Raw genomic sequence first — 72,089 nt, 5'->3', positions numbered from 1 at the left:
CTATCACGGTGACCTGAGCTCTAGGATCAAGCATCAACTGGCTGGCGGATTGATGGCTCGCATCTGCTGTAATCGTGTCTCTCAGTGCAGTGGGGGGTGTCCCCTTGGGCTCACTCTGCTGGAGAAACACAGATTTACAGTTGTTGAGCCTGCAGTGTCCCTCAAACGTTGATATATCAATAAGCCCTGCTTTGTGGCACACTGTGTACACATCAGTCAGCCAATGACAATAAAGGTGTAATATGTAGATGTATGGTAAGCTGACTGTCAGCTGTCTGCAACGCTGTAGTTAGCTGTAGTGGGCAACAGAAAATATGCACATTGATGTCTTAGAGACACAGCTCCACAATGGTCTAGTCACTCGAGAAAGATGTGCAAAAGATGAGAAACAGATTCCTGAGAAAACAATGCACTGAGGATATGAGCTGATTAAAAAAGAGAAAAGCAAGACATATAGTATAATAAACAGGAAGGCATCATACTGAACATCTGAGCTGGTGCCCTTTCAAATGGGTCCATGGCATATAGGTACAAATATAACAGATGTCAATGACCCTTGTGACATTAGAAGCAAGCTCGCGCAGAATCACTTTTTCTGTCACTTTTAATATCAGTCACTTCTGTCATCACCTTGCTTAGTACTGAAGTCATTTCCTGAGAGCATTGCATGCTTCTTTAAAATTAACAAAATCCTGCCGCAAACTGTCATGCACAAACATGGAGAGGACACAAACTTGAGATGACAAGATGACAGTGTTTACCCACTTATTTGTGATGAAGCGTCCATGACGAATGCAACAGATGAGTACGGACGAGTAACCTTGGGCCAGGCACCTTTACACTGCATCAGAGCAGTTTGGCCTCATAATTGAGACGGCTAGAAACAAAGTCCATTCTGATGAAGTGTCTTAACAGGATGGCTGCAGTATACATCTACAGTGGACATATAGTCCCATCTACTGTAGTCATAATCAATTTATTGGATGCTTGTGAACTTTCTTAACAGAAAAATAGTGTTCCTTTTCTTTCTTTTTTTCTTGCATTTTTTGGGCATAAGTCATAGCAGCAATTGTATAATAAGCATCGCTCTGAGGCCAGCTCTCTGCGTATCTGTCGTACAGCTTCAGTGCGGTTTCCTTTAAGATCATGGTTTGAGAAGGAGCATACAGCTGGCAGTGTGACTGGCAGTGTGACTGCAAACGCCACAGGTGTCACTACAAACTCAACAAAACCAAACAGCAGTTGGTCACCCACTGGCACAGGTGGAAACATGCCAACACCAGAACGGGCTGGTAAGGTCCAAGCCACAGCTATGACCTCTGAGTGACCCAATCAGCACCCGATTGATATACCATATATGAAGAAAGGCCAGACGGAAGAACCCGGCAGGAGCAATTTAAGAGCTAGGCTGGACATTCCTCTTCACTGCCCAGTTTGTCCCGCCTGCTGCTAATGAAGGGAAGGAAATGGTGCTTTACAACGGACATAGGTTTCAGGCATCCAACAGTCAGCATGCTTCAGGTTTCACAAAACTCACTCAAACCTTTGTTCCTTCTCTCTATCTGGTACAGTAATGACTAATAAATGAGGGGTTAAATAATGGTGCCTGGCCCCAACTTCACCTTACTTTATTAAGTTCAGGCTTATCGCTCTCTAACTGGGTATGGGACCAACCAGCTAATCAGCACCATAGTCTCATCAGGAGGAAACCACTCCTCCCACTGCCTCAATCCATCTCTTTTAATAATTAGAAGAAAAAAACATTGTAAATACACATGTATGTGAGGACAGTGACACGACTGACATTTACATACTGCATAAGTGGCTCTTTACAGATGTCACCCAAAGCCTGAACACTTCAAATGCTTGAAACTGCTCAGCATTAGATTGTCAAGAACGCTACTGCTCTCCATATGCTGTAGCTGTGGGTAGTATAGTTGCTCTTGGGTGCTCCTTGTTGGTGCCCCCCACCCAATCCCAATCCTCCCCCACCTTTTTTATGCAGCCCTTGCCACTTAATCTACTAAACCCCTCTTCTACTGCACTTTTTACCCCCCCCCCCCCATTAATGCACAAATAGGCTGACACCAGACATAATTTCACTGCATTTCTTACTTCCAGTAACTATATGCATGTGACAATAAACTTCCTTGTATCCTTGTATCCTTGTATCCTTGTATAGCCATTAATGTCAGAGATGGTAACAATCTTAAGTAACATCTACTGATACACTACGCCAGGGGGCAATAAACATTTCAATCAATCACATTTAAGAAAGCACACACAAAGCAGTATTTCTCACATTTTTCTTGTTTTTACAGTATTTAGTGATCCATTCCCATAGTGACAGACTTGCCCTTTTACATCTTCAAAAAGCACCATTATTATTGTTGAAAAAGGCAAAAATACGCCAGCACCCCGCAGCTGTCTGAGGGTCACCTCCAGGCCTCACAAGAATTTGGCAAAGCCTCGTCAGTCCAAGGCACTATGAACTGTAATGGCTGCCCAAGACACGTTTTCTTTCTTTTGTTGAAGGTGATGATTTGTACTTGTTATGTACATTTCAGTTTTTTTTTTGTATTATTTCATGTGGGAAATGTAAGAAATATGTCCCAGAATCAAGACAGTGAATTGCTCACGATTGGGCACTGAGGTTACAGTCCAAGACATACAACCACAGGAGGCAAGGAGAGAGGCACCAATGCTATAGTCACATAGGCATCTTGTGGGGAGGGGGGGGGGGGGGGGGGGGGGGTCCCGATTTATGCGTTATGAGTAGAACATGTGGACCAAATCTTCTGATTCAACAGGGAACTGTGAGCATCAATACAATACATGATTTGATAACAAAACTGATACTGGTTAAGAAAATTAATTTTCCACCCATCTAGGCACACAACACCTAAAGTAACTCTTAAGACCTACAATATATTTTTGATACAGGCCTCCTGGGGAAATATCCAATAGAGACATTTCAGATATGTGCATATCACACAGATAGAACAACATAGGGTGAGCCCTTTGGAAGAAAAATACTGACACTTAAAATTTGACCTGTAGAATGAGCATACATGAACACAGCATACTGGCATATTTGTATAAGTGTAAGGATACCAGTACCAGAACTGGTCAAAAACATGGAATACAAAATGTAAGGAACTATCCTGTCAACAAGGTTTCTTCTCCATACATTATGTGCACTGCCGAGGAAGTCATAACAAGGGCATTTTGAACAAAGGCAGTCAAATAAGTGCACACCTCTTCAGAAAGCACACAATACATTTGATAGGGTCACTTACTGTATGTTTGATAGGGCACAAATTGTAGTGTACACCCCAATATGAATACACTACCCCTGGGGTAGAAATGAGTTGTATATATACTGGACGTAGTGGTTGATTTGAGTCATAAAGCTTAACGTCTTAACCGACACCTATGACCTACTGACACCTGTATATATCATTTAAGTCTTGACTTCCCGCCATAACAGTCCTAAAAGGCACACGTGATATAACAGACTGGATGTGGTCAAGAAGCCAACAGTTTGTGTTTCACAAATCAATCGTTTGTCTGCCCAAGGATCTGCAGCAACTGTTAAAGCTTTCATGTGTCGAGACTTCATGTTTTCAAACACACAGGACAGGAACCACGGGCCCTCACATCCTTAATGCAGGTTAAGAACATCCCGGTTTCAATCAAAACCAGTGAAAAAACATTTACACACTGTAAAAATAAATGTTTTGAAAAAAAAAAAAAAAAAAAAGATCTGACAAAAAGGCCAAGGGGACTGGGCAGTCTCACCTAGACAAATGAAGGCAGCTGAAACCAATGTTCCATTCTACTATGAAGCCTTCTGAGGTCAAGGTCCCGACAGATCTTATAAAATGCAAAAATAAAAAAAATTGGTAACAAAGTATTACTACTGGTTATAAAAAACAAAGGATGGATGAACATGTACCTTAGCTAAAGCTTATAAAATATATAATATCAATAAAAATAACAACAATAATAACAATAGTATTGCTTGGTCCATAAAAATCTGTTTCTCAATAACAGTTCTCAGGGCACCTCTTGCATCACCATTTTCAGGTCTCCGACTAGAAACACAGTCTGTTTAGCGCTCTCAGCATCAAGTAGGTATGTCTTAAGGCCTTATGTGATGAAACCGTTTGAGGTGGAGGCTGAAAGCTTTCAGTTTTTTTCAGTTTTGCCTCTCCCACTAGCACGCACACACGTTTACACACACACACACACACACACACACACACACCTCTCCTGCGCAAGCGTTAGGACACAGACATAGCGGAGGAGGACGAGGAGACACTGCCCGTGCTGAAGCCTGCCTGGCTGTCTGTACTGGAGGGCAGCATAAGGCCTGCTGTGGATGAGGAAGATGATGAAGAGGAAGAGGAGGGTGAGGAAGACGAGGTCCTCAGGATGGCCCCGGCGGCGCCGCAGTGGGGCCGGGGGCCCGGCTCAGGCGTGTAGGTGAAGGTCAGAGCCGTGGAATAGATGATGCCGTCGTTGCGGACCAGCGTCACAGGCACCTGCACCGGCTGCCGCACCCACCGCCAGCCCTCACGGAAAGCAGAGATGTCAGGCACTACGCAAAGGACACTCTCACCACACCTGGGAAGACAGTGAGAACAAAATCACTTATCAGGCAACTTAAAGAGTAAATATGTGCCTATCAGACTATTGGTAGAATATAAAACTGCAAGATGGAGGATTTTGTTGTGTTTGTGAGTCATGACATTGTGCACTAAGAGCAGATTGAGCCATGGTGGTGTGGATGTTGTGCAGGTTGCTTTGGAACCGCAGAAAGCATGGTCCCCACTCTTAAGTGAAATGTAAAATTCCACTACTTTTCCCTGACAAAAAATTACTATATAATGAAGGGTACAATATACCGACCACAGATTTCAGAACAGACGCGTATCTTTTACTTTTTTAGAGGGGGAGTTGAATAAGATTAATTGGGCATTGAATAAACAACGTTGGACTAATCACAACTACTCAAGCAAGCAGTAAAGCTAATAACCAAATATATACCAATTCTAAGTGGAATTACATTTGACATTGGAAATGAATGTGTATGTACAACAAAATTCCCTGTATTCCATGACTTTGCCCCTAAAATTATCAAATTCCCTAACTTTTTATGTCTGGAATAGACTTTCCAAAATTCCATGATATTCCAGAAATTCCATGACCCAGTGGGAACCCGGAGTAAGACTCTCCAGCTCAATGAGTTGCACACAGCTCATAGCACACAGGTGAGCACACGACTCACCTGTACATGGTGTCAGCCTCAACGTCCCCAAACCACACACGTAGGTGTGGGGTAAAGTTCTGACCAGTCAGCTCTAGCATGGCAACATCTCCGCCACCATTCAGCTGCAAAAGATTTATATGACATTACCAGACCTGCCAACCTTGAGGAAATGTTTTGAGTAGCACCTCGAGCAGAGACAAAAAGAATGCTTACGTTGGCCTTCATGCATGCCAGGGTTGTGCACAATTCGAATTGCAATTCTGCTTCTTGTTTGCTACCTCAATTGAAATGCAAGTGAAATTCAAGAATTTAATTGGAATTTAAGAGCCAGTTTCAATTCAATTCTGGAATTTTGCACAAGCCTGATGCATGCAGCCAAAAACAGACATAGCCATACACGCAAGATACATTTTGGATAGCGACCCATCTTCAATGACGGATATCGATCTAAATTTGATCCAATGTGTTCCTGAAAGCTCTATAATGTCTATAATGACGATCTGTTTTAGAGCCTAATAATCCTGACCTATAAAAAACACTTGTGTTGATAGGGTCTGATGTGGATATGTTGTCTCTACTCAATCATGTTTGGTCCATTATTACCTCTTTTCAATCCATTATTATTATTATTATTATTAAATATTTATTTTGTAAAGAAATACATGTATCCCTCATGTTATGCCAACATATTTATTTTACCTGAATATAGGCTAGAGTAGATAGAGGCTTATGGATATCTGCCGTCATCAGTGTGCAGGATATCCCTTAACTATCCTTTTTTTTTATACATTCAATGTTTAAATATTCCCTGCTGACTAATGCAAATTACTGATTGCTTTTAAAGACTCTTCACTTGCACATGCACTCAGTTTCTTTCAGATGGCGGTGTCTTTCTGCCATCTGTGAGGCTGCAATGAGAGCAGCCGTGGCCTACTGGTTAGCGCTTCGGACTTGTAACCGAAGGGGTTGCTGGTTCGAACCCCGACCAGTAGGCACGGCTGAAGTGCCCTTGAGCAAGGCACCTAACCCCTCACTGCTCCCCGAGCGCCGCTGTTGTTGCAGGCAGCTAACTGCGCCGGGATTAGTGTGTGCTTCACCTCACTGTGTGTTCACTGTGTTTCACTAATTCACAGATTGGGATAAATGCAGAGACCAAATTTCCCTCACAGGATCAAAAGAGTATATGTACTTATACTTATGATAACATTATCCCAACTAAAGCGATAGGTGCACAAGTTCCATCTGAAGGCCTATTATTTGTTCTCGCGCTAATAATCAAGAAGAATGATATGCTCCAAAGAAAAAACAAATTGAACACTCATCACTAAGCAGCTCAAAATATTTAGTCTAGGCCCACTTTCAGACTCGTTGTAAATGGCTACATTTGGCCTTGGAAATGTCTGTGCTCCCTGAGAGCATTTCAGTTATGCAAACTTTAACCATCAGTTTAATTTTTGCTAAGCAAAATAAATGGTGAACAAGTAATAACTTTCCAGGACGACATCAAACCATTAGGCCTAATCCCACTCAGTGGAGATTTTTTAGTTTTGTATAACCGCCGTTGGGGGAACGCAAATTTTCGAGTGAGCGCAAGCTCACCTCATCAAGTCTTTCATTTAACCCACCGTTGGCAGAAGACAAAAATAGCAGAGAAGCCAAAGAAAGGCCAATCACTATGCTCTGTCTGTCATTGTCACTTGTCACTTTCTCTCACCCTTGTATGAAAAAGATCTGCGGAGATTCTAATTCACACGCTCTAGGGAGCTTTCCGGAGAAGTTGGGTGTTTGCTTGTTTTTGCGTAGTTTTAAGTAAAAATAAAACGTATCAGAGTACTTTGATGTGAAAAAGCATGCTACGCAAAATGCGTACAGGTTGGCAGGTCTGCATTACCATTAGTAACTGACACACACAAACACACACAAAATACTACTGCACTATTATTAGATTCTAAATAATGTTAAACAAACATTAGATTCTAAATAAACATTGGATTCTAAATAATGTTAAGCAAACATTAGAATAAACAATGTTAAAACAAACACTAGACTCTGAATAATGTTACACAAACATTAGATTGTAATACTCTATTATAACCGTACACCAAAAAAGCCTATGAGCAGAGGCACCTACCTGTAGGCTTTCCACCACAGGCACCGGGGTTACTGATGTGGGCACGGGACCCATGCCTTCATAGAAGGTGTACTCTGCTTTGTCTGTGCTGATGATTGTCCATGATGCTCCATCGTTGATCATTTCTTTGTTTGTCTCTTTGGGGCAAGGGGTTGCCTGGAAAAAGGCAGAGAGCTTTAGGAAGATGCCACTGGTCATAGCTTAAAGTGGACCAATGACCACACACCAGTGCAATGTGCTCTACTAATATAACAAATCAATCACAAAGAGAGAATAGTTTTTCACTCAATCATTGCGTCAAGTCTGGTTTATTATGCACCAATCTGGACAGTTTAAAAGTGGTTTGAGAAGCCTGAATTAGTCACATAGAATACGATCAATGCAATATTGCATTCTGGACACAGCAGTTTCTGGCCACAAGGGTTGCTTAGTTAGCAACTATGGTTTTGAGAAACGCTCCCCTGAATAGTGGCTTTTTTGTAGCTAGTGCAATGTTACCGGTACTCCCTTCCACAGGCCGAGCTGTACAAAAAATAGGTAATTGTTCTAAAGTCCTCAGAAACATTTGTGGTTGAAAGGTTGCAAGGTAGCTAGGATGGAGTGCGGACCTGGAACTGAATGATGCGCTCCTGGGAAAGACACAGGTACATCCTCTCGGTATCTTTCAGGTAGAAAGCACACTTATGCAGCTGCGACACTGGGTCATCTGCGTCCATCAGGGCCGTCTGTTTGTCCACTTTACGGATAACCTGAGGACACATCCACACCCTGAGGTTAGACACAGGACTACTCTTTAATAGGTCAGCGGTAACAGTGAGGCTATGCAGTTAATAAAATATTTTTATTTCAATTACAATTTGGGCTTTCAACGATTCTTAAAACATTTTGTTTTGCATTTTGAAAATACACTTAAAAATAAAATTATCTTAAATAAATGCAGGATTTTCATTTTTATACAATCTTTAGCCATTTTTATTACTTTTGATGATTAAGGACATTTGTAAAAATTGAGCAAGCAAGAAAGAATTGTGATGATTGGAATTGGTACCACTTGGACCCACATGTGGTACGGGCGTTGTAGCCAGTTGCACTACAGTGCCCCCCGCCAAACAAACTATGCTTATATTCAAACATGATGTTTGCAGCTCCAACTAGCATTTCGGAGGGAATGTGAGACGCACAACTGAAAAAGGTTCACAATGGCATGGAGGCAACGGCGCAGCCACGGTGTGGAGTTGATGTAGAACCATAAATCAGCCTAAGGAGTAAGTATTGGTATGTTAGAGCAGAGAGACCCACCAGTCGCGGTAAAGCCATGCCAGTGACTGAGCACACAAGCTTCACTGTCTGACCATAGTGGATGTAACCATCCCTCACGGTGAACTCCTCCCCCTCGGATTCTTCATCATCCACTACACAGAAGACACAGAAGATGAAGGACGTTAGGAGAGTTAGGACAGGAAAACACTGATGTTCATTACTGACCTTAATCAGGGGAGGAAAACATAGAAAATGGGGACTATATGGGTCTGTGGAGGAACAAAATGTCTATTCAAAGACGTTTGTGAGGTGTGAGATTAGACATTCACTCACAGAGGTGGATGTAGAAGGCTCCCCACTGCTGTGAGCTGGCATGGAAGTTGCCTCCCTCCACATGCAGGTAGCGCGTGCTGACTGTTTGAGAGCGAAGGCGGTTGAACAGCGCCACTTTGGTCCCAGACGCAATGCACACTGGGAGGGGGACAGAGGTTGAAGAGGTGAGACAGTACAACTGCTTGTGCACTTAGGGGAAAACCACAGTAGAAAACCAAATCTCCCCTGAACCCACTCTGTGGTGAGAACAAAGGACTGGGAGGTTTTAGCATGTTAAGTTGTCTAAACAATCTAAATCAGGCTCATTTGAGTAATATTTTTAGCTTGAATGTTCAGAAACAGAATCAGACAACTTTACTGTCTGTCTTGACAAAATCATCAATCACAACAACCCAGACAACTGCCATAAAAGGATGCATTCTTAAAACATAATGAAGGTAGCTAGAATAATATGCTGATATTAATAACACTATTTGTGGGCAGACTGCCCTTGCACATATATAGTGGTAGTGGTACTAGAGGGGTGGCAGGGGGGACTTCATAGTGATGACCATGACTATAATAACTGGAAAGATTTGTAGGTAGAATCTGCTATGATGTGGTTAGCCTTCCTTCCTTAATGATACGGGAAAGCTTTGATCTGTTCCCATCCGAGATAAATTAAACTAAGATGAGATTATGACAGTAAGTACTGATTCAATAGGTGATTTGTGGACAGCTGATAAAAAAGTCCTTCCTGACATTGAAGCCTCTGAGTTTCCTGAGCAGGAAACAGTGTTGCTGTGGCTTCTTGTACACCGAGCTCCAAGAAGCTATCCCTATCCATGACATCAGAGTGTCTACTTGCTTGTTGTATGTAGTTAACGAGTTTTCATCCCTGATGTGGGCAACCAGGGCCATTTCGTCTGCATACTTCATTATTATTGTAGGTTATTTTGTTTGTTTAGATTGAGAATAAAATAGGGGGTAAAACGCAATCCTTTTTGGACTTAAAGCCATTGACCACAACATACTAAGGTCGGTTCTGCAGGAAGTCTTTTATCTATAGGATCCAAGTTGGGTTGATCTGTAATCCTAGGAGGAGGTTTTGCAGAGGGTGTGTCAATCAACTGTATTAAAAGCAGTGTGTATGGTGGGGAGACCGGGAGCCTGCTTACAGTGTCTAAGAGGGTCAGACAGGCACCGTATGGTGGGGAGACCGGGAGCCTGCTTACAGTGTCTAAGAGGGTCAGACAGGCACCCTCCACCATAGCTTGCTTTATAGGCAATCTGGAGTGGGGTTTGCCTGGCTGTCACCATAACAGCCTCTTCATACATCAATCAGATTGGACATGAGTGCCACTGGTCTAAAGTCTTTCATCGTCTTGGCATTGGACTTTTTCCAGTACAGATATGATGGTAGACTATTTCTATACTTGTGTGACACCGCTGGAGTCTAGAAGCATCTGAAATAACTGAATGATGGCATTGCCCAGCTGTGCAAAGCATTCCCTCAGCACCCGTACTCAGTACTTGTACTATTTTAATTTGATCATTCATTTTAGAATTACAGAGTAAGGGTAGTTCCATCCTCTTCCATTTAAGTAACCACAGCTAGAGATAACAAGGAAGACTGAGTAGAAATAGCAAACACACACACACATACACACACACACACCATCAACAATCAACTGAGATTTCACTGAGTTAACCCAACAAGTTACTGTCTACCATCTACATTTACTGACCGAACTGTCATCACACCCTGAAACACATACAATGAATTCAAACATCAGCTTTTCTAATACCCATGACTGATTATAAGCATGAAGTATATTAACAACATGAATAAACCCACATTATACAAAACACATTTTAACCAATGGACTGCTCTTTACTCAAAAGGTACAGTACAAAATAGAAAAAAACAATGATGCCAGTCAGATGCAAGGTACACATGTGACACAAATCACTGTAGAGACCAAGACGTTATCCTACTCACAGTCTGCGTTCTTCAGGGACTGCTTCTTTTTTGAGGGTTTGGAGATGACCTTGATTCTCTTGCTGAGGAAGACCCCGATATCCGCGCTGTTCCCATAGAACATTTTCACCGAAAGCATAAAGTGTTTCCTCTTATCAGAATCCGATATATACAGAGTCTTTGCAGTACAAAAGTTCTGTTGGAAAGTTGGAGACACACATTTTCAGTATACAATACACAATAGCCATATTTTATGTTACTTCTTCTATAAGAAAGACTTTATTTGCTTTACCTTCCCCTCTAAGTTGAGTTGCTGCATCTCCTGCTCACTGTTGCCGATGCCAATAAAGGCACAAGGCTGGGACTCCTGCTCTGAGCAGCCCTCTCTCTCCATCAGCTCCTTCTTCTTCTTCCAGCCACAACCCATCAAGTACACACATGGAGGCGGGCAGAAGAACCTGGACAAAAAAGTGCGATTACATACTCAAACAAAACCATGGATGTGCACATCAACCACACAGTTGCTAGCACATATGCAATTATTGCATGTGCACGCTTACATTGCTGTTTTAACGACAAAAAGATAATTCACAAAACGCACCTTTTTTCGTTTCCATATGATTTCTGTGCAACTTTAGCATGCAATATGAGCACCGTCTGATCCCCCCGCTCCTTCAAATAATTGCGCATTGCTTCCCTGTTAAGAAAGGTAACAGAGCTGTGTTATCTATATTTTATTAAATTAACAGAAAAATTGACCAAACAGCAGCAAGGTGGTCCAAAAAGGCTGGAAACTGCTCTTACCTCGTAAGACGTTTTGGCTGAGGTAACTCCCCAAATTTCCTGTAAATTGACACTTAGCGTTAAGAAGTTGTGTAACACCACATGATGAAGTCATTTCAACTATTACTGACATATATTTGTATCTAATCGTGATGAAGTCAAATAAGCAAATAGTCTATTTATTTTAGAAAACATCTTACTACTACAAGTAATTGCTCAACCTCTGGTGTTTATGATGAACACGTGAAGTAGCAGCTAACGTAAACACAGACGCAGAAAAGGTAACAGGAATAACGCTACTCAAAGATCACTTCACCAGACGAAAAATGCAAAACAGCAACTATTTTTGCGTCACTTATTATAGTTACATTGTTATGTTTCCAGCTGACCAAGGCATCCAACTCGATAGGAAGCTAACTAGGTGCCAGCTAACGTTAGCGTGCAGGGGAAGATAACCTTAACTTTAACTGTTATACGTTTTCTTAGCTGTCTTGTTGCCAGCTAAGGGTAATGTTACTTAATCTACCTTATACACCGATATTTAACTTGCTCTATTATCTTAGTAATCTATCTAGTCAACACTTTAATTCGAGTGTTAATAAAACTGACATTATCTGGCACTTAGCCCAATGCTATCAACCAAAACTGGAAAAACTCATATGTTAAAGTATATGCAATCATAGCAAATTTCTGACAATTGATTTTATGTGACGCTATCAGAGGTGGATTCCTTGTAATTAGAAAAGGGTTAACATTAACGTTAGTTGAGAACACCAGCAAACTGATACTAAGTATGAGCAAACTCGTGAAAAAAGCTCGAAGAAATCGTAGTAACAGTTAGCCAGGCCAGCTAACTTGCTGAGAAAACTGGAAAGCTAACTATTTAGCAGGCTAACTTGCACGAATTTATTCATGGAGTAGGCTGTTCATTGTTGTTTTTATAGCAAAATCGGTTGTATCCGAATTCTGTTTCCACTTCGTTAACCAACACGTTTAAACAACGCAAGGTGTTGGCTGCAATGGCTTATCTTAAGTAACAATCCGCCGCAACTTTTATTTATTTTAACGTATACTTTAATTTCTCTTCGTTATGAATTTCACTACTTACCCTGTCACAACAGGCGCCATCTTCCATAAACTCTCCGAAAACTTCAACGATCGCGAGATTCCCCCTAAGCAAACAGTTGCACTGTGGGGAGGGGAGGGGGAGGGGGGGTGGCAAAGGGTGGGGGTAAAACTTTCGTGGGAAAATTGGAAAAACACGCGAGAAAAGAAATCTCTCATAATAGGTAACCATAAGACTTGTCCCTATCCCATCGCGAGATTACAGTAAGACGCAGTAGTAGGCCTTGTGTGAAAACAAACAGATGAAAGCTCACATTCCCACAGAGCATTCAACTAAAGTGGACCCAAGTCCTTGCTCAAATGCACTGCATGCACTGACCTTACCTACCTTTAGCTTTTTTTCTTTTTTTTTTTTGCAGAAAGCGAAAAACACTTTTAGTGTGATTATTAGGGCTACTTGTTCCCAAATTGAATGTATGGTCATTAGTTGATGAGAAGCTGATAGATTTTTAGATGTATTTTTTGTCTTTTTTTTTATTATAATTAGGCTATAATAATATATACATTTGTATGATATTTATTTTTGTTCCTATTATTATTTATTGCCACACAACAATGTTGGTATAGGTAGCTCAATCCAGTAAAGGAGAAAAAAGAAAAACAAAACAAAAAAACGACAACAAAAGTAGCAGCCTGTGATAGTCTGTGTGTGATAGGCTCCAAAATGCAATAGGCTACTAGCCCTAAAAGTCTGCTCACTCCTATATTTCAATAAAATATCAATATGCCATTCATTGAATTCCCTCTATAAATTCTCATAAAGCCTAACCTTTTAAAAAAATGACAGTTTTGTGGCAATTTATTTGAATTTACCTGCCATTGGTAGACAAGCCAAAAAGTTCCATTTTATACGCTGAGCCTACTACACATGGGCCTAGTGCTTAAAGGAATTATCCGGAGTAAAATGCACTTTAGATCAATTTACGGATGATTGGGAGTACATACGTTGAGTTGACATCAAAATCATGTCATTCGGATGTGTTTTGAGAAAGTTCGATTTTACCGTTTTTAGTCAAAACTCGTTAGCCTGGAAGTGACAAATAGCAATTGGCATGTTCAACATGAAGGATAAAATATCACATCATAACCATTTTTAGAAATCTGGTGTATGCATTTATGTTTGGAATTACCAACTGTGGCAGTGATTTACAATGCCCAGGATTAGAGTTAGGAACCGAAAGGTTAGAATCAAATCAATAAGAAAGAACCGTAACCGATAAGCAGAACGAAAACCGAGACTGAAAATCTATTAAAATTCTATTCTAAATAAAAAAAAATGTAAGTTGGTTCTTCCTTTTAATTCATAAGCACAATAGCCTCTTTATTTTTGGAAACAAGGGCAAGTAAAGATACAGAAGTTTGTCACAATTTGGAGACTCTGAAACATCAAGGCCTAGCAGTTAATTTTAATGAACAGCTCTAGACTGATATATTATTAAGGCCTTAGTATTTTGATACGTCTAATGATCAATATTTTTGAGTGTTCGGTTATGGCATAAGTATCGACAACTCCTTCGATAAGGAATAAAGATATATTTATATTCTCTCTCTCTCTCTCTCTCACACACTATATATTTATTTTAAAGGAATCGATAGGAACTGGAATCGGTATTGCAGAATCATAATCGAACGATAACCAACTCTACCCAGTAAGTATGAAACATAAAACTGAAATTAACCTAAACATGTTTATTAAATGGCATAAAACTGAAATTAGCCTAAACATGTTTGTTAAATGGCATCTTTGCTAATGGTGCATGTTTCAAGCCAAAAAGTTCCATTTTATACGCTGAGCCTACTACACATGGGCCTATAGTGCTTCTTAACTGCCCTGCTTCTATCTGCTTTTATCCTGGCTGCCACTAGATGACACAATTGTGTGTTTTTCTTATTTTTTTAACTTCTTCTTTCTGCTCTGTACCTACTCTTTCGTTCTTACTTTTTATCAACTAACTCAAACCTGCTTTTACTATGACACTGTGATTTCTTTAAGAATAAAAAGAGTCATATTGTAGGCCTACATGAGACATGAGCCACACAGCTGAGGGGTGCTGCTTGTTCTATCCCTCCCAAACTGCATTAAAATGGTGTGTTTAGCCACCAGAATTTCAAAAACTTTTCGGGGGAGAAACTCCAGGACCCCCGCCAATATCGTCTGCACCACTCTCAGAAAATACCTCCAACGTCCCTGCAGGGAGTTATTTACAATTTGTCTGGATTGTTTCTATTCCCCACAACCCTCACACTTTTAAAAAGCTTGATATGCCTCTGATTGGAGCAGAAGGACAGTCAAAACACCTTTAGGACTAAGTTGTTTTGATCACAATTTCACATTGAACAGATTCTCGTGGCTAGCTATATCACATAAATTTAGATGATTGTTGATTAAATAAATACAAATCAACCACAACAATCACACACAGATATTCAATCTGACTATTTGTTTATACATTTTAGTTTTCAAATAGCAATTGGCATGTTCAACATGAAGGATAAAATATCACATCATAACCATTTTTAGAAATCTGGTGTATGCATTTATGTTTGGAATTGCCAACTGTGGCAGTGATTTACAAGGCCCAGGATTAGAGTTAGGAACCAAAATGTTAGAATCGAATCAATAAGAAAGAACCGTAACCAATAAGCAGAACAAAAACCGAGACAGAAAATCTATTCAAATTATAAATAAAAAAATGTAATTTGGTTCTGCCTTTTAATTCAAGCACAATAGCCTCTTTATTTTTGGAAACAAGGGCAAGTAAAGATACAGAAGACTCTGAAACATCAAGGCCTAGCACTTATTTTAATTAACAGCTCTAAACTAATATGTATTATTAAGGCCTTAGTATTTTAAAACGTCTGAGGATCAATACTTGTAAATAAATATATTTTTGAATGTTCGGTTATGGCATATAGTATCGACCACTAGAATAAAGATATATATATATATATATAGGAATCGATTGGAACTGGAATCGGTAAGCAGAATCGGAATTGAACGATAGCCAACTCTACCCAGTATGAAACATAAAACTTAAATTAGCCTAAACATGTTACTTAAATGGCATAAAACTGTAATACTGAAATTAGCCTAAACATGTTACTTAAATGGTATAAAACTGTAATACTGAAATTAGCCTAAACATATTTATTAAATGGCATAAAACTGAAATTAGCCTAAACATGTTTAATAAAGCATCTTTGCTATTGGTGCATGTTTCACCATGGGCCATGTTGCTGCTCCACCTGACATTTGAAACCTTGTGATTGAGTTTGTTGTGGAAAATATGAATAATAGATATTATTACTAATATTTTTTTATTAGAAAAGCTAAAGAAATACCATAACAAAGTTATATATTTTCAGTTGTGGTTTATGTGGTGTATGAATGGAACTTGTCCATGCAGTGCTTTAGAAGTGCAGAGATGTAAAAGTCCGGCTTCAGAAAGTAAAAGCCCTGGCATGTATTGGCATATACATGCATCCGCTTTGTCTTTCTAAAGTCTTTAACATCTCTGTCTACGTGAAATATATAATTTCTAAATGAACCATATTTTTCCCTCTCATTTTGTAAATCGGCAGTTGTCATCTTTGATATTCTGGTTGCTGGAGTGTTGTGCTCCTTGTGTGTAAGAGTGATGTGTAACCCATGGTCCAAGTAAATACTTTATTATTTATTTCTAGTGTTCTAATTTGGAATGTCACTTGCTTTTCCTTCCTAGATAATGTTGGTGTGTAGCAATCAGAGTCAATTGATGTTTGCTGACTTGGTTCTTTGGTTTGGCACTCAGCCTACCGGCAGTGCATATTGTGCCATGAAGGAGGGCCTTTTGTTTAATCTTTCTTGCAAACTTCATCAAACCTTTGACCAGATAAAACTCAATGAGAGTCCGGTTGTATCTACGCAGACATGTAAAAGTCGCCACTGACATAAATCATTGACAATAGGTTGGTTTACATGGACAGTTTTTTTGTCATTCCGATTAAACTATTCAGATTGAAAAATGTGTGCCGTCTATTTACATGGGGTACGTTCTGCTCCGATCAGGTGCTCTCAATCAGAGACTTTCTAATGAGGAGACACAGCACTCAAAAAGAAGAAATGCATGGGGTTAGTTTGTAACGGCAAAATGGCAGTTGTCTACACCTATCCCACCCCTTCTGCGGCAAAACGTTGACATGTGAATACATTGAGCCAAATTATGTGGTGTGTTGTGAATACATTGAGCCAATAATATGGTGTTGTGAAGACATCGCACCAATCATGTGTTGTGATCTCGCCGCTGGAGCAAGATTGGTGTCGTGAAGCCTTGCGCACGCGCATTTCTGCTGAAATAGATGCCCGATAAGAGCCCAAAAAGCGTTGCAATATGGCTGCTGAGTGGAGGGACTTGCCTAAAAGGACTTTGTCTCAAGCGCTTTAGAATCTTTGATCGGAGTAGCCGTTGTTGCCTACTTTGTCTTAAGAAGAGACAGCAGGCAATCCGATTGACCGTAGCCTACTGTTCAATCGGAATAGGAACGGACTACATCACCTCTTTTATTCCGAATAAAATTCTGATCGGATCAGGCATGTTTATTTCGATCGAGGTGTTTATATAAGAATTTGTATTCCGATTGAGCCTTTATTCCGTTTCTAATCGGATTAAAAGTGTCAATGTAAATGTGGCAAGTGTTTTCCTGATGGGTGTCTTGTCAACTATTGCCTTCTCTTGTGGGCCTGTAGATATCTAAGTCTGCCATTCAAGATACATTATAATTTGCTTTATCTGGTCAAAGGTTTGATGAAGTGCTTTCCAAGAAAGGTTTATCAAAAGGCCCTCCTTCATGGTACAATATGCACTGCCAGTAGGCTGAGAGCCAAAGCAAAGAACCAAGTCAGCAAACATCAATGGCCTCCTTGCTGTTATTGACTTCACCAACAAAGCAGCATGTGCGAGCAACAAGTAGTTTATTTTTTATTTTATTTTGATGCAGGCTCTAAGTACTGTAAAGCCAATAGCCTGAATACCCAACCAAATAACCAAAGCAAGAACAACACTGCCAACAAAGCCTTTGTGAGCAACAAATAGCGTTCTTTAGAATGTGCTTATACAGTAGATGAAATAGTATTTTTTTTTTAAAAACTGCCAAGCAAGCAGTCTAAATGAAGTCTAAATGGATTTTGACCGAAAAAAAGGTCACAATGTGCCACATATAAAATGTATTATGTGTAGAAATGAATCTATTCTTTTGTAAAACGCATACAGCTTACAAAAGTATTCAACCTCCTATACCAATTTGCATTTTTGTAAGAGGGATTTACAAACTTAAAACGGTTTCAGGAAACTTGATCCATGTCTTCAAAAACTGAACAAGAGTTACATAATTACTGGCGGACTCAGGGTGTATATCATATACAGTACAAGACAGGGGTGAGGACCTGCCATCATCTGACTGCTCTTATTATTATTGTTTAAAAAAATGAGATTGAAAAAAAAATCATGGAATGTCTCTATGTTACAGCTGCAGTGTGTCTCTGGGCTCTATTTTGGCGATCAGAAATGGGTGGTCAGAGGAGTAAAGTTTATAGACATTAAAGGTGTGGCCAGTCCACATTCACTAATTTAATGGCGTCATTGGCGTGATTATGTGGTCAAACGTTGGGCGCTTGGCACAAAAGGGTTGTTCTTATGTTTCTTAATCTGGGTTGTTCTTATGTTTCTTAAACCAGGTGTACTCAATAGGTGGACTCCAGCAAACGATTGTATGATTCTGCGCTGTTTTGGTGGAGAGTTAGGTCCAATCACAGCAACTGTAACAGCAATGTCAGGCTACTGGCGGCATGCGCTAGCTACAGTATCTAGCACTCGGGTGGATGGTTATCTCTCATGATTGTTTGCGAGTTTCGCTCAAAACTGGCCAACTGCAAGAAAAAAAAGAAAAAAAAAATGATTGTGGAAACCGAATTTATGAATGAGGGGACGGGAAAATACGCCTGGCTGGCAGCATTAAATGTGTCAATCGTGATGAGATTCAGGGCCAAGCATAACGTGTTATTTGGGACAGGGCCTGGCAGGCAGCATTAAATGTGTCAATTGCAATGAGATTCCGGGCCTAGAACACCACTTTAATCGCAAGCTGCCAAAGGAAAATAGGTCTGGCTGGCAGCATTAAATGCGTCAATCACAATGAGAATCAGGGCCAAGCACACGTTATTTTATTTTTTTTAATTGCTTTAATCGCAAGCTGCCAAAGAGGTTTCATTTTACATCACTTTGTCGTTATCAACGATTCTCTTTGGGTGCTATTATTATGACCCTCTGATCATCCTCTGATGCCCCCTTTCCTGTCCTCAAAACTGCTACAGACACTTCTTAGTAGGCTTCTGCCTGGTCCTCCTGCTGAAGGCATGGAGATAATAAACTGCAACACAGTTCTGAATTGCTGGTGGTCACTTCCCATTAACACCACATTGTTTTGTGTAGTTTGAGATTTATGTGGATTTACCGGCTATTTTTGGAGTTCTGTATCCTACTTTAAAAAAAATCCCCCAGACCTTGGAGTAAATGGAAACTTGATAAGTGTACCTCAGGTTTACATTTGAGTACCCCTGCTTTAAACCAATGAGAATGACATCTGTTATTCCCTTTAACAGCAAGCAGTGCAACTTCAAACAGTGCATCGGTATTTTGATAGTCAGTGGCGCATTTGAAGGAATCTGCTTGCAAGTGAGACCATATGGAACAGGGATTTCACTAAACCTTGCTTTACTAAGATTTGTTTGTGACTAGCAGAGAATAGCCTACATGCATCTGCACTCGTCTATTATTTAAACTCAAAGGCAAAGTGAAACTAACTTCACCTTGGTCACATAGTCAACGACAAAACAGTTCTACACAGTTTTCACTATTGACTGACAAGGTTACCATTGAAAACATAGCCTGAAAAAAGCAACTTACCCCAAAAATCCTAAGGATATTTATCCTGCAGGAGTTGCTGCTTACATCTCTTGACAGTACATCCTCAGCTGTGCTTTATATGCGCCTTTCGCGATAGACCAAGTTTTTCTTGGTCAGTGGCATAATGATTTTTAGAGGGTGTAAGATAGCAAATTTTTGGATCATGCGCCAGACCTTAGCAACCTTATGTTGCTAATTACCACACCCCTGGGTGAAAGGTTTAATAAAAGTAGAGTGCATGGCGAAAAATCATCACATTATTGAGTGTAAGAAAAGAATAAGCTTGAAAAATTAATGTAAGAACACAGCTGGGTCTCGCGGACACTAGGCCTACTCGCGGTCACGGTTAACATTATTCATCAACTGTGACATGATATGTTTGCGCCGCCAACACTCCCCCCCCCCCCCCCCCAATTAAAAAAATAATGCCCCCTTGAAAATCGCAAATGCCCCCTCTGTCACTGTAGGGTAGACTGAGTACAGTTGAGACACTTTTTGCCCACACAAAATCAAACAAAAAATAGATACTGAAAAGAAGTGATTTTCCACACAATATTCCACATGCCATTTCCTTAGCTTGTAGACTAAAATATTATAAATCAATAATACCCATAAGTAGTTTATATTTTCCACAATTAGCTCATAAACATAAGGTGCATTTTTTGTCTTGACTGTGTCTCAACTGTACCCTATAGAGTACAGTTGAGACACCTACCTGGTACAGTTGAGACACCCATCTTTAATGATGTATAGTTAACTAACCGTTAGTTGGAAAGTTGAATAAATAAAAACATAGCAATTGCAAAGTGTTTGTAGTTCAAATTCATTTATTTCATTTAAATTAGCGTTGGTTAAAAGGAATACATCATGAACAAAATGTGACACAGGAACAGATAGCGAACAGTAGCCTACAAATGGAATGTTCAAGTAGCCTAACACAATCCAATGTGTGTCTCAATTGTCCCCCGCTGACCACCTCACACATTTCTCTAGATTTTGCAACGACCTTACATGGCACAATGCCATAAAATATGCCAGTTTTTAGGACACAGAATAATGTTTGTAATGATACCAGATACGTTTAACAGTAACACAAGTGTAATGAGCTATTCATTGTCGAAGGTGCATGGTGAAGTGAAATTCTTACTTTGGGAAAAAAACACTTGCCGATATCCTTAAATGGGAGATACTTGTGTCGTTCAAATTTTCCATGATCAAAGAGGGCACTAATATGCATGTGCATAGCAAAAATCACAACTTGGGCTTGCTGTGCAAGCAAGATATTTAAGGTGTCTCAACTGTACACACGTCTCAACTGTACTCAGTCTATCTTATTTGAAATCATTAGCATTGTTTATGCATGTGTGTGTCGTATGCATGCATACCAGGGGATGGGCAGAGGCAGGGATGATTTATCAAGCCATGCAGATATCAACATTTTTCTTTTTTCGTCTTGAAGTCTATTAACATAGGTCCTATGAAGTTAAAATGACAGCTGTGCTTGATATTACCTAATACCAAATTAACAGAGGTGTAAAAGTCCGGCTTCAGAAAGTAAAAGTCCTGCTACATTTTTGTTCCAACCGTTCACTTAATCAGCTTATTCTAATTAGCACAGCTCTTAAGCCAGGTAGATTATTAATTAGGTAATTAGTGAAATCACCTATGTTAAGCGCACAGGTAGAACCAATACATGGCAGGAATTTTACTTTCAGAAGCCAGACTTTTATATATCTGCAAATTAGGTGATATTTCAGCACTGGTAATGTGGACAGCTCACAACAAGACACAACAAGAAGTTATTCAGAGCAGTGCACACACGTTTGGAAGCATATGAGTAGCTTTATTCAAATGAGAATGCAATCTGCAATATGCAATTCAAAAAGACATTACATTATGCAATTGCCAATTATGCAATTTAATATTGCAGTTTGCAATAATTTCCAACAAATTGTATTTTAATCTGCAAAGTGACAATGAAAAATTAATGTAAGAACACAGCTGGGTCTTGCGGACACTAGGCCTACTCGCGGTCACGGTTAACATTATTCATCAACTGTGACATGATATGTTTGCGCCGCCAACACCCCCCCCCCCCCCAATTAAAAAAATGATGCCCCCTTGAAAATCGCAAATGCCCCCTCTGTCACTGTACTCTACAGCCGGGTCTGTCGGCCAGAGACCTTAGTGCAGCTGCAAACTCCTCCATTGCAAACGCTAACTGGTTAAGAAAACGTAAACACGGAAGTGACGTAGCCTAGTTCCCGCCTTGACGAGTGACTTGACAGATTGCAATGCGTTTTGGCAGATTGAATGGCCATTTCAATTGTGCAACACCAAGGTGCAATGCAATCACGGGGGGCGCCATTTCTTTTCCATTTGAATAAAATGCCTCAAAATGATGGCAAAACGTTTTGCCCAAAATAATCCAAAATGTTTTCAGGCTGACATTGACAGTTTTGCCAAATATGTTTTCAAAATGCAATCCTACATTGACTTTGACGAATTGACAGTTAAATGATAAAACTGAATATTGAAAATTGAAATGCAAAATGAATTGCCATTTGAATTTTGAGACTGAAATACCATGGCAAAATGGAATGCAATTCAATCCATGTTTATTCTATTTTTTAACCAAAATTATTGAAATTGATTTTAGGATTTCATTGTCACTTTGCAGATTAAAATACAGTTTGTTGGAAATTATTGCAAATTGCAATATTAAATTGCATAATGAATTGGCAATTCCATAATGTAATGTCTTTTTGAATTGCATATTGCAGATTGCATTCTCATTTGAATAAAGCTACTCATATGCTTCCATACGTTTACACTACAAGCATGGTTGGGACATACATGGAAAATCCTAACGAATGTTCAGAGGAACGGTCATAGAAAACATTTGTAAGATCCATTGTTATCGAGAATCAAGACCCTGGAAGATACTATTAGGACAATCAAAATTGCATTAGCTACATGTCTATATCACAAGATAACATATTTAAGGTGATGATTGAGGACACAGTTTTCATTTAAAATTATATCAGCCATTGCACTATTAATTTAGCCCATGAAAAAAATGATTGATTGATGAATGATAGATTTTTAATCTACACAAAATATGCACTCAATGTTCTTTGTCTTGTTGTCTTGTACCAGCCCTTCTGTAAATCAGTAAGTGCACTCTAACCATGGAATTTATCCAATAATGGCATGTAATAATATTGTTGCAAGATGAAGCCACAGATCAGTTACCCCCTGCCCTTCGTTCTAATACTTTGGACACAGCTATTTTCAAGTGGGGAGTTAGATAACAACCATAAAGATAGGGGGGCTATATACTGTTCATATAGCAATGTTCTTTTCCATATTTACTGCCTCACAGCAGAGCGCTAACTGGCCAAGAGAGTAATAAAGAGGAAGGGAGTGTTTCTTAACCATAAATGTCAAACACAAGCACATTTTTTAACTTGTGACTGTTTTGATCATGAGATCTCCTGCATCTCATAGACAATTTGTGACAATTTTTTCAAAATTCTTATTTTTATACGTTCTGTGATTTGTGTTGACAAAGGGTTAAAGGAAACACATCTACAGCAGCCTTTGTATGGATTTGTAACACATGATGGTCAGGAGTTGCACCATGAACACGGGATTGTTCATCAATACCCAAATCAATGTCAGTGACACTGAGTGCCCTAGAGCTGAACGCGGTGCCACAAAAACTCTCTCATGTCAATCTGGGCTGCGTCTACATGAAAAACCCTCTCATGTCAATCTGGGCTGTCTCTGTATGAGGCCTTCTCTGTCACTTCTGCCAATATAATGAGAAATATCATGAAACATGTTAATGTTGGTGTGTCCTTTAATTCCTCTTGGATGGTTAAATCTGAAATTATACACATCTGCCCCTCAACTGAAATCTTGTATCAGTGGAGCAATGATAAAAAAGAAAGCTTGAAAATGTCATAGCTTTTAGCCATAGATGTGCTTCATGCAGGCCTTTTGCCAGACTAGTCACGAAGGGCCAAATGTTGGGATGTTGTGTAAAATGCAAATAAAAACAGAATGTGATGACATACAAGTCTCGTAAACCCATATTTAGCAGAAAAAATGACATAGACAACATATCAAATGTTGAAAACGAAAATTTGGAATATTTCATGGAAAATATATGTTAATTTTGAATTTGATGCCAGCAACATGTTGGGTTTCGAACTGAGCACTAAAACAAGTGGATACTTGGATAGGCCCTCTCCTCTTGAGCCCAGATGAGTCCATAATTTCCAAAAACAATTAGCCTGGCTAGCGCCACCACTTCTCAATGAGACGTGGTCTGGGAACCAAACATTCATTTTCTCGTATTTGAAAAAAATGCCCAGATCCGTTTATTGGGTGCCACGGATGTCTATCAAATGCGTCTGTGCATAGCTCATCATCGTCTTGCTTTCCCCCCTGTTCTGTGATTGGTTCCCTATCTCAGGCGAAAATTTGCTCCATGGTCTCCAGGCTGCCTTAGCAGCGTGAATCAAATCGCGCGCAAGGCAGCATGGGAACACCCAGGCTAAAAACAATGGCAAATTTTGATTGAACCACAGGACCTTTTCCCATGTTGCCTCAGTTCATTTTAAACCAGCTCAGGCCCAGATAAGAGGGTGGTATTTTCTGTTTCATGTCCTGTAGATGATGAACTCCCCAAATACTTCACAATTTAAAGTTAAGAAACATTAAAATGACATTGTTTCATCATTTGTGCACACAGGTTTACACAAAGTGGTGAATACCCCTACATCTTTACTTCTAAGGGCCCAGACACACCAACCCGATTATCGGCCATCAGACGTTGTCAGTGACTCGAGTCAGTTCGGTGTGTCCCGTGCCGTCGTCAGTCGGAGTCGGCGTTCATTTTGGCCGATTTGACATGTCGAATCAGCCAAAGGCAGTCGGCCTCCATGACCAATCTGATTGGTGGAATGCTAGAACCCTTGACTGGCCTAAACATTATTTCAGATTAGTAGGCCTATGACCATTAACCCTACATTCAGCGATGTAAGTTATATACCCATTTTGATAAACTATCCCATATTTTTGCTAAAACTAGTAGACTACCACACAGTTGCTGAACGTATGTTATTTCAGGTTAGTTTGCAACAACATACAAGAACATAACCAAAGTCTTTGGTTGCTTGTCGTTTACTGTGCTAACATTAGCTTGCTAGCTAGCTCGGTTAACGGGCAAAAATAAATTATTTACAGTATTCCATGTCCGAAAGAGTGGCATCACACACAAGTTGGCAAGTCTGATGAAGAGCCAAAGGGCTCGAAACGTCATGTGTGTTGGGGATTGAACTCAAATAAAAAAATAAAAAAACGGAGAGCAAGTTTTTTTTAAGTCACATAGTGTCTGGACCATACTGGGGCATGTCGCATCCTTGGTACTCTTGGAGAGGGGGGAGGAGATTGCACAGTTTCAGGTGGTTCAGAGGTGCTTGGCAGCAAACAAGCATCATCAGGCTGTGATGTAGGAACACATGAATTGATGGGGGGTGTAGGTGCAAGGTGGATGGCATTCCATACTTTTCCATCGGATAACAGGTAAGTAGCAGGACCTTTCTGGGCTACCACCTTGAAAGGTTGGGTGAACTTAGAAAGTCCTTTTGCAATGATTCCAGGCTTGAGGACACGGACAGAAGATCCAACTTGGAAAGTGGGTAGTTTTGCACTACGTTGTTTGTCTGTATACCGTTTTGTTTTCTGTTGCTTCATCTAGATGTTCTGTTTCAGGTTTGTGTGCTCTGTAAGAGGCAATGTGGAGTGGAGACCTCTGATATGCAGCTTTGTATTGAGTGGTCTACCATGCAGTAGCTCGGCAGGAGACACTGTATGTGTGCAAAAACTCAGTGACAAAAGCTTTCAAAGGTTTACCTTCGATGTTGGCTGTCTGTAAGCAGTCCTTGAATACTCTGTTGAAGCATTCTACTGTATTTCCCCATTTGCTTGTGGGTAATACACAGAGCTGCGGCAATGCTTGATATCTGTCAGCAAGGAAGGATTCAAACTCAGCTGAAACAAACTGAGGGCCATTGTCAGTGACCAGTTCGAGTGTATTTCCTTCCCTACTAAACACAGTGGCAAGAAAGTTCATAACAGTCATTGACGTAATACCTGAACAGAAGGCAATCTCAGGCCATCGGCTATAGTAGTCAATGAGAGTTATCGCAAAGCGGCAGTCAGGAGGTGCAGTTTAAATAGGTCCCACAATATCCACAGCTACCTTTTCCCAGGCTGCAGTTGGAGTAGGAACAGGTTGTAGCGGGGCAGCACGGGTGATGGCAGTTTTGTCATGCTGCAGGCAGGTAGAGCATGACTTAATGGCAGACTCAACCTGTGAATCTATGCCAGGCCACCAATACAAGTTTCTCAGTCTTTGTTTTGTGCGAACGATCCCTTGGTGTGTGGCATGAGCTAACTGAATGAGCTTTGATCGCAGAGCTTGAGGTACGATCACACGATGAGTGCCGCGAATTATGTAACTATCCTGCACAGCCAGTTCATTTTGGATACGAAAGTAAGGTGTGATGACAGGATCTAGGCTTTTTGCACTCCCAGGCCATCCTTTAGAAATGTAGTGTCTCACCTTCTGTAGGACAGGGCATGCATCACAGGATCTTGAGAGCTCTTTAGCCGTGACAGCTGCAAAGTCAGCTGACACAACAGCCACCATCTCCAGCTCAGGATCTTGATGTTCTTCTGTAATGGGAAGAGGCAGATGTGACGAGCAATCGGCTGCAACATTCTCTCGCCCTGGTTTGTATTCAATGTTATAGTTAAAGCACAACAGGCGAGCAGACCATCGGGCTATTCTCATGCCTGCACGTCCAAGGCCTTTGGTTGAGAGTAAGGTAGTCAGAGGGCTGTGATCTGTTGTTAAAGTAAAGTGACGACCCCACAGGTAAGTGCGCCACTTTTCAGTCGCCCAGACACACCCTAAAGCCTCTTTTTCAATTGAAGAGTACTTGCGTTCGCACTCGGTCAGTGCTCTAGAGGCGAATGCAACTGTCTGTTCTGTATGGCCCTGGATCTGTGTCAGCACAGCAGCGCCAATGCCGTAATCTGACGCATCTGTTGTGACGACTGTTGGTAAGGAAGGATTGAACAAGGCAAGAGCAGGACTTGTAGCTATGATGTCTTTAACTCGGGAGAAGTTTTCTTGAGCCGCCTCAGTCCAATGGAAACCAGTAGACTTTCGAAGTAGAGCACAAAGAGGTTCTACAAGTGTGGCGTAATTGGGAATGAACTTTGAATACCACGCAGTCAGGCCAAGAAAAGAACGTAGTGACTGAGCGTCATGAGGAGGGGGAGCCTGAGCCACAGCTTGAACATGGCCAGGGTCTGGTTGCAGGCCAGAGGCAGAAATGAGATGTCCAAGAAAGGACAACTCAGTCTTCCTGAAGTGGCATTTAGCTGTGTTTAGCTTCAACCCACTCTTTTGTAGGCAGTGAAGGACGGCTTTCAGTCTTGTGTCATGGAGTTCAGGCGTCTCTCCGTATCGTTGATAGCATTGCACACCTTTTTGATCTACCAGGATCTGGGACATCATCCGTTGGAAAGCACTAGGTGCTGAGGCCAAGCCGTATGGGACTCTTGTAAAACGAAAAAGTCTGTCATGCATTATAAACGCTGTAAGATCTCTGCTGCTTGGGTGTAACTGGACTTGATGGTCAATCAATGGCGGAGAACAGAGTTGCACCACGGAGCTCAGTAAAGACTTCTTCGATGTGTGGCAAAGGGTGACTGTCTATCACCACCGCTCTGTTTGGCTCACGTAAATCCACACAAAGACGAATGCCACCAGTCTTTTTCTTCACGACCACCCAGGAGGAGACACCCAGGCAGAAGAGTCAACTCTCTCTATGATGCCGTCTGCTTCAAGTCTTTTCAATTCCTCTGAAACAGCATCACGAACAGCAAATGGCAGTCTGCAAAGTTTCTGCTGAACTGGGGGCACATTTGAACGCATTTTAACTTTGTGTGTAAATCCAGCAGCAATGCCTAAGGCCTCAGTGCTGTTGACAGCAGTTTGACCTGCTGCTGGTGAAGCAGGTGGTTTAATGTGTCCATTTTGAATTTGAAGGCGCAGAGCTGTGAAAAGATCCATTCCGAGTAAAGATGTCCCATCACGGACAATGTAGAAGTCTGTTTGTGTGCTATTGTTGCAGTATGTAACAGTAAGGTGAAGGCATCCTAGGACAGGAATAGGTTTCTTCATGTAGGTCACTAGACGTACTGTAGGCTTTCTAAGGGGCATATGCAGGAACGTCTGGCGGTAAACATGCTCTGGAAGAATGGAGACTGCTGAACCTGTGTCTACAAGCAGATCTGTGGTAAGTAACTGTCCATCTTTTACATGAAGGGACACAGTACAGGTAAGACGTTTTGTCTGTGACACAGTTGAAGTAGGAGTAATATTTAAGACTGTAAGATCTGGCACAGTAACCTCTTGCATATTGCATGTGGGAGCTGCACTGCGACAAACTTTAGCAAAGTGTCCTGGTTTCCCACATTGTTTGCATTTTGCATTTTTAGCAGATTTTTAGCAGATTTTTGGCTAAATGTGAATTGGATCCACAACGGTAACAAATCTTGTGTTGGGCAGTGTGAGTAGGGCCATTGTGTGTGCGTGTTGCGTTTCGTTGTCGTACTCCGTTTGTGTGTGGCAGCACCACCTCTTTGAACAAGTTTGACTGTAGCCTCAGCTGCGGGAGCCATCGCTTTCGATTTGTGACGCAATTGTAATTGCTTTCTGCAGTGCGAGATCTGTTTCCAAAAGTAGACGTTCTCTTATACGTCCGGAGGTCGTTTTCTCAATAATCTGATCCGTAATCATGTCATCAGCGAGTGCACCAAAATCACAGTTCAGAAGCAAGTCCCGTAATGCAGCAACATATTGATTCGCCTTGCCTCTGTGCACGCTGACGAAATGTATTCCTCTCTGCAACCACGTTCACTTTCGGAACAAAAAATGCTTGTAACGCATCACATGCAGACTTGTAAGATGTACCGACATCAGAGGGGTATTTCACAAAACCTAGATAAGGGATTAAGCTGGGATTTTTAGGTTATCCTGGATGAATTTAGCCTTGATTTGGTTTCACAAAAGAGATGGCACATAAGTTACCATGGGGATTTATTCTCTGCACCTAGCCTGGTCCTGACCAGGCTAACAGCCAAGCTAAGTTAATTAATGGTAATTATGTGGTCTTATTGGTTCAGCTAGCTGTCATTCACATCAGACCTCCGTGCTAATTTTAAGGAGCTTTATTCCATTTATAAACTATTTGCTAAATGTATTTGCTCGCAAAACAAAACAGATTGTCTGCCTACTACCATATGGTTATTATTTTAATTGGGATAGCCTTATAATTATTAACATAGGCCTAGGTACTCATTGTTTGCTTATTTTATTGATAGACGTTTGATGAATAGCCTACTGTAGTTGATTGGAAGTGGAGGGGCAAGTTTTCGAAGGTATTTTCAACTATAATATTAAGGTATATCATACTATGTGTATCTTTGCAGTGGCAAGCGCTTTCTAATGATGTTGCGTGCCGAGACAAGGAAGCACTCACACGTGGCTGCATACGTAAATTTGCATTCAGTTGATCTACCACGCCTACTTCTGCTGTTTTACAGAAATAGCCATGATTCCCCATTCCAAAAAGGATAACTTTACTTCATTGTTAGTCTATATCAAAAGCGGTTGTTCACTTTGTGTGAATGACTCTTTTCTGCGTCTTTTTTATTCCAACCGTGGGCACTTTGGAGCAGAAACGAGAACGCGCACACATCCTGAATTACTTACACCTGGCTTAACATAGTCGCTCCTACTCATCCTGGATTGGCATTAGTGAAACGAGTTGAGCTAGGATGACCAGACAACGCTATGTCAAACCTCGCTTTATCACTTATCTTGGATGTCTTAATTCTGCCTTTGTGAAATACCCCTCAGGGAGTGTAAGAAAAATCCGCTGGGCTTCTGTGCCCAAACAATGAAGCAGTAGCGCATGCTTTCATTTGTCTGGCATCTCGTTGACAGTGAGCGCCAGGAAGTAATTTTCAAACATTTGTATCCAAGACTTATATAACATTGTAGGCTCACCAGGAGTATCCAGGAAAGCTGGGGGTTGTGAAATTCCAAGAAAAGCCATTCCTCGTCGCCAATATGTTGTGTATGTGATAGAATCAAAACAGTCGCAGGCAGAGAGGTGGGGTGTACTACGAATCTCGATTAGTGGGTTAGCGAGGTATGTTGCGCTCAAAGCCAGGCTATGCTGTGACACGAAAGTGGATCTGTTTTAGTGTCGCTATATCACCATGGTATCTTATGCTGTCAACCAAACCTGGGGGGTATTCCATCAACCTCGCTAAAGGCCAACCCTGGCTTATTTCGATAAGTCTCGCTAATTTTAGTGAGAATTACGTTTAATGAGGTTAATGTGAATCCCAGCTTGGTAACCATGGGAATTTATGCCACAGAACTAACCTGCTCCATGGCAGGTTAACTTTTAAGCTAAATTAAGCTGTGTTGCAAAAAAAATCACAAAAAAAAAAACAGCAATCAGTTGGAAAACGAGTCCAAAAAGATGGTTCCGTCAACCTGTGCTCTTGTCACCTGTAGCCTACAACTTCAAAAATAGAAGTAGGCCTAGAAATGTTTTTTCCGACAGTGCACCAAGCATGGATTTACACATTCACTAGCTCCAAAGAATGTATGAAGATTATGCGATTAAAAATGTTTTAACTTCACATGCGTGTGGTTCTAGGAATCGTGCTACTCTGTGTCACTTACGGTGGTGGTGTAACGTGCAGTGAGACGGCATAAGAAAGGATACATTCTTGCGTGTTCGCTGGTTCGCTTCCCATACGAAGTATTAAGGCTACATTGTTTATCACCTTGATAATGGCATTTTTAGTTATAATCTTTGATGAAAGACATATGTCTACTGCTGATAAAGGGTCATGCACATTTGGTAGGCTGTTCAGTGACAGCTTTGCCAGTGGGCTATATTATATCTGATGCAAGCCAAAGGATAATTATTCTGTGGCTATAGGCTATTATGTTGATACTTATTTATTTTATGACCACCTACACCTATACAATAATTTGGAGCGAACACGTTTAATCTAAGAACGTAAACTATAGATAGTTTTGAATATCCATATGCATATCCATAAGTTGTTTTTGAGTTTATACTACTTATTCATTCACTCGTTTTGTTCAAGCATAGACTGTATAGTCTATGTGTTCAAAAGTGAAGCCAATCAAACTCGCAATTGATTTCAAACCATTACCATTGCTGTTTTAATTGCTGTCCAACGTCATCCCAACACCGAGAACGCGCACAGATCTGAGCTGAAAGCCTAGTTTGACAAATATATCACATAACTGCTATCGTAGTATCACTTAACGTATACCCCTGAGTCAAGGCTTTGTCAAGCCTCGATATGTCTACATAGCCTAGATATGTCTAACGTGCTTCGTAGTATACCCCAATGATCTGTAACTTTCTTTACTAACTTCTTCACGCATGGTTTCTCTTCCTCTCCTCCGTACATAAGTATTGTATTGAATAACATAGGTGGCATAGTGCCACTAACTGGGCAGGAGGTGTATTGCACTATACCACACTCTCGACACAAAAAGTCCCAACAATATATTTAATGTTCACTGTGGTTTTATTTGCTTTGTTTTACTCTTCCCAGAAGAGTACATAAATATAAAATGATGCACTGAGGGCCAGATGTACTAACGCTTTTGCGCCCACTTCAGGCATATTTGTTTCGCAATGTGCGTGTAAAATCATTGCGAGGTATGTACAAACAGGCCGCAATGATGTAAAAGCGCAAACTGCCTGTTGCGGGAGCTGAAAGTGGCAGATTGCGTTTGTCATGTCATGCATATGCATTCATGGGAGGATCCAGGGGAAAGTGGGAGTTTAGCGTAAAAAGATGGGAGGGGAAGAGTAAAGAGCGCCTAATTATGTATTCCGCGGTATGTACAAAGACTGCTCCTGAAAGCGCACGTCTATTCTGCGTCTAAATACTTCCGCCTGGTAAAAGCAGGTGTTAATCCAAATTGCAGTTCAATGCATCAATAAGAGTTTGTGGTGAAAGTATTTGTACTACCAAAAGCAACCTTAACTTTCGTTGGCCTTTCGAATGTCTTACTTTCACTTTCACGTCATTCACTTAAACTTCCCTACTTGCTAGATTTGACCAATCTTCCATAGCCTACGTGACAAGTAGTTTGAGTAGAACTACTGATCTTTATTATCTCCCTGCTTGTTTAGGCCTACATCTTATCATGTATGGTATTATTTCATGATCGCTAAACGTTTGATTCTTTTTAATGTTGTCATCAGTTAACTTCATTCAACGGCGCTTGTATGTAGGCGCTGCCATTCAGTTGTGGACGTTCGTAAATTATGGAGTGAGGATTGTCTCAAAATGATTTAAATATAGGCCTATATAAAAGGATATATATACATACAAATGTATAAAAATGTGACATAAAAATGTGACATACAAATAAATAAACAAATTTATATAAATAAATGTATGCCATCTGCTGGTTGTTCAGTGGAGGGTGTCATCGCATTCAAATCTAGTGGCATTTATTTGTGGATCTTGGTGTGCAGTAGGAATGTCTCAAAATTACGTCATCGACATAAAACCAAAAAGGAGATTCACAAATGCAGATTCCACATACAAAGTGAACCATATTTATTCAAAATCTCGAAAATATATTTACAAAGACACGTTTATTTATATAATTTTGTTTATTTATTTGTATGTCACATTTTTATATTTGTATTTTGATATTTATAAATGTATGTATATGTATATATATCCTTTTATATATATTTAAATAATTTTGAGACAATCCTCACTCCATAGTAAATTGCGTTTATGGGCGGAGAAAGACAGAGAAAGGCGCAGTTTACACTAAGGATTGAACGATTGATAAATATGACGGAAACTTGGATCTGACAGCGTTCGCAATCTGCGGTGTGTCCATACTACGCTGCGTTCGCAAGTGTACGTACATCTGGCCCTGAGAGTTATTGCACAATTAATATCTTTAAGTAGTAAATGATCAATTTACTAAAGTTATCAAGTTCAGGCATTAAAGCCTAGTAAAACTTCACAGTTTATATTAACATGGTTTTAAGTAGCTTTTTTAACAAAATATTGCATTTCTTATAAAATAAATTGGGTAACACTTTACTTGACAGTATCAACAAGAGTGACATGGCACTGTCATGAACACATGACACAAGGGTTACATGACACATGACACATGCAGCCCATAGGAAAAAGAATGAGACAATTTGGGACAACATGGGCCAAGTTATGGACAGGCAGCTTAAAGCAGACCCATGGGGCAGTGGGGAGTTACTTTCAGTTTCCGTTTTGATGCCCCATGGGTCTGCTTTAAGCTGCCTGTCCATAACTTGGCCTATGTTGTCCCAAATGTCTCATTCTTTTTCCGGTGGGCTGCATGTGGTGAGCTTATACAACAGGGCTATGGGTCATTTTACTCTGAACTTACACTTTAATAACAGAAGCGCTATGTCATAAAAGTTTATGACTTGTTTATGACGCGTTCATAACAGTGTCATGTCACTCTTATGTCGATACTGTCAAATAAAGTGTAACCATAAATTGAGAATGTTTTAAGTGCTTTATATTTCATTCTAATGTTAAACTGTGTAAAAATACATGATGTACAATACGGGCGTAAGTCCAGCTCAGACTGATATATGTTACTCTGTAATGTTGCAGTAGTATTCAACATTCCTCTTAATTCAGAGTGTCCCATGGCACTTCTCTTTCAGTTTCACATTAATGGTATTTCTAGCTTAGTTCACCCAGACAGGCACTTTAACAACACTATTTAACATTGAAAATGATGCAGTATGACCAACCATATGTGATATAGACAATATAAAGTCATTATGGCCATGTTATAAATTAGCAACAAACAACGTGTGTCTTTTACAGAGATGTGGCCTTGATGATGTATGGTTGCATGGTTGCTGCTGCATCGCCCTTGCCATTCATCGCAGGGTTGTCATACACCTTTAGCGGGTGACCGTCCTTCTCTTCCGTCACCGCTACCTCCTCATCTGACGCTTCCTGATGACAGCATTTGCAACAGCAGCAGCAGTGCGTTAGCATCCAGGAGACAACGCGGTCCCATGGCTCCAAGGAGTGCATCCAGAGTGGCAGGAAGTCCCAGGAGCGCAGGCCGCTAGGTAGCCACTGGGGCCGGCGATTCTGCAGCGCGTTGACCGTGATGGCGAAGATGATGAGCACCACGATGGGCACGAGCACGCCGACCAGCACCTGCCAGCCGGCCAGCGACAGGCTGAAGATGAACAGCGGGATGATGAAGAAGCAGCTGAGGATGTAGAGGCCTGCGAACCAGCGGTACTGCGCTGTCTGGTCCCCAAGTGCCTTGGCCAGCCGGATCGGCACACGCATGAAGGGGATTGGGAACCACAGTATTATACCGGAGATGTTAAACAGAAAATGCACAAGGGCAATCTTTAAGGAGAGAGAGAGAGAGAGAGAGAGAGAGAGAGAGAGAGAGAGAGAGAGATGCTGAATACATGACTCCGGTATGTCATCATGGGCCACACTGACAGTTGGTGGTATGAAAGTGATGATATAAGGGATTCTTTCCTTACAGAGTTGCAGAGTTTGTAGATGTTTATGGTTATTGTTATTTTGTTTAATTTTATGTAGTCTGTTAATGATATTTTATATTTTTAAAGCTTTTTCATTTTATTTTAGTACACACATTTTAGTGTAATGTTTATTGATTTCATTGTAAGTGGCTTTTGACAAAAGTGTCTGCTAAATACCATAAACATGTATGTGTGCGACTAACCTGTAATGAGTTTCCCAGTGTTTCCGGAGGACTGGCCAAAGCTGCTAAAATGGCTGTTGTTGTCGTCCCAATATTTGATCCCAGTGACAGAGGATATGCTCTCTCAATACTGATGACCCCGATTCCTGAACATGAGACATTCCCACAATAAGTAACATTCCAATAACCAACTTACATTGTAAAACTTAAGTTCAAAAGATACCCATTCAACAGTGAACTCGTAAAGTAGATACATTCCCTCTTTAAGCAACTTGTAGTGCTTATCTAAGACCCTAAGATTGACACTAAGATAACATGAAAGCCCTTGTTAACATGAATAAACAAAAGATAAACCAAACTACCGTGTACGCGCATGGTAACCATGGGCAAAAAGAAGCACGGGAGAGCAGCATGTTAGGAGAAAAGTGGAAAACAGTGGAAACAGAAATATGTGGATACGCTGGGACATTTATCTAAACTCCTTGGTGTAGCAGCTACGACTGACCGACAAGTGGGGTGATGGCAGATGTGAACACCGAGCTGCTCTGAACGATGAAGGTCATTCCTGCGCCAACCACAATTGCGATGTAGCCCGTCACCCATCCGAAGGGGAATGGGAAGTCTGCGGAAACATGAGGAGAAGATGTAACAGATACGTACAAGCTGGCCTGCATTAAAGTACTGTTAAAACTGTTATGAATTTCAAGCTTACAGGTGCATTATTATACATTGTGTACATGAACAATTCCAACATAATGAATATATTCTTTATTTAATTCATTCTTCTTGGTAGTCTTAAAGTGTCATTGTGAAACGCATGTGGAGTTTCTCTATGTTTTCCTCTCGAAAATTATTCCAACTGTCAATTTTACCATCCTAGCAGCATATTCAATGTATGTTGTGTGTAAGCATGTGTGTTGTGTGTGACTATGTTGAATGAAATGTGTCAGACAAAAAGCATTTCCCTGTTATCATTCGTCATTGAATATAACATTGCTGACCAGCGTCACATTTACATGCAGAGTGCATGTTTTCTCTTACCTGTGTTTAAGATCTTTTTGATGATCACGGCCACTTGGCCCTTTAGCATGGAGTTCAGCAGCTTGACAATAACAATGAGACAGGAACAGAGGACCAGCAGCGAAACAGCCAACAGGATCAAGCCCACAGCCAGGTCAGACATGTTGGTATTCACAAAGAGGTGTTGGCCTGTGAAAAAAAACAGCAGAATCATGATCATAAAGAATATGAAGCAAGTTTGGGGGGGGTTAACTCATTTGTAAATGCTTCGGCTTATCTTCTGGTATTTGATTCAACATAGTTGGGGAAACAGCTCTGACTAACATCCTGTTACAGATCAAACTTTTCATCCTTTTTTAGATGAAATTTGTTTTAAAAGGATGTGGCATGCCAAATAACTTATTTGTATTCTTGACATAATTACTTTTAACACTTCCCCAGTGAAGAATTGTAATGAGGGCATATTCAGATTTTATGAATGTGTTTTCTAAAAAGCAGGGACTGGGTTAATATCAACATAGAAAACATACATTTTTTGATGTTTATGGTCTCTGATACATTTTTCATGGTCCAAGTCAGATTCCCGTCTGTCCAGCAGAGCAATGGAGATGTGCAATTCAGCTCACTTGGCACGGTCACATTCTTCAGGGTCTGAAACACCACATCCCATGTAAACCATTTATGAGACTGTGTGGGGTATTGGTTGTATAGGGTAGTGTAATAATATCTACTTCAATTTCATACATATCCGTTACGCACCAACTTTGTTCTGACGCATGTGTATGTGTAGTTACATTCCTTTGTTTTCTTCACTCATAATAATAACCTTACCGTATTTGTGAAGGTGTCACACCAGATCTTGATAAGACTCATATTCTTTGCTGCAGGGTCGCCAGTAGCTATTGCACTAATAACTGATTCATCCAGCTATGACAGAGATAGGAATATAGAGTATCCAGCTCAGAATTATCCTGATATGCATGTGTGCAATAATAAAACGTTTTTAAAAAAACATTTGGCTTTGCAATAACTGCCAACCACATACCACTATGATAGATTCAGTCAGAGGGTCTGTGATGACACTTAAAATCTCTGGAGCATTCTCTCCAGATTGTAAGTGGAAGGCGTTAATCAAGTGCCCAGTGACTCTGTACAGGTACCCAGTAGCAACTTCCAATGGCAGCAGCACCAGGACAGAGAGCCAGTTGAAGAAATCATGCACTGTGGCTCCAGCAAAAGCCCTGGCAACAAAAGATTCACATTAGTTTTATTATTTTAGTGTGTCACATATTACGCACTGACTGAAGAAATACTCTGAAGCATCTCACTTTGGCTACACCCAAACAGAACAATACATAACGCTACATTGTGCTCTGTTCGTTGACAACTTCTAGTCAAGCTAGCATCTACCGTTAAGTGCCTGGAGTCTGGATTGAGTGCTAAGGAACTCTGATGACAGCGTCAATTACCATGAAACAACAGACTGTCGCTGTCTAGGACCACCGAGCTGCTAATCGGCACGGTCGCCCATCACGACTTTGGACTGTCTTGTTCTTTCGGTGCTCTCCAGACTGCCAGTGATTTCTCTGGTTGGTCAGTTTCAAAGAACTTTGTTGGTGTTGCATCGTTTGTGAAGACACAGCTGTGTGCAGTTTTCACACGGGTCATCATTGCCCTTGGACATTTTCAGCTGGTTTGGAAATTTAACTAATTTACCATGATTTTATTATTATTATATATTTTTTCTTTTTAACTGTATTTTATTTTTTACTTTTATTTGTTAATTTGTTTGTTGTCTGTCTTGTATGCCTTGGTGTCACGGGTATGCTGGCGACTACGCCGCTCCGTCCGGCATCTTTTGTGTTTGTTATTTTTTAAATGTATGTGTCATGTCTTGATGTCACGGGTACGCTGGCGACTACGCCGCTCCGTCCAGCATCTTGTCTTTTTGTTGTGTCTTGTATGTGGAGCGTTTTGGGTTGCACTCTGTGCATGTTAAATGCGCTATAAAAATAAAACTGACTTGACTTGACTTGACTAGTCCATGTTGACAATTTGAACATTCTAGAATGGAAGTGCATAGACCAGTTGTTTGTTTACAACCAGTCCAACGATTTTATCTAGGCATCTCATCGGTGATTGGCTGGAACAGTTTATTATGTTTTTATGATCCAGGCTGGACCAAGTTGTTTTTGTTGCTGTTTTTGGAGCCTGGGCTGTCTGCAGAGACATGTTTTTTACTGTGTATTTAGGGCACAGGCAGCTAGTGGATGGTGAAGTGATTTTTGCAGTATGTGACAAAAAAATGTTTTAGCTTAGAAACCGCGTAACATCGCTTATCACACAGAGAGAAGAAATACTATTTTCTGATTTCTGTTTTTTACTGTGTATTTAGGGCACAGGCAGCTAGTGGATGGTGAAGTGATTTTTGCAGTATGTGACAAAAAAATGTTTTAGCTTAGAAACCGCGTAACATCGCTTATCACACAGAGAGAAGAAATACTATTTTCTGATTGGCTGGTAGGTGTCAACAGGACACCTATGAAGTAGATCTGGTAAAAAAAAAAGTTTAAGCACCATTCCATATCAATGCTTATGAATGGTTGTTATAACAACCATAGTAGGACGACGGTTGAGCCTGGAAGCAGGCTTCACAACTATGGAATCAACTGTAAACAAACAAGCTAACTGTCCATGCTATCGCTGTTATAGGGCCAAAGAAAGTTGTGCAACAAACTGAATAAGTCGCCTTCTTTTTAAACGGAACCGCTTGTTTCCTTTGCGTGCTGTACTATTGCCTATAGTGGCAACCAGGTGATAAGAGAGAAAACGGCCTTCGAGGTGTCCTGTTATGCGGAATTAATGGACGCTGCGCGCCAGGAAGTTCTTTGCCTCTCGCCCTCATCCATTAATTCTGTATAACAGGACACCTCGGCAGCCGTTATCCCTTACTTAGAAAACCTTTAATTTCCCTCAATAATATAGGCAACAAGGATGCAGTGTCTGTTAAGAATTGCATATTATAGGGTGATAATATATCATGCATTCGGTCAGTTGTCTTGACCGTAGACAAATAAATCTTCAAGGTGATTCTTGTTGGGCATGTCCATGAGAATGTACAGTAGTTGTTGAATGAAGTAGGCTATGTGTAGCCTGGTCCTACCAGACTCTCGTACATTTCATAATGTACAGAGTCTGGCCACTTTCCATTGCCAAGCGTTAACTTCCTTGAAGGTGAGTACTCTGTTGACGTTTAAAACTATTGAGTGCCCAGAGCCACTCTGGATCTTCCATAACCAAATGTTTGGTCGTGACGTATGTCATGCTCAAACTAGCGCACGACCTTAACGTCATCGTTCTCAGTCACCCCCTCTGTTTGCTGATTGGACAGGTAAAATTTGTCTGAGAAAACCCGCAAATATACCGAAATCCCAGACGATGTACTGAAGGAAAATGAAAATTGAGCGGAAGTACGTAGGAGGGCGGAGCCAGGCTAGGCTATGTGACCTCTACTGCATAAAAACATTACACCAGCACAAAGCAAAATGTTAAGGGGAATTTCAGCATCTCAGCTTGGAGCACTGTTGTCAGATGTCTTTAAGTACTTTCATTAGGAGCAAAAACAATGAATTCTGTTCAGTAATGAGGTAGCTATATGAGGACGCATATAGGCATAGCCTATAGGTTAACCATAACTTACCTGCGGAACTTGTTCCTGTCACCAACCTGTGTCATTGCCACAACAGTGTTAGTCACAGATGTTCCAATGTTGGTGCCCATGATCACAGGAACTGCTGTGGACACCTCCAACACTATGGAGGGTAGAGGGAATCTAGAGATTAGAGCCAGATCATCTGGATAAACCATGGTTCACACCTGTCTATAACATTCCATTGACCACTCCACTGTCCTGTGATATAGACTCACATCCAGATGACACCATGCTGACCACTATGGAGGAAGAGGTGCTGGAGCTTTGGACCAGTAGTGTAACCAGCACTCCAATAACCAGGCCGGCCAGTGGATTAGAAAGCACTGCATTCTCTTGGAAAATATCTCCAGCTACCTTTCCTGATGGGAATTATAGGGGTAAAACTGGTATGAGTGAGGCTGGGAGAGGTAGCATTTTAAGATCAGTATTTACAGATTCACATCAAAAAGATCAACAGGGTTTTGGATAAAACACAATGTTACATAAACACAATGTTAGTGTATTTTCCCAAATCAAGGTCAAGGTCAAGGTGAACTTTATTATCCCACAGGGGGAAAATTCATTCATGGTCCTTCATTGCGCCCCCATCACAACACACTCTCCAAGACATACTGTATACACCAATAACAACAAACCAACCCTTAAACCAATAAACATGTATAAGGGAAAGAAAAGAATAACAATACAGAGATTGACCGTGACAAAACAAAAATGGCAATAGACTTATTACAGAAATGACAATGACAATCCAACATCAGACATTGATACAACATAGAAAATACTAATATTGTAGCTAAAAATGTATAAAAAGAAATAGCTAGGAAGCTAGCTAGGGATGGCTGTCAAGGAAATTGTGATCAACCATCCAGTTAAAGTGCCAGTGTGGAGTTCAAGTGCCAGTGTGGAATTAAAGGGCTTGCGACGTGCTTGGTCATTATACAATCTGATCGCTGTGGGCACAAACGATTTATAGACCCTTTCAACAATAAAAACAAAAACAATGCTTGAACATTCTATTTGGTTCCCGATCTACTTCCTCTGCATTAAAGGTCCAGTATGTAGGAAATATTGGAAAATAAACTGTAACCATTCTAAAAATGATCACCATATGTTGTCAGAGAGTAAGGAAACACGATGAATTGAAGTAATGGCTTATTTGACAACATTATTCTAACCCGTAAAACCCCATAAAACCCATGAAAAAAAATGAGTTACGGGGCGGAATCTCTTGGAATTTTCGTTTATGTTTTGAACGATTAATTCTAGAATAGCGTATTAATAATGGGCTAGCGCGTCCTCCTATTTGGGTTGCCAAATTAGCAAAGGCCAACTTTCAACAGCTGTCAGTTGTAGTCATAAACGCCTACGAGAGGCAGGCAAATTTCCAAAATTAAAACAAGAAACAAATTACAGTGTTTCCCCTAGAATTTTTTCCAGCAGCGGTGCTATTACTTGGGGGGGGGAGGTTGTTGCGCATTTTTATTTATTTATTTTTTTTATATCATACCTTCGTGTTTCTTTTGTGGACATTTTCAGCTTTCTTTTACATTATTGGTTAAAAATGATAGAAGAAAAATGAAATGGCACAACCCAGAAAAAGATTATTTACAATTTATTTAAATTTGTCTTAATGGCAAAGGCCACACCCAATCTGTGAGCACTTAATTTTTCTGGGCTTTTCAAAGAACATCTCTAAGGCTCTTTGGTAATTGAATTGAATTGTTGGGGGGCCATTAATGCTGACACGCATGCACGTAGCCAGATGCTCTCCTTGTAGTCTATTTCTCAGTCCCAAAACAACAAACCCACGTATAAAAAAGTAAATACTCACTTTTCTTCTACATCACTCCCACAGTTACCATACAACTCACTCACAATTAACTCGAAAAGGACCTAGGCTACTTGATTGAAGTGCGACCGTTCGTCTCACCGTCAAGAGAACGCTGAAGTTATGAGAACACGTCTTTCTGATAAGAGAATGTAGGCTCCTATGTCTAATGCCGCAAACGTAGAAAAGGTCTGTTTGTGATAGCCTATTATAGCTAAGTGGACAGAATTTAGGCTATACGTATATGCCAACATATGCTCATATTTCCTTTAACTATCAGAAAGTTTAAACAGGCCTAGACTATGTTCGCCTAGCTTTCCCATGCAAACATTACATGTAGCCCTACGCTAACGTTACAAGTCTAGGCTACAATTAACGTTAAGACCATACACCTTGTAGCACATTGGTTTACTCTATTGCATTACTTACGTTTTAATAATTTGTCGTTGAATGTTGATGGAGGCTCATCTTTGGGAAATCAGCTCCCTGGATAAAATTGTCAACCGGAGCAAGAGTTCTCAGAGTTGACGACACCGGACGTAAATCCAATCAGCAGAAAGAACCGCATCACAACAGTAGGCTAAATCGCAACAAACTTTTTTCCCCCCATGTTAAATTAATTTCGGTAATCATGAATTGGTTTCTTTTATTTGATGTAGGCTAGGAGAGGAGGATGCATGTTTCACATTAGTGTCAATGTGTCAAAGCAGGCTTTGGATCAGAGGAATTGCTCAAGCTTAACATATGGCATAGGCTACAAGCGAATTCACGGCATACAAACAGCTTCGTGATGAAATATAACTAATATCATTTTTTATTGTCACCAGGCCTATAAGTAGGCTATTTATTGTGTAACCTACAAGTGAACGATGACACCATAGGCTACACTGTGGCGGAGCAAGACCCCATCAGTCGGATAGCTAAACAATGTAACCGTGTTCAGAACGTAGGCTAGCCATATGGGCTGCAGACTTGTCTTTGGGCTTGTAATCACCGGACACATCATGCCGCATATATGTCCTGAATAATGAGAGGCTAAGTGCGGATTTGATGCACTTAACTTACTCAAGACTTTCAGAAAACAATTTCGAGATGACGTTGGCCGTTGTGCTTTTACAGTGTGTTAAGTGAATCTCGTGATATTATGTTGCAGCAGCGCTGAAAATCCAGCGGCGGCGCTGCGCCGCTGTTAAATACACTGTAGGGGAAACACTGAATTAAGTGGACATCGGAGGAGCTTCCTGAGATGGTGACGTCTTCGTCAAACGAAGAATATCAAGTCTGACGCAGAGCTGGTCATATTTCTCCACAACAGGTAGCCTAGGCTAAACTTCATCTGCATCATCGCTAACTTCAGCTAAATATGTTACGTTGGTTAGAGAGGTATTTTTTGTTTTCACTGTTTCCGTAATGTGTAGCTGGGTCATGGTTGGAGAAATGTTAAAGCACCTGCAGGTCAACTAACGTTAGCTAAGTCTTCATTACATCTGGCAACCCAGAAGAGGCTCGCGTCTAGTAGTCTTGAGAACGTTCACCAGCGTTTTGATTTTGGCCTGCAGAACGTTCGGTAACAATCCTACAAATCGCACCTTTAAGATAACATATGGAATGTTAAAAAGGAAGTCTTGTGGGGCCAACTGATGCTGATAATGGAACTCTCTTGAAAGGGTCTATAGTACCTTGCTGTTCTAATTCTCTGTTGTAAAATTCTACCAGTTGACCTATTGCTTCGCATACATTTATGATGGAGAGCTTGAGTGGGGCCATTGAGGATTTGGTCAGTAATGTTTAGGATAAGATCATTGTACTGCTGATCTGCCGACAAGTCAAGTCCGATGATATTGCTGGCCATTTTGAACATATGCTGCAGTTTCTTTTGGTCTAATCTAAAATTATTTAGATTTTAGAGTTTCCTAGGTTTTGTTCAGTGCACATTCATTAAAAATTAATTTAGAGTCAATTTCAACTCCCAAGTATTTGTAGGTGAAGACCCTCTCTTCTAATTCACTGTTGATCTTTGAAGGGGGAACCATTATTCTATTTTTGCTCAAATCTATCACTATCTCTTTCGTTTTCTTCACATTGATTTCAAGAAAATTATCAGAACACCACTGAGTGAAACCCTGTAATTCCTTCTGAAATTCATTCACAGAAGAAATGTCGGACTTTAAAAAGCCAACCAGTGCTGTGTCGTCAGCGTATAGGATAGGTGACAGAACACACCCTTGTGATGCCCCAGTATTGATAGTATCTAGATTGTATCTATTCATATTTGTGTTTGTTTTCTTCATATTGATTTAAACAAATACAACAGTTACCTCCAACAAGCTGAAATGCTGAGCTTAGGAGATCCAATGAGCAGACAAATATGTAGAGGCAACCAGGTAGAGCAATCAACTTCCCCACTGTAATTGCCACCCTCTTAATCTTTCCGTTTCTGTCCAGATCTGTGTGAGGCAGAGACATAACAGGAGACTTTATTCCTGAACCTGAATCTGAAAGTAAAGTATGGTCACTCATGCTGTGCCTCTTAAGAGCTCCATCATATAAACATAATCAGGAAAATACATTTGGATGTGGAAACAGGAGACCTTACCAGACCATTTAACCCCAGTGTCATGGAGTTCAGGCAGATCCCACGGGTCTTCCAGCTTCTTCTCACCCTCAAACAGAGCCACTGTAGAGTGGGCAGCCTCAATGGGCACTGGCTTCTCCTCATTCACTACAAAATAGATAGATAGATAAATAGACAGAGAGAGAGAGAGCATGTTCAATATGAGTATGATAACAGAGTGTCTATTTACACCCCTGGTATGAATAGCCTTGGCCTACAAAAACAAAAAGACGTTGCTCACGTACACAAAAAACATGGCGGACATTCATTTTTTGTCAGCAGAAAGTGAAGAATTCTGAAAGGTTTCGGCACTAATATCTGTTCAGATTAATTTTTAGATTGAAAAATTGTGTTTTATTTTCATAATCTTGGTTCAGTGAACACATACAACCGTCAGTTTGTTAGTTAACAGAAATTTCGTGAATATGAAGTTAAGGCCTATAAACTATAAGTTTACCTGCAAACATTATTTACTTGTGGAAGAAGATAGTGCAGTGGTCACAGACATGAGATGGCATGTGGGAGACTGAGGTTCAATTCCCGTGTGATGCGTTTTGGCAGAGTGAGTGTGCATGTGTACCAACGTCTCTGGAGAGAAGGCGCGCAATTTGAACAAGAAATCGGTTCTCAAACGGAAGTTTTGATGCAACAATTAGCTAGTTCATGCACCAGGGTGTAAATAGCATACAGTACTATATACACCAGGGAACGAATAGCATCCACTTCTAACTATACATTGATGCAAACAGCATACCTTATTCAGAGTGTCTATTACACAGCAGGGCCCAGTTTCCCGATAACGACGGAGACCCGCTCTTACGAGGGTTTTCATCTTACGATCGTTCGTTTGGTTTTTCCGAGTGTTTCCCGAACATGCTTGTAGCGTGAACGTGCGTGCACTGCTCTTAAAGGAATTATCCGGAGTAAAATGCACTTTAGATCGATTTACGGATGATTGGGAGTACATACGTTGAGTTGACATCCAAATCATGTCATTCGGATGTGTTTTGAGAAAGTTAGATGTTACCGTTTTTAGTCAAAGTTTGTTAGCGTGGAAGTGAGAAGGGCATATTATTTCGCCGCTACAAAAACGCTATTTTTATACCTCTTCTACAGTTCCAAACAACATTGCACTTACGTGGTAGTGAGTAGAGGGTCCCTAAAGCCAAACCGAAGTATCCCGAGGTCTTTATGTGGTCGGATAGAGAGTCCAGAATGAATTTCATCAAGCCAGTACCTTTCCGGAAATGTTGCCATCTCGATTGCCAAGCTGGAAATTCACAATTTCGTCGCCGTAAAAAAAAAAAAAACATAGTCCAGTCCATACAACTTCATTTCAATTTCAAAAGAAATACTGGACAATGTTTTTTTTTTTTTTTTTTAAAACGCCGACGAAATTGTGAATTTCCAGAGCACACTTGAGCAATCGAGATTGCCTATATTTTATTTATTGTTTGTAACTGATCTGATTGAATTTCATGAAGAATTACACTCTTTTTACATCATAAATATGGTGTGCAACCATACAGAAACAACAGTTTTCACATGGCAATATTATACATATTTAAAAAGGGGATAAATGGACTCCAACAAATTGTTATCATTTGACAAATTCCAGATTGACAAGGGAATGGTAGAGCAATGTGTATGCTCAGTTTGCCTTAAGAGCACAGCTCATCACATTTGTAAGGCTTTTTGTTTTTGTGTGTGTGTGTGTGTGTGTATGTGTGCGAATCACAAATGAGTGGGTATGGGCTAGGTTGATGCAGGCTCTTGAGACTAATATACCATAAGTATTTTATCTTGAATTTCCCTTTGGGGATCAATAAAGTATCTATCTATCTATCTATCATCTTGGGTGCAACGGTTCAGGTAGGGCTAGTTATTTAGCCTAGCGCAGTGGGGGAGTGCCCAACAAATGTCATGTTCCCTGGTGTTTCAGTAACCCGGAATCATTGACCAAATTGATGACAATAAAAGAAAAAAACATATTTTTTTATATATTTTAAATGACTTGTCCTGATTCTTCCTGTGGATCTTAATGGGCACTGATGAAGCAATAATTTCATTGCTAGTTTTTCATAATTACTATTTAAATTGTTTGCTGCTCTAAGGCATTTTGTTTACCAATATGAGTCCAACGGTCACATCCATAACGCTGGAACTGCCCTATAATAGGCCTTTTGCATTTATATTGTTGTGTGTTGCAAATATGTACAATACTTTAACAGGTTCATGGTCAGTATGGGCCATTTACTTACATAACTGGCTTATCTTCTGTCAGTTGTAATGTACTTTAAGATAATGGACAAATCATAAATTATTTGCCTTATCCGTATGATAATTACAGGTGGGGAATTACAAGATAATTACATGATAATTGTAATTACGTAATTACGATAGAGAATTTAACAAGACGAGGCCCTTTATGCAAAATGACTGCAAACAAACTTGCAACTAACACACACACACACACACACACACACACACACACACACACACACACAACCACATTCACACACACACATACAACCACACACACACAATATGCAGAAGTATAATACGTACTGTTTGTGTCTTTCTGTGTGTCCCCTTTGCTATCCTCAAGTTCTGGCCTAGTAGTGATTCCCTGAAAAGCACCAAAATACACATCATCATTTCTCTTAATCCCACAATACCACAAGAGGCCAGAAAAACATAAAAAAAAGTCTACAAAACATGGCTCTCCTTCAGTTAAAATGCCTTTATTTAAGGGGCAGGCGTGGGTACTCTTCTCTTTGACCAAAGCAGCAGTTAATATCACTGTAAGACTTTTTAACTGTCATCTCAGATAGGTTACTATAGGGCAATTCCATGCAAAGGTCATCCTTACCATGGAAAAAAAAGTTGTGCACACACAAATAGAACTATTGTTAAAATGCTCATTTAGGTCTATATTTTATTGTTTGTAACTGATCTGATTGAATTTCATGAAGAATTACACTCTTTTTACATCATAAATATGGTGTGCAACCATACAGAAACAACAGTTTTCACATGGCAATATTATACATATTTAAAAAGGGGATAAATGGACTCCAACAAATTGTTATCATAACTGGCTTATCTTCTGTCAGTTGTAATGTACTTTAAGATAATGGACCAATCATAAAGCATCCGAAAGCATCTTAAGCCTAAGAGCGTCGTAAAGTCCCTCTTACAAACGTCTTAAGATTTGCCGACTGTTTCCTGAAACATGAACGGAATTCCACGAAACTTGGCGTGCATTCAGAGGGTGTCATAATGATCCTACACTTCCAATTTCGTGCAGTTTTGACTATGTTAGGTCACAGATACCTGTGATTACAACACCTCATTTTTACTTTTTTGTGTTTAACTAGGTGGCGCTATACATGAAATGAGTGGTTATGGAATGGATTGACATGGCCCTTTGAGATCAACATACAAAAAAAAATGGTCCTCCTAAACCCTACGGTTCTCGAGATATTCACAGAAAACTGTGTCTGCCCTACCCTCCTTTCGGGGGGTCTAGTCCAGCGGGGGGGCTACAGATCAAAACGAAAAACGATGGTTCCATGCTATCCATGTGGGGTTACATGCCCACCAAGTTTCGTGTACCCCGGTCTTACAGTGTCCCGGGAATCCTTGACGGAAATTTGGACATGCGAAAAAGAAAAAAGAAAAAAAAAAGAAAGAAAAAAAAATCTGACTAAACCTATATGACCGCCGCTTTGCTGCGCGGCGGTCATAATAATTACAATTATTTATGTCTGTGTGTGGTATATAACCTAGCCTACTTGGGATGCTTACATGCAGATGTCAAAGTGTTTCTATTTTCGTATTGATGTGAATTAATGTGTAGATCCGAAGTTTGAATGGTAGGCCTAGCTGTGACGTGCAGTCACCTGACATCACAATCAAATTAGATGATATTTCAGAACTATTAACGTGGACAGCTCCCGTTAAGAGCATCTTAAGAGCAGTGCACGCGCGTTCATGCTACAAGCATGTTCGGGAAACAGTCGGAAAAACCAAACGAACGATCGAACGTCCCCCTCACTTCCTGTCATTCTCAACTGTCCTATCAAATTAAAGGCATAAAAAGCCCAAAAAAATATACTTAAAAAAATAAAATAAAAAAAATAATAAATCATGGGTGTGTTAGTGTTTAACTGCTCTCAGCAGGAACGGATATTGCAGGTATAATTAGATATTAAAGGACATAATACACACACCATTTATCTTGTAATTGATAATACATTCATTCATTGACTGGTTCATTTGTAAATGAATCCATTAAATCATTCATTATTTTTCTATCTTTCTTCTTTACACATGAATTACTGTATGTATTGTACTCTCTCTGAGCAAATCATGAATGAATATGATTGAGCAAATCATGAACAAATATGATTCTTGAGAGAGAGAGAGAGAGAGAGAGAGAGAGAAGAAGAAAAAGAAAACAGAAAATCACATAATTTTGGGCGATCGTGTTGGCTGTTCTGTTACTGTTATTTTATCCATAGTATTTGATAGCATAATTTAGATATTTCTCTCACATCTAGGCTGTATCAAACTATACAATTCATGGAAACTTAATACACTTTATATCTCCATTTTTGATCATGAGCGTCATCATGTTATTTAATTGTGTATGTCAGGGTAATATCAACAAAATTGCAGTTGGGGAAGATGACACGCATGTCAACATCTAGGGTAAAAAATAAAACTTTAAACATCTTTACAAAATACATCTGGTATAAATTTACCAATCACTTTCAAAAGGTTAAAGTTTGTTTATGTGCCCTAGATCAAAGGTTACAGCATGTTGAAGATAATGACAAGTGGAGTTAGTCTGGCTATCACCAGACCAAGCTCAACCTTTTAAGATTAAATTAGTCTAGGGAGTGCTCTGTATTTTCTACTGCATAATAGGCGTGATCAACGGGCATAGTTCAAATGACTGTAGCAATTTGATAGTCCTTCAACTAATCAGACCAACGATCTGGGTGTGCCAGGTGGATAAGCCAGTTTGTGATTGGATAAGCCAGTTTGTGATTGGTCCAAGATTTGTAACAGAAGTAGGGTAGAAAAATGTGGAGGTTTCCAGCCTGAGCTGCAGGGTGAAATCAAATTGCCGGTAGATCAGGCTAGGTTTACCCAGTCTAAAGTGGAGCGTCAGGCAGTATGGATTTGTGCTCTTGAAAAGCTCATTTATTTGAAAGTAATTGTGAAATATATTGCCAACTTTTTTCTTATTATGACCGCCGCGCAGCGAAGCGGCGGTCATATAGGTTTAGTCAGATTTTTTCTTTTTTTTTTTTCTTTTTCGCATGCCCAAATTTCCGTCAATGATTCCCGGGACACTGAAAGACCGGGTACACGAAACTTGGTGGGCATGTAACCCCACATGGATAGCATGGAACCATCGTTTTTCGTTTTGATCTGTAGCCCCCCCGCTGGACTGGACCCCCCGAAAGGAGGGTAGGGCAGACACAGTTTTCTGTGAATATCTCGAAAACCGTAGGGTTTAGGAGGACCATTTTTTTTTGTATGTTGATCTCAAGGGGCCATGTCAACCCATTCCATAACCACTCATTTCATGTATAGCGCCACCTAGTTAAACACAAAAAAGTAAAAATGAGGTGTTGTAATTGAAGGTATCTGTGACCTAACATAGTCAAAACTGCACGAAATTGGAAGTGTAGGATCTTTATGACACCCTCTGTATGCATGCCAAGTTTTGTGGAATTCCGTTCATGGGGGGCCACACAATAAATTAATTTATGTTACTATACACCAACTGGCCTGTAGGTGGCCGGAGACAGTTTTCTGTGAATATCTCGAGAACCGTAGGGCCTAGGAGGTCCACCTTTTTTATGTATGTTGGTCTTAAGGGGGCATGTCAACCCATCCCATTACCACTTATTTCATGTATAGCGCCACCTAGTTAAAAATTAAAAAGCAAAAAATTAGGTGTTTTCATCACAATATCTCTGGCTGACAAGGTCAAAACTGCACGAAATTAAACGTGTAGGATCATTATGACACCCTCCAAATGCATGCCAAGTTTCGTGTACTTTCGTTCATCGTTTCGTACACCAACAAGGATTCCCGGGACACTGAAAGACCAGGGTACACAAAATTTGGTGGGCATGTACCCCCACATGGATAGCATGGAACCTTAGAACCTTACATGTGAAATCTATGAACTAATCATGTTTTGGTACTTGTTGTCTAGCAGATACCAGTGAGAATTGAGTGTGGATAATGCAATTTAGTGAGACAGTTAGAATCATATAGGTCTTTCAGCGTGATTTCTTTTTGTGCTGGACTGGGCGGTGGTCATATTTTGTACCGCTCTGCGGTACATCTAGTTTTATTCTTGTTTTGATGTTGTGAACATCCCTCGATATGGTTTTGACATAAAAGGAGTGATTCCCTGAAAAGCACCAAAATACACATCATCATTTCTCTTAATACCACAATACCACAAGAGGCCAGAAAAACAGAAAAAAGTCTACAAAACATGGCTCTCCTTCAGTTAAAATGCCTTTATTTAAGGGGCAGGCGTGGGTACTCTTTTCTCTTTGACCAAAGCAGCAGTTAATATCACTGTAAGACTTTTTAACAATTGACCAAAATTGATGACAGTAAAAGAAAAAAACATATTTTTTTTATATTTTAAATGACTTGTCCTGATTCTTCCTGTGGATCTTAATGGGCACTGATGAAGCAATAATTTCATTGCTAGTTTTTCATAATTACTATTTAAATTGTTTGCTGCTCTAAGGCATTTTGTTTACCAATATGAGTCCAACGGTCACATCCATAATGCTGGAACTGCCCTATAATAGGCCTTTTGCATTTATATTGTTGTGTGTTGCACATATGTCCTGTACAATACTTTAACAGGTTCATGGTCAGTATGGGCCATTTACTTACATAACTGGCTTATCTTCTGTCAGTTGATCAACGGGAAATATATTTCCAACTTTTTTCTTATTTTATTCTTGTTTTGATGTTGTACACGTCCCTCGATATGGTTTTGACATAAAAATGAAAAAAAATAAATATATAAATCTAAAAGGGTTTTAGGAGACTTTTAAAACATGCTGTTTTGTAACTCCGTTACCGTAACTCCTTTACCATAAAATGCAGTTTTTTTCACCCTCCATCAATGGCATTAAGCCCAAAAATTAAATTAATTTCCAAAATAAAACGCCATGTTAGGACACTTTAGTTAGTATATTTCATTTGAAAATTTCAGTAACAGAGTTACAGCAAAGTCACAGAATTCTTTCTATATCTTCGGCTGAGATGTTCTGAACAGCCCCAAATCTGATGTGTATGATGACGCTAAAAGTCTCTGCGGACATGCTAAGTTTTGTGAAATTTTCTCCATGGGGGGCCATGAAATAAATGAATTTCTAAGTGTACATCTTGAAGATGGTGGTGTTGAGTGAAGGGTTGCCGGTTGATGATGGTGACACTCACACAGTACTCACTCACACACAAACAGGCACCCCCCCCCCCCCCCCCCCACACACACACACACTTGCACACATGCATAAGTCCCCCCCACACAGACATACCATTACATACACATACACCCCCCCCCACACACACACACGGGTACGCCACCCCCCCACACACACACACATACACCATACCTCCCACACACACGCCCCAAACACACCCCAATACCCCCCCACACACACACACACACACACTTACATAGCTTGAGTTAGTAGAGGATAGAGACAAATTGACAATTGATTTATTTACCGAGAGAATGTGCTGGACTGGGCACCGGTCATATTTTGTACCGCTATGCAGTACATCTACTCTGTATTTTTTCTTCTTTCATTATGATAAAACATACTAGCCTATTAGTAATGAATACATGATAATTTCATATATTTTTGGTAACAGGAACAGGAACATTTGTAACTCCGTTACCATGACTAATGAAACATATATATCTGTCTTAGACGTACTTCAAAACTGGTCACTGTCACAAAATCTTTGGTCATATATAGGAAACAAGTATAGAAACACTTCTATATGGGTTATTTTAATGTTATATTTTGAGAACTACATTTTTGATGATGTTGACTTTTATGGTAAGAAAGTTATGTTAATTTTCTGTAACTCCATTACTGAGCACTTTCTGACTTTATAATCATATAAAGATTTAATTTCACTAGACCATTTTGTGTTATTAAAAGTACACGAAGGCACATACAAACTGACATATTAATCTTAAATTTGGTTCATTAATTGCTGAGTGGCACCAAAACATCATATGGGAGTGTAACTCTGTTACCACGTGATCTTTCCCAGTTTCGTTGTTTTGATTGAGTAAATAAATAAATCAAATAGCAATAATCCCATTACAGTTCCACCTCTGACATTACTTATAAATGTATGTATGATTTTGCCCCCCTGCCATAGTTATATCAGAGCAATAATAAGTGGTAGTACCACATCATGTCGGTGAGACGATTATCCATCACCACACTTACCTGTGGCAGTCCAAGTGTATCCGTGTCTCCAGCTTGAGTGGTCAGTCCCAGTGGAGATTGTCGAGAGTCGTGTTCCCCTGCTCAGCTGTGTGCGTCCAGTACAGATCTTCTCCAACACAGGGCAAGAGAGGAGTGCCACGTGTGTCACCTCGCTATCTGAATAACTGTGTCTACCTCTGTGACTTAGCTTATCTACTGCTGATAGCACCCCCTTGGCTCAGAACTGTCTGTCTTCTGTTCACGGAAACTCCAGTCCAAAGTTACAACAGGGACATCCCTGCTGTGAACCCTGCAGTGTTTCAAAGAAAAATACTTGGTATGGTGATAGATTCCTGTCTATTACACATTCACCACTCAACTTTTCAAAAGGCTACAGAACCGTCCTGTTTGAAGTCTTCTCTTACTTTAAGTAAATAATGTAGAAGTTGAGATGCTAAAAGAAGGGAGCATTGCCTCCATGAAATACAAGTCTTCCCAACTTCAGTGTCTCCCTTTTATAGTCCATTGGACATTGTATGGAGGATTCCCCATGTACAAGGTTTACCCCTCTGATGTAACAAAGGAGGGGCAATCGTGGACAGTTTGTGTGTGTGTGTGTGTGTGTGTGTGTGGGAGGAGTTTGTATGACTAATTGAACCTGTTAGCACCCATGCGTGCATTTATCTGTTTCCATGTGTTTTGGGTGAGAGCAAAAAGGAAAGACTGTGGGCATAGTACAAGAATGTAGGGCAACGATCAATTCATGAGCTATTGAACATTCAGCCACATGATTATTTTCACAGTTCACTATTTAGAAGTTTAAGGATAATAATAGCAGTTATAAAATGATTCCTTGCTATTTCATCTGTTGAGTAACTTGGAAAATTATTAATATTAAACAACTAACATAAATAATTACATTTTCAAATAGTGATAACATGGCTGTTCAAATTTCAAAAATAGAAAAATAAAGAAAATCAAGAGCTGTTACAATGAGTTAAGTTTCTCTCTCTCTCACTCTGTCTCTCTCTCTCTTTCACTCTTTCTCTGTGTGTGTGTGTACATTTGTGTGAGCATGTGAGAGAGAGAGAGAGAGAGAGAGTGAGAGAGGAACTGGGGATCGGAAAATTGCAGTGGAGGACAGCATTGCTATATTTAGCAGATCAATATCCAAATTGACTATTTATTCCCATAAAAATGGAGGAAAACAGAATAGCCTTTTCCTGGATCAAGTTCAAAATGTCCACATGGCTTGGACCAACTATAGCCTACTCCAACAGTGTGATGTCAGTTCATATTAGGTCAGGTTAAGTAATCTTTCTGTGCAACTTTGATGTCCAGTAAAGACAACATGCAATTCCGTCATTATATTTCTGCATAACAACACACAGTGAGTATCAGTCATTTTTGTTACACTGAAGAATAATGTACAAAGAATAATTTTGTCAGCTAAATCTACTGTTACTCTATCATTTGAACACTACAAGTGTAACTAGACTACACACTTACTGTATGCTATATAATATACTGTATTTGCACAATCGATCTACTGGTAGTTACATTTCATACAGTTTTACTCTTTTCTTTTTCACTGCTAGTGAGGCTCTGGTAGCCCCTTGTCTCCTCCCTTGTTTTACACCCTAAAACATTTTTGTCCACACCCCTCACATTTTTGACACATTTTGTTACACCCCTCACATTTTTGATACATTTTCCTACAATGTAAAGTAGTCAGTGTACAGCTTGTATAACAATGTAAATTTGCTGTCCCCTCAAATAACTCAATACACAGCCATTAATGTCTAAACCGCTGGCAATAAAAGTGAAAATGTCCAAATTGTGCCCAACGTGTCAATATTTTGTATGGCCACCATTATTTTCCAGCACTGCCTTAACCCTCTTGGGCATGGAGTTCACCAGAGCTTCACCGCCACTGGAATTCTCTTTCACTCCTCCATGACGATATCCTGCCTCTGTGCTGGGGATGCAGGATATAAACTGATCCTGCTTCTCGCGACGTCTGAGACTTTGTGAGACTGAAGGTCGGCGGGTCGGATACACCGAACTTGCAAGCGGGATATTCTTCCTACAGGCAGTAGGGGCGGGCGAGAGAGTCTTTATTCGCCCTGTAATGAGTCATTTAAACATATACCTACTTACGAAGATGATTAATTCACACGGAAACGTTGCCTGGTGTCCCTTTAATGCTCAATTCCGATTTTTTGCTCAGATCCCATTTTTTTGTTTGACTGTTCACATGACATTTTAAAATGTGGCCTATATCAGATTCCAGTGTGAACTGTTTGCGGTTCCGAAATGACCCGCATGTGCAAAAGAAGAACAATGACATCAACTAAACGTAGTCTGAACGACCTTGCGCTCCTCCACCTTCAGTTAGAGGATGACCCACAGATACTCAATAGGGTTTAGTTGTGGAGACATGCTTGGCCAGTCCATCACCTTTACCCTCAGCTTCTTTAGCAAGGCAGTGGTCGTCTTGGAGGTGTGTTTGGGGTTGTTATCATGTTGGAATACTGCCCTGCGGCCCAGTTTCCGAAGGGAGGGGGATCATGCTGTGCTTCAGTCCCTCCACTCGGCGACCATATTGCAACACTTTTTGGGCACTTATCGGGCATCTATTTCGGCAGAAATGCGCCTGTGCAAGGCTTCAGGACACCAACCTTGCTACAGCGGCGAGATCACTACACATGATTGGCACTATGTATTCACATTTCTACTTTTTTGCCGCGGAAGGGGCGGGATAGACAAACTAACCCCATACATTTCTATGGAGGATTTTTTGAGTGCTGTGTCTCCTCAGTAGAAAGTCTCTGGTCACAGTACATGTTGGCATTCATGGTTCCCTCAATGAACTGTAGCTCCCCAGTGCCCTCATGCAGCCCCAGACCATAACACTCCCACCACCATGCTTATCTGTAGGAAAGACACACTTGTCTTTGTACTCCTTACCTGGTTGCCGCCACCAGTGTTGCCACAGTTACCTTGAAAAAGTAATCTGATTACTGATTACTCCTTTAAAAAGTAACTTAGTTACTTTACTGATTACTTGATTTTAAAAGTAACTAAGTTAGATTACAAGTTACTTTATTAGTTACTTTCAGCAGCTGCCGACAACACCCCCACCGCCTCAACATAAAAATGATAACCGGTTTTGCCAATACTCACTATACTGGAAGTGCATTTTAACAGTAATATCAACCATGTATAGCAGACATCCCAACCTAACCTACTTAGATACTGAAATTCAGATGTTTGTTCAATAATACCAACACCAAAATAAGGAAGGCCTATTGATAGAAATTGTTATAGTAAAATATGTAGATTTTTTTTTCATGTAGCCTTGGCAACTAGCCATCTTGTATAGGCCTGAGTAATATGCAAATGAAATTACACTTGTTAAACTCACCTCAACAAGTCTTTTGCAATCATTTAACCCGCTGTGAGCAATGCTAAAGTCGCTGTTACAAACAGTGCAGTGTGCAAGACTATGATTATGTTTTAATCTTATGAGACAATTGGGTACACTTTTGTGTAGTCTGATGTGAAATGGGTCTTAAATCTTCCTTTTTGAGGGGCGCTGACGCTGCCATGACGCTCCTGTTCCTAGATACACTGACTGAACTGATTAATTAAAGGGAAACTTGGCAGGATTTCCGCCTCTGCTGGAGAAATTGTGCATTATGCTATTTCAAACTGTGGAAAAAGGTAACGATAAAGCACATGGATTTGTTTACAAGCTAGCAAACGGTTAGCATAAGTTTGGCAGACAATGTATATGTTACAAGGTAAGAAACACGATTTAAAACGAGTTTCTTGTTTCTCACTTCTCTTTCCGGGACGGTAGTCGCAATGTTGCAAGGTTGGTTTTCAATGTTGCAAGGTTGGTTTTCCGCCTGGGGACGCTAGGGGCAGCGGGAAAAGTCACCATTTTCACCGGAACAGGTCATTTAACCATCCAAATGATTTCTAAACGGGTTTATTACGTTGAAATAGTTGCCAAGTTCCCCTTTAAGTTTGGGAGAAAAGAGATATAAGCAGGGGTGCACATAACTTTTTCACTGAGTTACTCAGGTGAGTACCAGGAGATGGTGTTTGGTACTCAACCCATGTGTCGCGTGATCTTAATAAGTGCGGTCATCCTCACTGTCCTCCTCAGTGTCGCCACCACTGTCCTCTTCAGTGTTGCCCCCACTGTCCTCTGCTTCAGCTTCCTGCATGGTAGATGATGAAGATGATGCAGATGCACCTCCCTGTCCTTGGTTGAGCCTCCGATTAGCTGTCTCCATCCACAGGTCAACAGCTTGCTTCGGGTCAAATGTCTCTGTGGTCAGCTTTGACAGGTGAATGTGCATCAGGGCTGAGAGACGAGCATGTGACAGACGAGATCTGTACTTGGTTTTTATTATGTCGAGATGTGAGAATCCCCTCTCACAAGCTGCACTGCTTAAAGGCAGTGTAAGAGATAGCTTAACCACCTTGTTGATGTTGGAGTAAATATCTGGGTTACTTGTATTTACTATTTGGACCAAGTCATACACAGAAGAGGCTCCCAGGCGTTTTCCTGCCTGCTTTAAGCGCATCCATTCTGTCACAGTGATATCTTTGTCAAGTTGCAAGGTGGCCTCATTATTTCTTGAGAATGCTGCAAACTGTTGTGTTTCCAAAATTGTGGAGGTCTCTCATTTCCTGAGGCCATGTTGAAGGATCAAATACTAAAAAATTATGACTTGAGGGAGTCATATCTGAAACTCTTTAATTAACCCCCTGAGTAAGTTTGTTTTTGTTTTGTCTCTGTCAGCATCAGCATTAGAAACAGTGTGTGGCCTGTGGCCTTCACCATCAAGCAGAAGTGTGAACTGTCCAATGGCCACCATGAGTCCATCCTTACATTCTCCAATGGTCAGCTTTTCCTTCTGAAATCTAATGGATGTGGTCTTCAAAATGTTGCCAATGACAAGCATGTTTGACAGAAAGCACTGAAAACGCTCTGTGCAGATATGCTGCAAGTCACTGTTATCACTTGTAGCCAGTTGCATTTTAATGGCTGGCAATAGTCTTGATATTTTTAACAGTGTTTCATGCCTCCATGCAGACCATCTGATATTATGAAACTTACCCAGTTTCACAAATGAGATCCTATTTTCTTCACACAGATTCTTCAGTGCAGCAGTTTTTTTTTTGCTCCACCTTTTTGTAAATAAAACTGCAGCAGCTTGATCACTGAGCGATTAAATGTCTCACAGTATGGGATGTTGCGATCAGCTGATTTTGCGCAGTTCTCCAGTGTGTGTGCTGTGCACAGAATGTGCACAAGGGAGTCTCCAATCGCAGCACCTCCAACCGAGCTAAACTCTCCGTTGCTGGACACAGACACAATGTAAACTATCTCCTGCTCAGTTTTTGTGATGTCCTCAGATCCATCAAAAAGCAGCCCCCAAAATTCAGCAGACTGCAACTTGGCTCGTAACTCCTGGCTGATGGTGCGAGCGATGCTCTGCATGATCCGTGTGCCCCCCTCTCGTGAATGATATGCAAATCCGACATTAACTCCTAGCCGCTTCAGTAAAGGAATATCCTCAGAATAGGAAGACATGGGACGTGCGCGTTTAGCTTTATGGAAGGCGAGGAGAAAAATATTAAACAGAGCTTGCCGCTGTTCTTCATTCAACTTATCTCGCCATTTGGCTAGTGGGCGACTGGACATTTCTTCTCGGCTAGCTTGTTTATTAGCAATGGCTTGCGCCACATTCGTGTGCTCCTTGCTCTTTTCATGTTTGTCAAATAAAGGATGGTTGAAATTCTTTGAGCCTTTATAAAATGCACTTGTTTTGTCTGCTAGTTGCGGATTTGAACGGCAAATCTTACACCACATTTCAGTGCGCTCATCGTTAGCTTCAAGCCACTGCACATCTTGAAGCCACTTTTCTGAAAAAAGTCTTTAAATCGACTCTGGCTCCAGTTGGCGTTTCTTTGTAGGTGGCGGCGAAACGCCAAAGAAACTGCTTAATGTCTGTTGCTTTTTGGACATCTCTGGCAATAGTTGACAAGCAGCTTGTACTGTAATGTGTAGGTTGGATGATAAGATCGGAGTACGCAAAGGCGCTTACTAACTCAAGTGACATTACGCATTCCTGATTTTTGTCGCGCATGCGTACCTGCGTACTAGTTATGTGCACCCCTGGATATAAGCACACTTACACTAAAAACTGATTGGTTGATTTAGCAAAACAGACCAGGATGCTCTCTGTCTTGGATGCGCTTCAGGCACAAACACACCACTCCTCTCTCTCTCCCTCTCCGTTGTGTGCGCGTTAAACTCATATGCACACGCGATTTGAAGTCCGGTCTGGCTTGCGTGCTCTTGTTCGCTCTAGGTTCCGGGAGATTTTATGTAATTTGCGGGCGTCAGGAAGCCGGTATCAATATATGGGAGACTCCCAAAACTTCGGGAGACTTGGGACGTCTAGCTTGACAGCACTTTGTCGCCAGTACAATGTACCTTAATGTTGTCATGTTTAGCTGACAAACTCAAAGTAATGACTGATGAAATGTGCATCTCTCTCTCTCCCTCCATTGTTGTTTACGTTTGTGTCGCTGCGTGGTTTAACACGTGAATTGTCCTCATGCTGAAAACGTGAGCATAGCCTACATGACATTAATCCCCAAGACAAGAAGAAAGCAAAGAATATATCTTTTTACTAAGGAAAATGACAAAAATAGTAACACACAGTAACTTAGATAAGTAACTTTAATCTGATTACTGGTTTGTAAATAGTACCACATTAGATTACTCGTTACCGAAAAAAGTGGTCAAAATAGACTAAGTTACTAAGTAACGCTGGCATCACTGGCCGCCACACATGCTTGACACCATCAGAACCAAATTATCTTGGTCTCATCAGACCACAGGACGTTTCTGTCTTAGTTCGTACTGAATGTAGAAGATGTTGAACACACTGACGTGCTGCAAATGTATTACTTTATTCCAGGGCTTGAAAACGAAATTATTTTTCAAACGTTCCGTTCCGAACCTATGTTTAACGTTTTCGTTCTTGCATGCGTTCCGCCGCCAACATATCGGTCCTGAACCGGTTCGGAACGCAAAATATCGTTCGTTCTTAAAGTTCCGGCAGTGTTTGGCGGGCCTATCAAGTCTATTTTTGTGGACTTTACCTTAGAATAGACGTACTCATTATTTCCCCTTGATTTAGCCTATACCGTAGCTATGCCCAAAAATAATAAATCACAGGCGGCATTCAAAAACATTCAGATGGGCTATCCATCCCATAGCCTAACCTATGCCTATAAATAATTTCTTATCAAAAATATTTCTGGATACGTGCTAAACTCCTTACCTGGTTGTAGCCTAAGTTTTATCCATATGGAGATCTTCAAAGGCTTGCGTTATAATTCCAACCCTGTTTATAAACAAACCTGTCTGTTGCTGACAAGGCCTATCTCAAATTTCCCGTTTAACTCTTCTACATAGAATAGGCTATAATTGCGCAAACATTTCAAATCCCGACTTTAAAACGACAAGGTGTGGACAGGCAAAATAGGCTATTACGCATAGGCTACAAACAATTTCCAAATCAGTTTCAGTAGCCTACGCTACGAGCTGGCCTAAGATCTGAAGTGGCAGACGGATAGGTTACATTACAACAGCAAGACAAAATATTGTCTTGTTCGTTTTTTTTTTTTTTTTCAAACTGCAGAAATCAAATTATTAGGCTGTTCGCCTACAATCAAACGAGTAGAACACTGAGGATATGCTTTTGTGAAATTTTATAAAATATATAGAGAACGGAAAAAAACGTTATTAACCGGTTTTGTGGATTTCAGAATAACGTTTCTGTTCCGGAACAGTTGAAGACCATTTTGTTTTTGTTTCCGTTTCCGCTCCTCGTAAAATTCCGTAAAATTCTTTTCGTTTTCGGTTTTCGTTTTCGTTCCTTGAACCGGTTCGTAACCCTGCTTTATTCACTCAACCTGGAGCAACATGTTTAAACGTGTCTCTGCTCATCGTTCGCTACAATCACACACTGAGCATGCGCATCTTACAAAACATGGCGTTCATTGATTGTCCAACACAGAATCTCATAAGTAATGCTTAACTGAAATCATATTATATTCGATGTGAATATTACATCCCCTTCTTATAGAAGTGTAAGGTTCTAATACAGATGATATGCACTAGTTCACTGACATAACTGTAGTGTAGTACTTGCAAAGTAACTGCTCTAACATTCAATGAGCTTTCATACACTGAGGTGAATGAACACATCTGGTAAACTATCAGAAATCACAAAATTGCCGCAGAACTATAACCTGACTCTCGCCAGATGAATTTCGTTCCGCCTAGCTCCACTCATCCATCTGGGACCAATCCATTGGAGTGTTCCTTCAGAAGGCTGGGCCTAATCAAAAAATGCTTGCATATGATTGAATAAGCCACTTGTCCGTCATCTATTGACATGCTACTTCAACCACTCACATCGAAGCCAACCCGTGACGCTGATAACAGTCTCACAGTCGCTTCTACGCTATGTCACATCTATGAAACTCCCGCCCTGCGTCCTGATTGGCTGTACCATAAAATCGGGTGCAGAAATCACTCTCAATGGAAGAGGTCCCAGATGGATGTGAGCACTGGCGCCTTAATGCAGGGGCTTACATGGGCTTCAGCCCAGAGGCCTCGACCAATGAGGGGCCTCCTAATAATAATAATGATAATCAATAATAAACGGGCGTGTCCGTATTCGCGGCGTCAGTCATTAGCCTACTCCAGCGGTCCCCAACCACTGGGCCGCAGGACATTCCTAACCGGGCCGTAGCCTACGACATTTACGAGTTTTTTTTTAAAAATGCATGCAAACTAAACTAAATTGAATTCGCAATAATGTCACGTTTTTACATGGCATAGGCCTATATGCAGTTGTTTGATTGCATGCATGTTTGCATTTTGCAAGGTCTATTTACGTCTGTCTGTCCCGCCTTCAACACTTTTACATATTGCCTTCAGCGCTGCGCAGCCTCAGGTCAGCTCACTTCACTTGATCAGTTCTTGGCGAACGGTAGTGTCACACGAAGTTAGCTAAACTGCTAGAATGAGCAACAAAAAACAAGCATCTTTAGCAGGTCACTGGCCAGAGTGTTTGAGTTCGAGAGCCGCTGCAGAGATTTCTTACAGAAAAAAAGTCACCGTTAGCTGCACATTGTAGTGATGAGGACTGGGTGTCAATACTCGCTTACCTGTGTGACATATTCGGGTTGCTTAATGACCTCAACCTGTCACTCCAGGGGAGAATGACTTTAAACTGGCAGATAAAGTCGCTGCATTTAAAGCCAAGCTTGTTTTGTGGGGACGACGAGTGGACCGGGGTGTATTTGATATGTTCCAAACAGTAGTGGGGGTTTTGGGAGAGACTGAGGCAGGGCCCTTTCTCTCGCAGCTGGTGCGCGATCACCTTGTTGCGCTTTCAAATGAGTTTGAGCGTTACTTCCCATCCTCCAAAGATCCACGGCAAACCAATGAGTGGGTCCGCAACCCATTTGTCAATATCCCGAATAGTCCTAACTTGTCAGCGCAGGAGGAAGAGCAGTTGATCAAAATGGCAAATGACGGTGGTCTTAAGAGTGTGTATAAGGAAACCTCTGGCGGGTTTTTGGATCAAAACCAAAGCAGAATATCCCGAGATAGCCGTAAGAAAGCGTTTCCCACCACGTATCTATGCGAAGCCGGGTTTTGACTGCAACTAAGACCAAATTGCGCAATCGACTGGACATTTCAAACACACTGAGGGTGTAACTGTCTTCCATCACCCCCAGATGGAAGCTTCTTGTTGCAGGGAAACAAGCAGGGCTCCCACTGATTATATTCGTAATGCACGTTTTGTTCCCATGTTTTGTTCCCATATTTTGTTGCATGTTCACACTTATAGATGTAGCTTCAAGTTGTTCAATATTCATAGTTCATATTGTTCAATTTTCACTTCTTCAAGTTCACGTTTTTCACAAGAGATCGTTACCTTCACTGTTTAACTGGAGCTAGTTCTTTTCAAGTAATGCATCCACAACACATATGGAACATGGAACCCCCGACCCCCGCCGGTCCGTGAAAAAAAAATTGGAATCAAACCGGTCCATGGTACATAAAAGGTTGGGGACCCCTGGCCTACTCGAGCTAGCCTAATTGAGTGTAACGGATGCCAGCTAGCTTAGCTGTGCTTGTGGAACGTTGGTAAAACCTCACTCCCCGACGCCTCAAGAGTGCTGCTGGCATGTGAGCCAGTAGCCTGGGCTATTGGCTCAATTGTTAGCGCGCTCGCCTCCCAATCCGAGGTGCTGCTGTTCGCGGGTTCGAGTCCGGGCGTGTGCAGGGCTAAATCGCGCAGGTTCAGCACAACACAGGGTACATGAGCACATCGCACAATGACAATGACATCCTTGCAGAGACCCCCTTTGTCTTCTCTTCTAAAGTGTAACAAAATGTAACAAACTTAATAAATCCCAACGGGTGTGTAGAGGAGCTAGAGGAGAGGCTGAAACTGACTGACAAACTTACAAACTCTGGAGATAACGTGGGTAGGATATAAATGTTTTACATAGGCTCAATAATGATAGGCTACACTGCATGTTAGGCTTTATTAACCAAAAGTGCACGTTATGTAAATAGGCGGGTCAGATCGTGGGCCGGGTATCATTTAATCATAATTAATATTTGCGGTTTGGGGAGGGGGGGCCTTAAAGACATGTAGCCCAGGGGCCTCAGGTGGTATTAAGGCGCCACTGGATGTGAGTGAAGCTAGGCGGAGCTAAGCAGAACGAAATTCATCTGGCGAGAGTCAGGTTAGCAGAACTAGGCATCACATGACACAGTTTCGATCAGAACGTCACATTCTCTCTTTTTTTTTTTTTTTGAAGGACAGCGATCTGCCTACAGCCTTTTACATGGTCTTACCAAAGTCCAAAATAGCTCTAGGTTTGACTTCACGTCCTGATTTTGTCCTGTAAGTGGTGGTCAGAGGGGCAAATTCATTTGCGGTCTGTGAAGTAGGAGATGTGCTGTTGTGTGGAGTCTGTGATGCGTTATCCTGAAAGGAGGTGGCGTCTGTTTCTCCTGTATTCCTGTCCTCCTTCAGCTGAACGTATGAGATAGGAACGGTCAGTTTCAGCCGGCCTGATGACTACTGCAGGTTTCCACTGACCTTGCTCTTGAAAGCGGATGTGTTGACCTTCCTGCAGCGGCGACAGAGGTCTGGCTGACCTGTCGTAGTACGTTTTCTGCTGTTGCTGCTGGTGGACAGTAGCATGAACTTCTCTCTAACTGACGACCTTTGGCTGAGTGGGTGCTGGGTAAGACTGAACGCAACCGCCTACTCATGAGCAGTTGAGCAGGTGATCTGAAACAGTCAACAGTGTTACGATACTCAAGGAGACTTAGGTAAGGGTCTCTTTTGTCACATCTGGCCTTTTCCAACAGTGATTTTGCAATCTGTACCGATTTCTCTGCGATGCCATTGCTTTGCGGGTAATGTGGACTGGAAGTTATGTGGTAAACTCATTTGTCAGCGAAAGCTTCAAACTCTCTGCATTTGTACTGAGGGCCGTTATCTGATACAACAGTCTCAGGTATGCCATGTCTAGGCTGCTTTAAGTTTGTGTATTACAGCAGAGGCTGTTGTGCTGTGCAATTTGTCAAGCTCAAAATACCTGCTGTAATAGTCCACTGTGATGATGTATTGTTCATTGTTCCAGGTGAACAAATACGTAGCAACGGTCTGCCATGCCCGATCGGGGATCTTGTGGCTGATCATGGGCTCCTTGGTGTTGGAAGGTCTGTGTTCAAGGCATGTGGAGCACTTTCCAACAGTTTCCTCGATATGCTTGTTCATACCTGGCCAAAATAGGATGTCCCGTGCTCTCTGTTTGCACTTTTCGATGCCCATGTGACCAATGTGTATCTGTGATAACACCTCAGCACGCAGTGAAGTAGGAACAACAATTTTCTCACCCTTGAATATGATGTCATTCATCTGGGAGAGTTTGTCGCAATAGTTCCAGTACTCAGCAATATTCTGCGGGCACAGTTTTCTTTCCTCAGGCCATCCTGCAAGTTACTGTACAGCATGTGTACCTGCATGTCCATGCCCTCTCTTTGCAGCTGAAGAAACATTCGCTGTAGCCTGGGAGGTGCTGCTGCAAGAGGTTTGCGGATGATGGATTCCAGTGGCTTGTGGTCACTTTCCACTGTGACGTGGTGGCCATACACGTACTGATGGAAGCGTTTGCACCCGAACAAAATGGCATAAAGCTCCTTTTCGATCTGAGCATAATTGACTTCACAGTCAGTGAGTGCTTTTGATGCATATCCAATCGGTCTGCCATCTTGTAACAAAACAGCACCAAGTCCATATGTACTGGCATCGACTTGTATGGTGAGCTTTTTTCTGGGGTCAAAATAAGGTAAGACAGGACCTGGTTCACGTGTGATGAGCTCTTTTATCTTCTGAAATGCTTCTTCATGCTGTGTATCCCGTGTGAACTCATTGGTCTCTTTCAACAGGTGACGCAGAGGCGCATTGATGCTGGCATGACCTGGGGCAAATTTTGACAGATAGTTCACCATGCCTAAGATTGTTTCCAGCTCACCTTTGTCCTTTGGGGCTTTCATCTCTTTGATAGCTGCAATCTTGGTGCCCAAAGTAGCTGACCTCAGTGGCGCAAACAACACTCTTTTCCGGGTTGAGCTTCACTCCTCTCTCTCTGGAACGTTGCAGCATGGCACGGAGGTTTTCATCATGCTCCTACTTGTTCCTGCCGTATATGAGAATGTCGTCCACAATCGCCATGACGCCTTGTAGATCTTCATAGGTCTCGTTCACCTTCCGCTGGAACTCGTCCTGGGCAGATTTTACTCCAAAGGGTAACCGCAGGAATCTGTACCGTCTGAACACTGTTGAAGGTTGACAGCTTGGAAGACTCCCTGTGAGCTTTATAGACCCTTTCAACAATAAAAACAAAAAACAATGCTTGAACATTCTATTTGGTTCCCAATCTACTTCCTCTGCATTAAGATAACATATGGAATGTTAAAACGGAAGCCTTGTGGGGCCAACTCTATTTTTTATAGTCTATGGGCCAACTATGATGTTCCACTAGAACCTGGAACTCTCCACTGGAACTCTCTTGAAAGGGTCTATAGCCCAGTAGCCTGACTTGGCATCCATGACACTAAAGTAGCATGCTCCAGCTAACCTGGACGTGATGTCATCGAGGGTTGGTAAGGGGTAGTGCGGTCGTTGGATTAGCTTCTTCAAGTCTTTGGGATCAAGGCATATCCTCAGCTTGCCTGTGTGTGGTTTTTCTGCTGCTACCATTTAGTTAACCCATTCGGTTGGCTCGGTGACTTTCACGATGATTTTTTGTTTCTCCATACTCTGTAGCTCATCCCGCAGGCGATCACATAAAGCAATGGGACCTCGTCTTGGTGGGTGAACAACGGGCACTGCATTGGGGTCGATGTGAATGGTACATTCACCAGGGAAAAGTCCTATTCCTTTAAAAACGTCTGCAAACTCCTCCATTATAGACACCTCTTGTTCAGCGGACACAGAGAGAATGAGCTTGATCAATCCAAAATCCAGGCATGCTTGTAATCCTAGCACTGGTGGTGCATGTGTGTCTACAACATAAAACTTCAGCATCAACTGAATGTCCCTGTATTGGCATTTCATGTTGTACTTGCCCCTAACTACAAGCTGCTCTCCTCCATAGCCATAAAGCGGGCGCATTGAGGGTTGTAGCATATTCTGTATTCCCAATCTCTTGAAAGCATGTGTGGGAATGACATTAGCTGAGGCCCCGGTGTCCAATTTGAATTTGATCATGTTTTGATTTGGTCCCACTTGTAAATTTGCAAAAGCCTGTTCGGTATCTTGAGAACTATTTCCCTCTATTACTGCATCAATAAACAAATCTTCACCGTCTGCATATTCATCTGGTTCATTTTCACTCACTGCGTGGACTCCTTTTCCTTGCTTGGAATGACATACTTTTGCAAAATGGTTCCACTTGTTGCATATCATGCACTGTTTCCCTTTCGCTGGGCAGCTGTTCGCGTCGTGTGCCTATTTCCACAGTAGCCGCAGGTTTTAGCGCGACCACGGAAGTTGGCTGGCTTGTGTGCGTCATCAGATTGTCCTTTTGTTCTCTCTTGGCGCGCTCTCCAAGCACCTTTGTTGTGATACTGCTTGCCAATTGCATGAACCGCCTGTTCATGTGAACTGTTGCTGCCATCTATTGTCTTAAGTTGCACTTGTGCTATTTCATAAGACCTAGCAATGTCTATTGCTTTATCGAGCGTCAAATCAGATCCGACATTAAGCAGCTTTTCACGAACTTTAGGCGAATGAATGCCGATCTCTTATCATCTCTTCACCATTAGCATATCCACAGTCCTTCACAAGCAGCCTCAATTCTGTGACAAACTGCTCAAAAGGCTCACTAGGTCCCTGTATCTTCTCATGGAATTTGTAGCGTGCGAAAATGACATTGGACTTTGCCATTACGTAGGCTTCAAAACGTTCATAGTATGACTTCAAAACTGTTGCTTCTGCCTCCGTTAATGTCAGTAGTGAAATCTGCCCAAAGGACCCAACTCCTGTCCATCCACAACACATATCATAAACGCTGTACAAACGAAGCCAAATCCATTGTCAAGCATGCTAACCACCCACTCCATGGTCTTTCCAGTCTACTCCCATGGTAGGCGATACAGGAGCCTGCACTCTCGCTCGCGTTCACTCTTTCACTCTGACACCATGTCTTAGTTCGTACTGAATGTAGAAGATGTTGAACACACTGACGCAGGGCCGGAGTGGGGCCACTTTTCAGCCCGGGAGTTTCAGGCCCAAGACCGGCCCACTTTTTTAGTGGTGGTGGAAATTGGATGAATAAGGCAACATTTCAGCTCTTACTATCCTGTAGTTTTTATTATAGGCTACCAATATTCCACTATTCCACAAGGATAAGTTGATAAGTTAACAAAAACAGGAAGGAAGAAATAAAGCATTTGAAATGTATCCCACAATTCCACTAAGAGGCATATTGAACTATTGTTGACATGTTTTTTCTGCATGGGTCAGCTATCATGTTGTTTGGTGATTTGCTCCTTTACTACACCCACTTCTGAGCAAACAAGGCATAGGTTGATCATATAGCCTACTGTTCTTTCATACATAAAATAATTTAAATTCATATGGTTAACTCTATTATCCTTTCTACTTGTCCCTGTAGTCATAGCTAATTTCAGGCTCATAATTTTCAGCGGGGGACTGGCTGATCTGCTGCTCAGAGGCTACTTTTGTTTTTAGGCCTAGGCTACTGCATACATAGATCAAGCTTGAGTTTTGTTATCAGTATTTGCATAATATTTGCAAAGTCTATGAATCGCCATATTGGATGATACAAAAAGGCAATTTTTTTTAATTAATTTAATATGTTGTGTCAAAAGCAAGCTCCCCTCAGCTGTGTTTTATGTGACTGTTGACCCCAATTGTGTGCTGTGTTTTCATCTTATTTATATGGTGTGCTTTTGTTTGCAGTGGATATTCCTTTGCTGTGTTTTCTGTGTTCTTCATATGATTTGCTGTGGATTGTTTGCTGTGACTATTATAATTAATGGGACACTGAACTTTTTAAGTTGTGGGTCTACAATTGTGTGCAGCCAGCTGATTACCACCATCAGCTGATTATTATCGCCAGCTGACTCTCCCCTCTTCGTCTGACGCTCAGCTGGGCTGCTGGGCTGGCGTTGGGTGGACTCTCTCTCCCTGGTTTGCGCGCTCCCGCTGGTTCAAAGACAATAGATAGGCTAGCGGTTGTTGCAGATCCGGACTATATTGACTCTCGTGCGATCTTGAGCCCTTTGAACTGCTGCTGCTCTTGCATTCTTTTTATGGACAAATCTGACTGAACTTCTGGTGGTGGCTCCGTGGGTTATCTCCCAGATAGCAATTTCCTTTGGGCCGGATCCGCATAAAAGCCTTTAGATCCGCCTGTAGCGGACATACGGTATCTGACTGTGGGCCAGGTCTACTCCCGATACAGGTTTCAGCTCTGCTAGCAATGTTGTTTTATCACCGGTTTACAGATTTGTCCCAGATCCAATTTCTGCAACTCAACTGGAAGTCAGGAGATGCGTTTAAAATACAAAACACTGATTTGGCCCAAACCTGTGATACGGATATGAGCCGAAGGACCATTTTTTCACAGCAGACCCAGGTGGTAATGATATTAATTAAGGTGCTGATTCTAAATTGACTGTCCTTTCCCTACTTCATTGTCAACTGGCTGCTAAAGAAAAAAAAGGTATTTTGGAATGGCACAAATTTAGAAACCATGGGGGTGCACATATGTTCCCATGGCCGCTTCATTTCTACAGTAAGGCTGGAAAAGAAGATATAGTTGGCTCAATATTGATCATATGTTCGTTTCATTATTTTTATTATTACCTAGCAGTGGTAAAAGTAGTCAATTGTTGTTTGTGTCAGATCTAACAGTGCTATGAAACAACCCCATATTCTTGCCACGCATGCAGAAGTCCAAGCAGTAATGTTAATCAAGGATCTTTGGTTTGCTCACTATCAATCTTTTGACATGATTTGCCAGCCTGGGGTTGGACTAGGACAGCCCAACTTTTCAAGGTAGTATCTGCTTTTTATCTCTGTTGGTTTATTCAGAGACAACAACAAGCAACCGAGCGATTGATAACTTTACTATTATTTTCCAGCAACAACAACTAGCTTAACTTAAGCAAAACAGCTATCACAATAACTATTTTGGAAAAAAGCAGTGATAACGCTAACAGGATCACTGATGATAAAAAAAGAGTGTAATTGTGACTTAGCCTATTTGCAAAAAGGAATAAATGTGGAATTAACACGACTTAAACTTTGTCTGGGATTGCACTTCTACAGCCAGGTTGTTGAATAAAAAAAATAATAAGACACTTATGTGTAAAGTTTTTTTTACCCCCCTTGTGTTTGTTAACCTGACCCTAGCCAGATGAATGTCGTTCCGCTTAGCTCCGCCTAGCTTCACTCACATCCATCTGGGACCTCTTCCATTGAGAGTGATTTCGCCAACCAACTTTATGGTTTAGCCAATCAGGACGCAGGGCGGGAGTTTCATAGATGTGACATAGCGTAGAAGCGACTGTGAGTCTGTTATTAGCGTCACGGGTTGGCTTCGATGTGAGTGGTTGAAGTAGCACGTCAATAGATGAAGGACAAGTGGCTTATTCAATCATATGCAAGCATTTTTTGATTAGGCCCAGCCTTCTGAAGCAACACTTCAATGGATCGGTTCCAGATGGATGAGTGGAGCTAGGCGGAGCGAAATTCATCTGGCTATTGCCAGGTTATGTGTTTGTAGCCTAGCTTATGTTTATCAGTTGAGCTGTTGGGAAAACGTTACGAACTTTAGCCTGGGTGAACCTATAACGAACCTGTTAGCAAATGTGTAGCAAACAGATTTTTCAGGATAATTAGCCCTAATTACCAATCACATTTCACATGTCAAATAAAGCCGGCTGATGTCTGATAAACGGGTCCGTACCACACACAATAAGCGGACCCGTATTGCATATGATAAACAGATCTGGAACACGTCAGTAACACAGACTACCATACGGAACTGGGCCAGTCATAGCCCTTATTGGTACCAGATCCGTCAAACGGATCCAGACCAATTTTGGACCGATGTGCGTTTGGACGCCGGATCAGGTCCATTATGCAGATCCGTGCCGGACGTTGTGGTAGGTGTGGCCCAGTTCCGTCCCAGTGTATGTTTGCTATCTGGGCTGTCTATTTGGGGGTATTCACTATTACGAGGGAAATAACTAGTGTCCTTTTTTTATTATAGGTTTTTGCTGGGCATTTTAATCTTCTTTCTTTGTACTAGTAATACATTTGTGAAAAGGGATTTTATTCTGGCTCTTCCATTTCTCTAACAGTGGTAATTAATTTATGCTGGTGTTCAAAACCCACACTTTGTGTGACATGTTGCTTGCGAATAGGTTGACAACGCTACAACGTCCAGTATTAGCCCAATAATAAGGCGGCGCTATAATCATGGCTAATTTACCAGTTGCCACTTATTCTGTCCTCTTCAAAAAAAATTGGAAGCTTTGCACATTTGGCAGCATTTTCCTCCAATACCTTTCGTCTTTTTTACCTGGCCTTTCCAGTCCCTCGTGGCCTCTTTCTACCATCCATCCTCCCTGACGCTTATCGGTAGGGCCGGGCCGGCTGGTATCTGTGAAAACTTTTTAGAAAAGACGGGCTATATGGACCCAACCAATTAACTCTTCTTGGGAGGGGAAAACAACCCATGCAGAGGCTGCGGTGTTAGGCATAGGATGCGAACGTGTGTAGCCAACTTAGAGAAGAGAGCCAACTAAGAGAAGATAGATTAACGTGGCAAATGTTAATATTTTTACCTCGACCGGCCCAGAAGTGAAGCGGCCCACCGGGAATTCTCCCGATTACCCACTCCGGGCCTGCACAGCACGTAAACGTATTACTTTATTCACTCAACCTGGAGCAACATGTTTAAACGTGTTTCTGCTCATCGTTCGCTACAATCACACACTGAGCATGCGCATCTTACAAAACATGGCGTTCATTGATTGGCCAACACAGAATCTCATAAGTAATACTTAACTGAAATCATATTATATTCTATGTGAATATTACAGTTTCCAGTAATCTATGTCCTTAGTCTGCTTGTCTTCACCAACCTGTTTGTGGGCTTTCCTGTGCATCATCATCTCGCGAGGAGCGGAGCAGGTGGAATTTTGTTGGAGTCTTTTTAATTTAGAGGCTGGAGCGGCTGCTCTGTTCCGCTCCAATTTCGCTCCGATACCGCTCACGCCACAAGTCTGAGGCATGCCCAAATCCACCCAGAATTCATGTCTTCCTAATAAAACCAAGACCGTTAAATTTCAAAGATATTGGCCATAGTAAGTTCGTTGATGAGGACGGAGTTCGCTAAATATTTTAGAAAGGAAACTGATAAGTCATACAAGCATACTATTCCTACAAAACACTAGATACTAATGTAGAACAAGAATAACCATGTGGTGGTGGAGTTTCAGTGAGTAAATATTAATTTTGGAATCTAAGAGGACACATTTTGTGTGCGCAATTTGAATATGCTTCATATCAAGTAGAAGGCTAAAGTAAAATTTGGATGCTAAGCCTGTATTCTTTAGGCAATTAATCCCACTGATCCCTTTAGTTTTAGGCTTACTGTATGTGTATTGACAGTGCAACAACGAACAAGCTTGGCAACATCGGTGTTGCCGTTGGTCTTAGTTCTTTGGGATTTAAGTTTTCTGTTTAAGGTGACAATTCGGCTTGTAGATTATTTCTCCCTCTTTTAAATTGGAGCGAGTGTGGAGCGATTTCACTGGAGCGGGAGGATTTTCAAGTAAAGCGGGGAGCGAAATTGAGCGGAGCGACCTGACATGAATTTGAGCGGAGGAGCGGGCGAGTGAACAGCCACCTGAGTGAGGAGCGGGATATTCGCACCACTCAGCTCCGCTCACTAGCTCTGGTTCAGGGTGTTGGCAATCTTCTT

The 72,089-nt window shown here is 41.1% G+C and overlaps 2 protein-coding genes across 5 annotated transcripts; both read right to left on the bottom strand.

The window, feature by feature from the left end:
• Positions 1-2,182: 2,182 nt before the first annotated feature.
• Positions 2,183-21,119, bottom strand: rbpja (recombination signal binding protein for immunoglobulin kappa J region a). 2 transcript variants are annotated; one of them, XM_042094770.1, is made up of 13 exons: positions 21,113-21,119; positions 18,843-18,844; positions 12,851-12,891; positions 11,764-11,802; positions 11,561-11,656; positions 11,252-11,417; positions 10,981-11,155; positions 9,000-9,137; positions 8,706-8,818; positions 8,015-8,155; positions 7,407-7,562; positions 5,294-5,397; positions 2,183-4,629 (listed from the first exon to the last, which is right to left on the bottom strand). In XM_042094770.1, exons 3-13 carry the CDS (start codon positions 12,868-12,870, stop codon positions 4,287-4,289), a joined length of 1,491 nt encoding a protein of 496 aa, XP_041950704.1. In that variant the 5' UTR covers positions 12,871-12,891; positions 18,843-18,844; positions 21,113-21,119; the 3' UTR covers positions 2,183-4,286. The 2 variants fall into 2 exon arrangements, with proteins under 2 accessions (XP_041950704.1, XP_041950695.1); XM_042094761.1 differs by lacking the exons at positions 18,843-18,844; positions 21,113-21,119 and having other exon boundaries at positions 12,851-12,916.
• Positions 21,120-33,539: 12,420 nt separating this feature from the next.
• slc34a2a (solute carrier family 34 member 2a) lies at positions 33,540-68,274 on the bottom strand. 3 transcript variants are annotated; one of them, XM_042108360.1, is made up of 14 exons: positions 68,185-68,274; positions 52,446-52,734; positions 46,486-46,546; positions 43,900-44,025; positions 43,622-43,750; positions 39,691-39,834; positions 39,464-39,575; positions 36,809-37,004; positions 36,595-36,690; positions 36,294-36,414; positions 35,785-35,952; positions 35,249-35,365; positions 34,765-34,889; positions 33,540-34,328 (listed from the first exon to the last, which is right to left on the bottom strand). In XM_042108360.1, coding segments are annotated over exons 3-14 (1,797 nt in total). In that variant the 5' UTR covers positions 46,487-46,546; positions 52,446-52,734; positions 68,185-68,274; the 3' UTR covers positions 33,540-33,866. The 3 variants fall into 3 exon arrangements, with proteins under 3 accessions (XP_041964294.1, XP_041964277.1, XP_041964285.1); XM_042108343.1 differs by lacking the exon at positions 68,185-68,274 and having other exon boundaries at positions 33,540-34,418; positions 52,446-52,848; XM_042108351.1 differs by lacking the exons at positions 52,446-52,734; positions 68,185-68,274 and adding an exon at positions 50,863-50,958 and having other exon boundaries at positions 33,540-34,418.
• Positions 68,275-72,089: the final 3,815 nt, after the last annotated feature.

Source organism: Alosa sapidissima, chromosome 1, assembly GCF_018492685.1.
Source record: "Alosa sapidissima isolate fAloSap1 chromosome 1, fAloSap1.pri, whole genome shotgun sequence".
Classification (NCBI taxonomy): Eukaryota; Metazoa; Chordata; class Actinopteri; order Clupeiformes; family Clupeidae; genus Alosa; species Alosa sapidissima.
This window is presented reverse-complemented; position numbering and strand designations above follow the sequence as displayed.

Coding starts and splice junctions, on each gene's coding strand:
- rbpja (XM_042094770.1), bottom strand. CDS start 12,870: ATGGCGCCTGTTGTGACAGG. Junction 11,803..12,850: donor ATGGCGCCTGTTGTGACAGG/GTAAGTAGTGAA, acceptor GTCAATTTACAG/GAAATTTGGGGAGTTACCTC. Junction 11,418..11,560: donor TCATATGGAAACGAAAAAAG/GTGCGTTTTGTG, acceptor TTTTTTGTCCAG/GTTCTTCTGCCCGCCTCCAT.
- slc34a2a (XM_042108343.1), bottom strand. Junction 36,415..36,594: donor GTGACACCTTCACAAATACG/GTAAGGTTATTA, acceptor GTGGTGTTTCAG/ACCCTGAAGAATGTGACCGT. Junction 34,890..35,248: donor TGCCATCACCCCACTTGTCG/GTCAGTCGTAGC, acceptor TCTCATGTTCAG/GAATCGGGGTCATCAGTATT.